Raw genomic sequence first — 72,089 nt, forward strand, 5'->3', positions numbered from 1 at the left:
GACTCATCACCATCTGACATATACATAGTGTATATGTATTTGTTCCCGTTATTCAATTGTAGGGACTTTGTTTTATAGCACCATTGACTTGTTGTCTACACAGTACCTGGAACATCATAACACTCGCTTTGCAGTCCACAAATGCATGAATGATTTTTCTCATTAATGATACTGTAGAATACAAGCCCTCAGGGAAAGGCTGAGAGAGAGCATGGCATAGGAATTCCTAATCAGAGATGGCAAGGAGATCTTCTAACAGGGACCAGATTTCCACACTAAACATAGAAAACAACTTCTTGTAGAATGGAGATTACTAGAGGCTGGGAAAATTGGTATGGAGGCTTGAGGTGATGTCAGTCAAGGGATACAAGATTATAATTAGATAGAAGGAATAACTTCAAAATATGTATTTTACAGCATCATGAATATAGTTAATGATGATATATTGAATTATTGGAAAATGCCAAGAAAATGGATGTTAAGTGCTCTTGCCACAAGAATGATGACTATATGAGGTATTACTAATGTTAATTGGCTAATTAATATTTGTTTAGCCAATCCACAATGTAAATATACTTCAACATATGATGTTATACATGATAAATGCATACCATCTTATCGGTCACCATAGAAACAAATAATTTTTAAAGGAAAAATAAGTTCTTGACTCTGGAATATAAATGAGAGAATTTCTGGTACGTTTGTAATGCATAATTACATTGTCATATTCTCTCTCTTTTTGGTAGTCACGTTGAAAAGTTGCAACCAAGGCTGGGTGCAATGGCTTATGCCTGTAATGCCAGCACTTTGGGAGGCTGAGGTGGGAGGATCGCATGAGCCCAGGAGTTTCAGACCAGCATTGGCAACAGAGTGAAAGACTGTCTCTATGTAAAAAAAAAAAAAAAAAAAAAAAAAAAAAAAAAAAAGATGGAACTAGAGAATGACACAGGGATTTCAGAATTCCTTCTTCTGGGACTATCAGAGGAACCAGAATTGCAGCCCTTCCTCTTTGAGCTGTTCCTGTCCATGTACCTGGTCACCGTGCTGGAGAACCTGCTCATCATCCTGGCCACAATCTCAGACTCCCACCTCCACACCCCCATGTACTTCTTCCTCTCCAACCTGTCCTTTGCAGACATCTGTTTCATCTCCACTACAGTCCCAAAGATGCTCATTAACATCCAGACACAGAGCAGAGTCATCACCTATGCAGGCTGCATCACCCAGATGTGCTTTTTTGTACTTTTTGGAGGGTTAGACAGCTTACTCCTGGCTGCGATGGCCTATGACCGGTTTGTGGCCATCTGTCATCCTCTGCACTACACGGTCATCATGAACCCTCGGCTCTGTGGACTCCTGGTTCTGGCATCCTGGATGATTGCTGCCCTGAATTCCTTGTCACAAAGCTTAATGGTGTTGTGGTTGTCCTTCTGCACAGACTTGGAAATCCCTCACTTTATCTGTGAATTTAATCAGGTCATCCACCTTGCCTGTTCCGACACCTTTCTTAATGACATGGGGATGTATTTTGCAGCAGGGCTGCTCGGTGGTAGTCCCCTCGCAGGGATCCTTTACTCTTACTCCAAGATCGTTTCCTCCATACGTGCAATCTCATCAGTTCGGGGGAAGTACAAGGCATTTTCCACCTGTGCATCTCACCTCTCAGTTGTCTCTTTATTTTACGGTATGAGCCTAGGTGTGTACTTTAGTTCTGCTGCCACCCACAACTCACACTCAAGTGCTGCAGCCTCAGTGATGTACACTGTGGTCACCCAAATGCTGAACACCTTCATCTACAGTCTGAGGAATAAAGACATAAAGGGGGCTCTGACACAATTCTTCAGAGGGAAACAATAAAAGAGTTGTTTTCAAGAAGGGCCTGTGATGCTAGAGCTCTAAGCCCCAGACCCAGAAACTGTGATTTATTAATCAGATGGTGGAAGTAGCAATGGCTCCTTCTATTAATTTCTCGGATGTTCAAATTCTGTGATCTTAGCTGGTTTGTAAAATATACGCATTTTCTTTAAGAAGCTTTCAGCTCTCAAATATTCAACCGTTTTCTCCTTTGTGATTTTCCTACTTTCCCAAAGTTATTCCCAGACTAGGGTCAGAAACAAGGTAGAGATTCCTGTTGGTCTCATGCAGTGGTGAGTTGCGTTCACACAAGGAACCAAGAATGACAACTATACAAATTATTAATATAATTTTATTGTGGATGAATAGCTGAGACCCCAGTTTTCTACGTTTGTGTCTGTCATTTCTTTTTCTATCACTGCCTTAACTGCTCCTCCTCACAATGTAAAACTAATATACCAGGGGGCCAGGCGCGATGGCTCATGCCTGTAATCCCAGCACTTTGGGAGGCTGAGGCGAGCAGATCATGAGGTCAGAAGATCGAGACCATCCTGGCCAACATGGTGAAACCCGTCTCTACTAAAAATACAAAAATTAGCTTGGCGTAGTAGTAGGCACCTGTAATCCCAGCTACTCGGGGGGCTGAGGCAGGAGGATGGCTTGAACCCAGGAAGCGGAGGATGCAGTGAGCCAAGATCACACCACTGCACTCCAGCCTGGTGACAGAGCAAGATTCTGTCTCAAAAAAACAAAAACAAACAAACAAAAAAAAAACAAAAAAAACTACAAAAAAAAAAAAAACAAAGACACTTTAATATACTAGTGTGTTTTTAGCCAGTGGTGGCATTTTATCCTCTCCATTAAGATCCTGTTCTCTAGTCATCTCCACATCCAAATGCCTAATATATTTCTGATTAAAAACAAAGAAGACTCTGTAATCCCAGCACTTTGGGAGGCCGAGGTGGGCAGATCACGAGGTCAGGAGATCAAGACCATCCTGGGCAACATGGTGAAACTCCGTCTCTACTAAAAATACAAAAATTAGCTGGGAATGGTGGTGCATGCCTGTGGTCCCAGCTACTCAGGAGGCTGAGGCAGGAGAATTGCTTGAACCCGGGAGGCAGAGGTTGCAGTGAGCCAAGATTGTGCCATTGCACTCCAGCCTGGCAACAGAGCAAGACTCCGAAAAAAAAACAAAAAACAAAAACCAAGAAGACAAAAACTGCTTATGAAATCCATGTTCCAAGTGTAGTCTAAACAGACAAATTAGCATATGTCAACTGACTTCATCTGGACTTAGACTCAGAGGCTGTCTTAACTATGACAGAGTAAAATTTTTGGTCATGCATGGACTTACTCTGGAACATTTGGAGTGTGGAATCTTGGTGTCCATGTGTAATGAAGTTTGTTCATTTGAGTGAATGATTTGATGTCATGGTCTATATAATTTTACTGTAACATCTTCATTCTACCTAAAATTTTCCTGTGCTACCTGCAAATATGACTCTTTCCATTGTACTAAGAAATATCTTTCCCTTTAAAAAATTGCATCATAGTCTGGGCGCAGTGGCTCACACCTGTAATCCCAGCACTTTGGGAGGCCAAGGCTGTTGGATCGCAAGGTCAGGAGTTCGAGACCAGCCTGGACAATATGGTGAAACCCCGTCTCTTCCAAAAATTACAAAAATTAGCTGGGTGTGGTGACACGCGCCTGTAGCACCAGCTGCTTGGGAGGCTGAGGCAGTAGAACTGCTTAAACCTGGGATGCGCTGGTTGCAGTGAGCTGAGATCCCCCACTGCACTCCAGCCTGGGCAACAGAGCAAGACTCCAATTCAAAAAAAAAATGCATCATAAACATTAAAGTGCAGATAAGTGAACAATATGTTTAATTTATCAGCCATTGCTTTATCTCTTTTATACTATAAACTCTCTACAACCCTCATGATCAAAGGAAGACTCACACAAGAGCTTGAATTTCTGTGCAGTATTGCTCCTGGAAATAGAGACTTGTGTGAATCAAGGTCACAATTCATTTCTCCAACACCATATATGTCCTTTTGAACAGAATTTTTCAAAAGAAAACACATGCAGCCAACAATCATATGAAAAAAAAATTAACATCACTGATTAGAGAAATGTAAATCAAACCCACAATGAGATTATCATCTCACACCAGTCAAAATGGCCATAACTAAAAAGTCAAAAAAATAGCAGATGCTGGCAAGGTTGTGGAGAAAAATGAGCGCTTTTACACTGTTGGTGGGAGTGTAAATTAGTTCAGTCATTGCGGAAGACACTGTGGTGATTCCTCAAAGACCTAAAGACAGAAATACTATTTGGCCCAGCAATCCCATTACTAGGTATATACCCAAAGGAATATAAATCCTTCTATTATAAAGACACAAGCATGGGTATGTTCATTGCAGCAATATTCACATTTGAAAAGACATGGAATCAACCTAAATGCCAGTGAATAATAGATTGGATTTTTTAAAATACATATACACCATGGAATACTATGCATCCATAAGAAAGAATGAGATCATGTCCTTTGGAGCAACATGGATGGACCTGGAGGCCATTATCCTTAGCAAACTAACACAGAAGCAGAATACCAAATATCACAGGTTCTCACTCATATATGGGAGCTAAATGATGAGAACACATGTACACTTAGAAGGGAAAAACACACACGGGGGCCTATCGGAGGGTGGAGGCTAAGAGGTGGGAGAGGCTCAGGATAAGCAACTAATGGGTAATAGGCTTAATGTAGGGTCCAGCCCCACAGGGTCGGTGGGTTTTTCTCCCCATGTGCAGAGACGAGAGATTGTAGAAATAAAGACACAAGACAAAGAGATAACAGAAAAGACAGCTGGGCCTGGGGGACCACTACCACCAAGTCGCGGAGACCTGTAGTGGCCCTGAATGTCTGGCTGTGCTGTTATTTATTGGATACAAAGCAAAAGGGGCAGGGTAAAGAGTGTGAGCCATCTCCAACGATAGGTAAGGTCACGTGGGTCACATGGGTCACGTGTCCACTGGACAGGGGGCCCTTCCCTGCTTGGCAGCCAAGGCAGAGAGAGAGGGAGAGAGACAGCTTATGCCATTATTTCTGCATATCAGAGACTTTTAGTACTTTCACTAATTTTGCTACTGTTATCTAAAAGGCAGAGCCAGGTGTACAAGATGGAACATGAAGGCAGACTAGGAGCGTGACCACTGAAACACAGCATCACAGGGAGATGCTTAGGCCTCCGGATCAGGCCCTCCACAAGAGGTGGAGGAACAGAGTCTTCTCTAAACTCCCCAGGGGAAAAGGAGACTCCCTGTCCCGGTCCACTAAGTAGCGGGTGTTTTTCCTTGACACTAAGGCTACCGCTAGACCAGACTTCCCAGACGCTGGCGTTAACGCTAGACCAAGGAGCCCTCTGGTGGCCCTGTCCGGGCATAACAGAAGGCTCGCACTCGTCTTCTGGTCACTTCTCACTGTGTCCCTTCAGCTCCTATCTCTGTATGGCCTGGTTTTTTCTAGGTTATGATTATAGAGCAAGGATTATTATAATATTGGAATAAAGAGTAATTGCTACAAACTGATGATTAATGATTCATATATAATCATGTCTATGATCTAGATCTAGTATAACTCTTGTTTTATATATTTTATTATACTGGAACAGCTCATGCCCTCGATCTCTTGCCTCGGCACCTGGATGGCTTGCCGCCCACATCTCCCCCCTTTTTATTAACTAGGATCGCCATCGCCATCATTGCTTGTTGTTGACTTCGGACTTGTTTTCGGACTCCTTGGAGGCATCTGCAGACTAAAAGGAGACAACATAAGCATACCAATATTAATAATGCCAGTAACAACAATGATCCTCCGAGGGGTTTGATCTATTTGAAGGGATTAAGATCAGATAATTGTTTAGTTATGCCTTCAGAAATGTCTGAGCCACGAACAGTGGATAAATGAGCTTGTGAAGCCTCAAAAATTTGCTCTTTAAGTTGTGAAATATCCAAGGTTAAGTTATCATCCCAGGCTTTTAAATGTCTTGAGACCTTTTCCCAGCTATGTTGATCTTTATTATAAGCATAAGGTGTCATGCAATAATCAGAAGTATTCCAATCACACTGTAATTGCATACAGTGTTCCAAATTCATAACTCTATCTCCCAGCCAGATTACACTTTGGCAGAGATCATTAATTTGATTAGCTAATTTTTGATCAATTTGAGCCTTAGAATTCCAAAGTCTGGAGGAGTTTTTCTGCCATGCTTCAACATATTGAGCTGTTTGAAGAGAATTGTGGATGGCAACTCCAGCAGCTGCTGCTGTTGCAGTAACCACAATTAGTCCTGCAATGACTGCAATAAGAGTAAAAATGAATCTCTTTGTTTTTTTGAGGATACCCTTAAGGACTTCATTGACTATGTGTATAGAGGGGGAAGACTCCCATGGACGATGTAAAGAAACTGGTATCCATACCCCCTCCCTAGCCCTTACCAAGAGAATACTTGTAGTGGGATTAAAAGTAGCATCGATACACGTGAACAGCTTACAGTTATCACATTCTATAGTTTGTGTATTGGGAATGCTAATTATATTTCCAACCAACAGCATGTAGGGGGGTTTGACACAGCTCCTGATGGTTGTCACCTGTTCAGATATGAAGGTGATGTTGAATGTGGGTGTTTTGGTATTAGTGTGAAGGAGTTAATAGGTAATGTTCCATATCCTTATTCCTGTCATAGCTGCAGCTAATTTTCATGGTTGAGGATGTTCTGGGGTAACAAAGGGATGAATCAATTTTGCCCTAGGAGGAGCAATGCCTGCGTCCATCCATTTAAATGGGTAAGGAGACACCCATTGTCTCAGCCTGTATGACTGCCATCCATCCTCTACGTAATCTAACAAATAATTAAACTCCGAGCATGAGGTATTTTTGCCGGAACAATCTTGCCAATAATGCCCTTTTGGAGCCCAATCAATAACAATATCCATGGCTAGACTTTGGAGCACAACAGTCTTGGGAGCATTACAATTATTCCATGACATTGAAGTCACTGTAAAAGGTCCCTTTGTAGGTTTCTTTGGGCAGTCTGGCAGTCCTTTTGTTTTATTACTTTTGGTAGTGAGAGGAACTCTCCATTCCTCATGTGGAGTAAGTTTGACGTGAGAAGTTGAAAAGAATTGGTACTGAACACGTTATGTACTTGATAAGAATCATTTGTAAAGGACAGTATGGTCCACATCCAATTCTGGCGAGAATAAGCTAAACAGCCAGGTGACATCCCAATGCATAGTGGTGGATATTTATAGCCAATTGACACATTAAAGTGCATACCTTTTTCTTCCAGTTGAGCTGGAAACCTATCATCATTAGGGACCGGCATGAATGCACTATTATGAGTGTAAACTTCTGCTGGGGAGTCCACCCAGGAGACAGACCGAATTAGAGGGGGAAAAGGAACATATGCCCAGTAAGTATAATTTTGAAATTGCCCCAACTGGTGGTATACTTACTGCTGCACTGACTACCATAAAGGCAGCCAGAATTATATGACTGGTCATTTTTGGGATTCCTTTTTCTTTTAAAAAATTTCCTGTTTGATGAAATAAAACCTTTATATGACCCCATGTTGGTGGAGTTGAACGAGCGGTGTTGTAGTTCACACGGCGAGATTTTGTCTCAATGTGGAGGTCGTGAAGTTTATGTGTCAGGCGGCGAAAGTTGCTCTTTGGTTTCCGAGGGGTCTTTGCCTTTTGTTTCTGGGAGCATTTCATCTTTGGAGTTACGGTGGAATTTTAATTGTCAGGAGGGGACCCACACAGGCTGTAGTCCTTTTCCTGGGGAAACACAAGCACAACACCTAGCCCAAGTTATGACTGTGCCTAATTCCCATGTGTTCATTTTTGCAACCTTACACCGTACCCACATTCCTTTTTGTGGACCAAATTTATTTCCAGTGAAATGTTGTTCTCCCGCTGTAAAAGGTTGATTTCTTGTTAGATTTAAGAAATTTAGTGTAAAAAGAGCCAGATTTAATTGGGCATGAGGAGTAGCAGCATCTCCCTTTGATTTAGTATCCTGTTTTCGAAGTTGATCTTTGAGTGTTTTATTGGCTCATTCAACCAAGGCCTGTCCTTGAGAATTATAGGGGATGCCAGTTGTATGAGTAATTGCCCATGTTTGAGTAAACTTTTTAAAAGCAGCACTAGTGTAGGCGGGGCCGTTATCAGTTTTCAGTTTCTCGGGACAGCCCATAACCGAGAAACAGGAAAGCATATGTCGTTTAACATGAGCTGTACTTTCTCCTGTTTGACAAGTGGCCCAAATAAAATGAGAAAAGGTATCAATGGTTACACGTATAAAAGAAAGCTTACCAAAAGCAGGATAATGACTCACGTCCGTTTGGCAGAGAGCATTCTGTGAAAGTCCTCTAGGGTTAACTCCTGAAGAAAGTGGCTGTAAAATTAACACCTGACAAGTAGGACAGTGACATACAATGGTTTTAGCTTGTTTCCATGTAAGGGGGAACTTTTTTCGGAGTCCCGCAGCATTGATATGAGTTAAAGCATGAAAATTTTCTGCATCTGTAAAAACTGGAGTAACTAATGTATCAGCTCTGGCATTTGCTGCCTAGAGGGGTCTGGGGAGGGGTGTGTGGGCCCGGATGTGAGTAATGCAGAAAGGAGAAGGCCTTGCTCTAAGCACAGCCTGAAACCTTTGAAAAAGAAAGAATAGGTTATCATCAGGCAGAAATTCGATTAAGGCAGTTTCAATGTTGCCAGCAACGTGTACTACATATGCTGAGTCACAGACAATGTTAACTGGTTCAGGGAAATCTTCAAGGACAGCCATAACAGCAAGCAGCTCAGCTCCTTGTGCTGAAATAGCTCCTGTGCTAAGCACACGTTCTCTTGGCCCTGTATATGCTGTTTGGCCATTAGAGGAAGCATCAGTAAAAACAGTGACAGCTTCAGCTAATGGGGTGTTTCTAGTAATGTTAGGTAAAATCCAAGAAGTGAGTTTAAGGAATGGAAACAATTTTACATTAGGATAGTGATTATCAATTATACCTGGGAAACCTGCCAAATGTACTTGCCAAGTGATGTAGGTTGCAAAAGCCCGTTGGACTTGTAATCAGGTGACGGGAACAATGATTTTTTGGGAGGGGGCTTAATAACCTTGTCTTTTAGCTGCATTCCTAAATAGTGATAAGGAGAAGAAGTCTGGATTTTTTCTGGGGCAATAACCAAACCAGCTACTGCAACTGCTTGTTGTACTGTAGAAAAACAAGATATTAATACAGAGCGTGAAGGTGCCATAAGATCAGCTGCCTGCTCAGCAAGATCAACAATGGGCTGTGGGTGATTTTGTGCTGCTGGGGTGGCAGGTACTGGAGGTTGTAAAATTACAGGAAATTGCCAGGTTTTGGGATCCCCATATTCCCTTGCCTGAGCTACAGCCCTCATAAGAGGAGTGTCATTTTCAGGGATGTATGTAATTTGCTGCTTGTGAGCGGCAAGGGTGGACGAGATTACCTGCTGAGCAGGTCTTTCATGGGCCTGAAATTCAGGCTGCCACGGCAACTGCGGACCAGGCTTCAAGGGAGCCTGTGACTCTAGCCGAGTCTGATTGGGAGGAAAGGAGCCAGGCTTCAAGGGAACCTGTGACTCTAACTGAGTCCGATTTGCAGGAAAGGAACCAGGCTTCAAGGGAGCCTGTGACTCTAGCCGAGTCCAATCGGGAGGAAAGGAACCAGGCTTCAAGGGAGCCTGTGACTCTGAGTCCGATCGGAAGGAAAGGAGCCAGGCCTCAAGGGAGCCTGTGACTCTGAGTCCGATTTGCAGGAAAGGAACCAGGCTTCAAGGGAGCCTGTGACTCTAGCCGAGTCCGATTTGTAGGAAGTGGACCAGGCTTCAAGGGAGCCTGTGACTCTAACTGAATCCGATTTGTAGGAAAGGATCCAGGCTTCAAGGCAGCCTGTGACTCTAACCGAGTCCGATCGGGAGGAAAGGAACCAGGCTTCAAGGGAGCCTGTGACTCTAAGTGAGTCCGATCGGGAGGAAAGGAGCCAGGCCTCAAGGGAGCCTGTGACTGTAGCGGAGTCTGAGTACTTAGTACTGGCTTGTGCCATGGTGTCCCCGGAATACTCTGAGTGCTCTAGCTTACCACCAAGCTTATTGATCACAGTCCTCAGTAATCTCTTGGTGAAATCCTCCGCTGAATCCCGCACTCAGGGTGCAACTTCACATAGTGAGGGAGAGCCCCATGTTGGAGCGCCAGATGTAGGGTCCAGCCCCACAGGGTCGGTGGGTTTTTCTCCCCCTGTGTGGAGACGAGAGATTATAGAAATAAAGACACAAGACAAAGAGATAAAAGAAAAGACAGCTGGGCCCGGGGAACCACTACCACCAAGAGGTGGAGACCGGTAGAGGCTCCGAATGTCTGGCTGCGCTGTTATTTATTGGATACAAAGCAAAAGGGGCAGGGTAAAGAGTGTGAGTCATCTCCAATGACAGGTAAGGTCACGTGGGCCACGTGTCCACTGGACAGGGGGCCCTTGCCTGCCTGGCAGCCAAGGCGGAGAGAGAGAGACAGCTTACGCCATTATTTCTGCATATCAGAGACTTTTAGTACTTTCACTAATTTTGCTACTGTTAGCTAGAAGGCAGAGCCAGATGTACAGGATGGAACATGAAGGCAGACTAGGACGGTGACCACTGAAGCACAGCATCACAGGGAGATGGTTAGGCCTCCGGATCAGGCCCTCCACAAGAGGTGGAGGAGTAGAGTCTTCTCTAAACTCCCCAGGGGAAAGGGAGACTCCCCTTCCCGGTTCACTAAGTAGCGGGTGTTTTTCCTTGACACTAAGGCTACCGCTAGACCAGACTTCCCAGACGCTGGCGTTAACGCTAGACCAAGGAGCCCTCTGGTGGCCCTGTCCGGGCATAACAGAAGGCTCGCACTCTTGTCTTCTGGTCACTCCTCACTGTGTCCCCTCAGCTCCTATCTCTGTATGGCCTGGTTTTCTCTAGGTTATGATTATAGAGAAAGGATTATTATAATATTGGAACAAAGAGTAATTGCTACAAACTAATGATTAATGATTCATATATAATCATGTCTATGATCTAGATCTAGTATAACTCTTGTTGTTTTATATATTTTATTATACTGGAACAGCTCATGCCCTCGATCTCTTGCCTCGGCACCTGGATGGCTTGCCGCCCACAGCTTAATACCTGGGTGATGAAATAATCTGTACAACAAACCCCCATGACACAAGTTTACCTATATAGCAAACCTGCACATGTACCCCTGAACTTAAAAGTTAAATTTAAATAAAATATATGTCCTTTCAGCCTCTTCCGGCTACCTCAAAAAAAAAAAGTAAACAATAGTCTTATTTTAATACAGTTATCCAGCATAAACATGAATATCCAGGTAATCATGAAGGCTGCCATCAAATATCAGAACTCATGTTAAAAACTAAGAGGCATCAGAATATTCTGAATGTCTTTAGATCTCTTTGCACTGTTTATTGTGTCAGTAAACTAATGCCGCATAACAAACCATCCCATTGGTAAGTGACTTAATTGTCATGCTTTTTTATCACATAGGAATCTATGTTGGGAAAGTTTCTACATTGGAATTAGAACATAAGAAATTTGGAGAGGACAAAATAGTCACTCCTACAACTCTCCAAATCTAGTAGGTTTTTGAATTTTGAACAGGAATGACAATTTGGCAGAGAAAGATGAAAAAAAGTGGCAGAATCTCAGAATGCCTCTCACAACATCTTCACAGACACTGGATCTCTCCTGGCTGCTCACATTCTTTCAGACAAGGCACGTCACATGTCCAAGCTCAGTGTCAACCACTGTAGGGATATACATGCTTCCGAATTGAGGTATTACCAAAACCCAGAGCCAAAGGTGTGGAAGTACATTCTCCTAAAGACAACTGGGGAGTTAACCAATAAGTGAAAATTAAATGTATCTACTGGCATGCGAAACAGATATGCAGGCATTTCATACTTATGTTGACAATAGTTGTTAATGAATAATGAGCTATAAGTTTCAACAAGGAGAAGTGTTCTGTGAAGAGTTATAGGAGGTCCTATAAGAGTATCCTACAAGAGTTGAAGGAGCACTTTGGGAGGCCGAGGTGGGCAGATCATTTGAGGGCAGGAGTTTGAGAGCAGCTTGACCAACATGGAGAAACCCCGTATCTACTAAAAACACCAAATTAGCCAGGCATGGTGGCACATGCCTGTAATCTCAGCTACTAGGGAGGCTGAGGCAGGAGAATTGCTTGAACCCGGGAGGTGGAGGTTGTGGTGAGCCAAGATTGCGTCATTGCACTCTAGCCTGGGAAACAAGAGCAAAACTCCGTCAAAAAAAAAGGAGTTGAAGCAGTAATTTGATGAACCAGGAGACATAGAACACCTGCTTTCCACTGAGCGTCTGGTTTGTGCAAGGTAATCTCCAATGAGCTTCAAAGTATTACTTACTTCTCACAGAAACTCCATAAAGAAGACGGAATTTCTAAAGATTTCACTTCCTGTCATGAGAAAAGCACACAAGAGGCACATACAATCTTGATTTACGCCAAAGTTGACCTGCCAAGTTCAACATTTGACTACCTGAAGTCAGACATGAGGTGTGTAGTAAGATTCTTGCTGGAGAAGACCTCAAAGTACTAATATCTGACTCTAACGCTGGACCACAGCCTTGATCCTCAAAGAGTGAACCACCCAACTGGTCAGGGAGCATCAACATCAACAGGGAAAACGCTACACATGTGGAATATCTGGACCCGTCCTAGAGGCCCCATGTCAGAATCTACATTTGAACGAGATCCCTAATTGAATCACACACACATCGAGGTTGGACATATTCTGGACAGAATAGCCTTTCAACCTCCCCAGTGATAACATTTTTGCTGCATAATTTTTGTGCTGTGGGCTGTCTTGGGCATTGTAGGATGTTGAGCAGCATACCTGGATTATTTTTCATAATCACATAAAAAAAATCATGTGATAGGTCAAATTAGGGACACTCAAGAGTTTTTAATCTCAATTATTTCCTTTCAGCTGAGGCTGAGTAGACAGTGTTTGTTGGTTTATTAGTTATTGCAAATTTTGAAGGTTGTTTGCTTTTATGTCTGAGAGTCTGAGTGCTTTTATTCTTTTGATTACATTGTTTAAGATAAAGAAGAAGAGATTTTCACCAACTTTGCAGAATAATAATAGTTCATTGTTTATGTATGTATAGATTATATCTCGACGGAATATGTGAAAGTTTATAAATTTCTTCTGGTCAAATCTCTCAGCTTGTCACATTGTGTACCCACCCTCTCCAATTTTTCTTAACTTAGAAAATTCTGCTGCATCTTTAATAGAAATAAATCGCCTTTCATATGTATTGCCATCTTATTTCACATCCTTTTTTGATCATTACCTTTTTGCCTTTTGTGATGAGTTTTTTTAATTGAATGGAATTTTAAATTTTATTTTGATGGACCAATAGCAACTGTATATATATATATATATACACACACACACATATATACATATATGTATATACGTATATACATACATATACATATATAAGTATATACGTATATACATACATATACATATATATGTATATACGTATATACATATATGTATATACGTATATACATACATATACATATATAAGTATATACGTATATACCTACATATACATATATAGGTATATACGTATATACCTACATATACATATATAGGTATATACGTATATACCTATATATGTATATACGTATATACCTACATATACATATATAGGTATATACGTATATACCTACATATACATATATAGGTATATACGTATATACCTACATATACATATATAGGTATATACGTATATACCTACATATACATATATATGTGTATACGTATATACATATATGTATATACATATACATACATATACATATATACATATACATACATATACATATATGTATATACATATACATATATACATACATATACATATATGTACATACATACATATACATATACGTATATACCTACATACATACATACACGTATATACGTATATACATACATACATACACGTATATACGTATATACATACATACATACACGTATATACGTATATACATACACATACGTATATATGTATATACGTATATACATACATATACATACATATATACACACATATATATGTATGTGTGTGTGTATATATATATATATACACATTCTTTTTTTAAGACAGAATCTTGCTCTGTCACCCAGGCTAGAGTGCAGTGGCACGATCTCAGCTCACTGCAATCTCCAACTTCAGGGTTCAAGAAATTCTCATGTCTCAGTCTCCCGAGTAGCTGGGACTACAGGCATATACCACCTTCCCTGGTTAATTTTTGTACTTTTAATAGAGATGGGGTTTCACCATATTGATCAGGGTGGTCTCGAACTCCTGACCTCAGGTGATCCACCTCCTTCAGCCTCCCAAAGTCCTGGGATACAGGCATGAGCCATCATTGCTGGCCTACTGTATATATTTATGAAGTACAATGTGATGTTATGATATATATATAAATTGTGGAATGGTTAAATTGAGCTAATTAACCTATCCATCTCTCCACGTATTTATCATTTGTTTGTGGGAAGAACATTTAAAATTTAACATTTTAATAATTTTGGAATATGTAATACATTATTCTCAACAATAGTCACCATGTTGTGCAATTCATCACTAGAAATGATTCTTCTTGTCCAACTGAAACTTTATACTCTTTGATGAATACTTCCCTTTTCTCCATCCACCCTACCCCCACCCCGAGCCTCTAGTAACATCCATTCTACTCTATACTTCTATGAGTTTGAATATTTATATTGCGTGTGCATGCGAGAACACAGACTTATTTTTTTTTTCAATATTAATCTTCTTCTGCCATTCTATGGAACATGTTCTTTTGCACTCTACCTAAGATTGGGTGCAACCTAAGATTATACTGAACCTAAGCTCTTTTTCATGAGCATATTTAAATCTATTTATGTTCATAATAGGTACACTTGTAACTTTAAATACTTCTTCCTTTACGGCTTCTAAAAAAGGTGTATTAACATGTTCTTTTCTTTGCAAGTCTTTGACAGTTCAATATTGAATTTATCATTCATGTTGATGTCAATAAATTATTATTGTGTGTGTATATATATATTATATATATATATATATATATATATTTTTTGAGATGGAGTTTCACTCTTGTTGCCCAGGATGGAGTGCAATGGCACGATCTCAGCTCACTAAAACCTCTGCTTCCCAGGTTCAGGCGATTCTCCTGCCTCAGCCTCCCGAGTAGCTGGAATTACAGGCACCTGCCACAGCACCCAGCTAATTGTTTTTTGTATTTTTAGTAGAGACGGGGTTTTACCATGTTGGCCCGGCTGGTCTTGAACTCCTGACCTCAGGTGATCCACCCGCTTCGGCCTCGCAAAGTGCTGGGATTACAGGCGTGAGCCACCGCACCCAACCTATCTTTTCTTTCAGAAGTTAGTTATCAATTTTTGTTCTATTTTATTTAATACAGTCATTTCGAAGGGACTGTAATTACCCTGGCTTTATGTTCTCTGCTATTCTTATTCTACTATAAATTTTCATTTTCATAAAATTTGTTTCTAAACTGGGTGTGATGGTGAGTGTCTGTAATCCCAGCTCCTCAGGATGCTGAAGCGGGAGAATTATTTGAGCCCAGGAGCTGCAGGCTACGTGGGCAACACTCCCACCCGTGAATAGCCACTGCGCTTCAGGCTGAGCAACAAAGGGACAGCCCATCTCTAAAATAAGCGAACAAACAAACATTTTGTTTCTAGATGCACACCTTAGTGTGCATCTAGAAATGAACAAACCAGGTGAAATATGATCTGGAGAGGCCTTTGCACGTAGGACCAGGAGCAGAACCTGGACTAGAGAGGGCTCACTGGATTTTTCAGAAAAGAGATCGAAACCCAAAGCCCAAGAATAACAAAGGACAGGTGCCACAAGGAAATGTGAGTGAGTGCCTTGATGTGGATGCCATGATGAGGCCTGTCAATCAATAAAATCTGCTCAGTGTGTGGGCACCGGGGTCTGGAGGTGACTCTGGCTCCACCTGGCTGCCTGCTCCCCAAACAAGCTTCAGCCTGCTTCTTCCTCATTAGCAGGAACTGGCCTTCTTTTTAAAGAATTCCTCATGGTCAGGCATGGTGCCTCACGCCTGTAATCCCAACACTTTGGGAGTCCGAGGTGGGTGGATCACCTGAGGTCAGAAGTTCGAGACCAGCCTGGCCAAAATGGCAAAACCCCATCTCTACCAAAAATACAACAATTAGCTGGGCATGGTGGCACATGCCTATAATCCCAGCTACTCAGGAGACTGAGGCAGGAGAATCACTTGAACTAGGGAGGCGGAGGTTGCAGTGAGCCAAGATGCACCACTGCACTCCAGCCTGGGTGACAGAAGGAGTCTCAAAAAAAAAAACAAAAACAAAAACAAACAAACAAAAAACAAAAGAAAAACAGTATTTTTCATAGGGAGTGATATAATGGACTTTAGACACTCAGAAGGTGACGGATAAGAGGGGACCAAGGGTTAAAACAAAAAAAAACTACACATTAGGTGCACTGTACACTATTCATGCGACAGGTACATTAAAATCTCAGAATTCACAACTATATAATTCATCCATGTGACAAAAAACTCTTGTATCCAAAAAGCTATTGAAATAAAAATTTAAGGCCAGGCGTGGTGGCTCACACCTGTAATTCCAGCACTTTGGGAGGCCAAGGAGGGCGGATCACAAGGTCAAGAGATCGAGAACATCCTGGCCAACATGGTGAAACTCAGTCTCTACTAAAAATATGAAAATAATTAGCTGGGCGTAGTGGCGCATGCCTGTAGTCCCAGCTACTCAGGAGGCTGAGGCAGGAGAATCACTTGAACCTGGGAGGTGGAGGTTGCAGTGAGCCAAGATTGCGCCACTGCACTCCAGCCTGGGTGACAGAGTGAGATTCTGTCTCAAAAAAGGAATAAATAAATAAATAAATAAATAAATAAATAAATAAATAAATGAAAAGAAAATATATGAAGACAAGAAATGAAAGTATTATTGACTTTACTACAGTGGATTCCAAATGTTTTGAGTCTTCCAAGAGTAAGAATTACTTTTTATATTGTGATGTAGCAGACCTGCCCATTCACATACACAAACATGCAGACAGACACACACACAGACACAAAGAAAGAATATCATGAGGCCGGGCACAATGGCTCACGCCTGTAACCCCAGCACTTTGGGAGGCCAAGATGGGCAGATCACTTGAGGTCAGGAGTTCAAGACTAGCCTGGCCAACATGGCGAAACCCCGTCTCTACTAAAAATACAAAAGTTAGCTGGGTGTGGTGGCATGAGCCTGTAGTCCCAGCTACTTGGGAGGCTGAGGCACGAGAATCACTGAACCTAGGAGGCAGAGACTGCAGTGAGCTGAGATCGTGCCATTGCACTCCAGCCCGAGCGACAGACCAAGACTCCATCTCAAAGAAAAAAAAAGAAAAAAGAAAGAATATCATGAAGTGATTTTGTATGTACCCTTCTGTATCACCCTTTTTATGTTATTCTGTGTATGATGCCCTCTGATATTTTCTCTTACATTTTATCCATTCTCTTGGTGGAATGTAAAGTAGTACAGTCATTATTTTTGGTGGAACGTAATGTAAAGTAGTACAGTCATTTTCCTCCAAAAATTAAAACTAGAACTACCATATGATCCAGCAATCCCACCGCTGGCATTTATCCAAAGTGTATTACTCTGTTTTCACGCTGCTGATAAAGACACACCCAAGACTGGGTAATTTATAAAGGAAAGAGGTTTAATGGACTCACAGTTCCACATGACTGGGAAGGCCTCACAATCACGGCAGAAGGCGAATGAGGAACAAAGTCACATCCTACATGGTGGCAGGCAAGAGAGTGTGTGCCAGGGATCTCCCCTTTATAAAGCCATCCGATCTCGTGAGACTTATTCACTATCACAAGAACAGCACAAGAAAGACCTGCCCCCATGATTCAGTTACCTCCCACTGGGTCCCTCCCACAACATGTGGAAATTGTGGGAGCTACAATTCAAGATGAGATTTGAGTGGGAACCCAGCTAAACCATATCACAAAGGAAATGAAAACAGCATGTCAAAGAGATATGTGCACTCTCATGTTTATTGTGGCACTCTTTAATAGAGCTGGAAATAGAATAGGAAATCAATCCATGTGCCCATCAATGGACGAATGGATATTAAAATGTGGTGTGTCTACACAATGGAATACTATTCGGCCATAGATAAGAAGGAAATCCTATGATTTACCACGACATGGGGGAACCTGGAGAATATTATGTTAAGTGAAATATGCTTGGAATGGAAAGACAAATATCATATGATCTCACGCATGTGAAATCTACAAAAGTTGATTTCATAGAATTATCAAGTAGAATGGTGGCTATCAGAGGCTGGGGCAGTTGAGGGAAGAGAAGTGGGGAGACGTTTGTCAAAGGACACACAATTTCAGTTAGAATAAATAAGTTCAAGCAGTCTCTTGTACAGCATGGTGACTATATTTAATGATGACAGAATGTATTCTTGAAAAATGCTGAGAGTGGATGTGAAGTGTTCTCACTACAAAAATGATAACTATGTTAAGTAATGCATATATTAATTAGAAAAATTTAACCGTTCCACAATGTGTATATCTTATATATTTTCCCACTAAAAAAATGCAGAAAAAACACAATTACTTTTCCACCAACCTAATACTTCAAAACATCACGTTGTACACAATGGATACATACAATTTTATCTGTTAATTTAAATAAATAAATAAATGTTGAAAAATTAAATAAGATAATCCTTAAAAGGTGCTACGCTCGGGGAAACTTGCATAAGAAGATCTAAATATATCTCTTCTGATTACCAAATGTCTTATAAATGAAGGATTATATCACAGTTCTTAACTTTCGTTACAAGTATGAAATTTCTAACTGTTTCAGAAAAAGTATCATAAAGCCAAGTAATGCCGTTTCCATGGTTTTCTATCAAGAGAATACTGTTCATGCCCTTGTTGAAGAAGGAAATAGCAATTTTCTGGAGATATGAAGGGCTGTATTTCCAGCATGGGTCAATGTTTTGGAGATCCCAAGGCACCTAGTCAAGACAGGTTCCTCAGTTTAGACTTCGGAGAAATCTTTCCCTCAGGGCTGTGATGAGGTATTAGAAGGTTAGGCCTCCGGAAGGCAAATAAGCCCATGGAGAGGGAATAAAAATTGCATTCACGTTGCTTTTAATCAGATGTCTTGGGAACAGAGGATGAAGGAACAAAAAAAAATCTTATAGTGCTGAGCAATGTCCCACAGGGACATGAATGGTCACAGTTGGAATAACAGGAAGAACTGTGCCTATGAACAGAAATACAAAGCTCTAAACATCTCCTCTGCATTGGCCCTCAGCAAATGCAACCTTGGGCTGGCTGGGACATGCTTGTTTCTTTTGGAGTCCTAAATCTGGCTCTGATACACTTGCTTCAACTTTTCCCTATCTTGTCTGGGGACAAAGCTTCCATCTCTATCATGGACCATCCAGGGAGAAACTCACACATCCACCTGGAGACCTTCCTTTCAGAAAACCCAGCAAGGTGAGTCTAAGAGCCCAGTAGGTAATGTGGTAAAGGGTGTGTGGAGAATGCAAGCCATGCTCCTGGACCTGAGGTCACCCGTGAGCCAATTTAGCCTAGATCTAAGTGGAGAGATTGCTGCGGTTGTTAGATTGCTTGCTTGATGAAATAATTGATTCATGAATTTATTTATAATGCTAAAAAGAAAACAATAAATGTAGGAGTAGAAGGTGATTGCGGATGATTAATAGTAATGGAAACCCAATTAGAAGAGGATATGGGAGGCTTAAAGTGGTCCCAATAAGGCCAGGTGCAGTAGCTCATGCCTGTAATCCCAGCACTTTGAGAGGCCAAGGCAGGAGGATCACTTGAGGTCAAGAGTTCCAGACCAGCATGGTCAACATGGTGAAACGCTGACTCTAGGAAAAATACAAAAATTGGCCGGGTGTGATGGTGTGCACCTGTAATCCCAGCTACTCGGAAGGATGAGGCACAAGAATCGCTTGAACCTGGGAGGTGGAGGCTGCAGTGAGCTGAGATCGGACCACTGCACTCCAGCCTGGGTGACAGAGCGAGACTCCATCTCAAAAAATAAAAATGAAAAATAAAATAAAGTGGTCCCAATAAAAATAGAGCATTTACCCAAGGACCATTGCAATTAAGCAGAGAACAGAAATAGGGTATTAGCTGTGGAGGGATATATACTAAAGTGAGGGCATTTATTGTTTGTTTTTATGAAGGGTTTTTTTTTTAGTGTTTCCATATTAAGGAGAATGATCCAGATCAATGAATTCCTTGAAAATACCACCTCACAACAGGAGTTTAGGAGGCAAACATTTTGCAATATCTTTTCTCATGCTGATGATTCAAATGAAATAGAAAATTATTTCATAGGTGAAAAGTGATATTCTGACATTAACTTTGCAATTGTTTCTTATTGTTGAGGCTAAATCTATTTGTGTGTTTGTTAGACACGTATCATTCTATTGCAAGTTGTCTGTGCAAGTTCTTTGCTTTTGGATAGTGGGTTTGGAGTTGTTTTATTCCTGTTTTTGATTGCATATTTTAAAACATAAGAATTGAAAGTTTTTCACCAATTTTGGAATTTGTCACTTAGTACTTTCATGTAAGCATCAGCATATTTGAGAGGAATGTGTGAAAGCTTATAAATCTTGTGTGGCCACATCTGTCTATCAGTCATAGTGTATTTCTCACCTTGCATTTTAAATGTAGAAAGACTCTTCTGCATTGCTGGGCTAAATAAATCACCTCTCATACATACATTTCCAATTTTTTTCCTACCTCTATCATTCCTTAGTGTATCTTTTGGATTTTTTGTATTCAGTCTGTTCCTCACCTTCTGCATCACCTTTGGCCATTCTTTGAAAATCATTCTCTACATCTGAATAAAGATCACTTTTATTTTATTTTATTTTATTTTATTTTTGAGATGGAGTCTTGCTCCGCCCAGGCTGGACTGCAGTGGCACGATCTCGGCTCACTGCAATCTAGGCCTCCCAGGTTCAAGCAATTCTCCTGCCTCAGCCTCCAAGTAGCTGTGATTACAGGCACCCACTGCCATGCCCAGCTAATTCTCATATTTTCAGTAGAGATGGAGTTTTGCCATGTTGGTCAGGCTGGTCTCAAACTCCTGACTTCAGATGATCCACCCTCTTTGGCCTCCCAAAGTGCTGGGATTACAGGCATGAACCACCGTGCTGGCTGTAAAGATTACCTTTATATCGCATAAATATATTTGAATCTTTCTATCATATAAGATTAAACTATAACCTTACACATGGCTTCCGCCTCACATTTCAAAAGTCTTCCTCTTATAGTCTTCAATTTCCAAGTCTTGGGCTATTTAATCTTGAAGTAATGATGCATTATTGTCATTAAATTATTACTATTTTATATCTTTATATATAGAGTTTTTCAGATTTTCATCCTATATTGTTCAGTGCAGTTGCTTTGACATGACGACGCTTAACCTAATTGCATCCTCACTGCCTTTCTTTGTTCTCAGAGTTCTTAGTTTCTTTAAAAAATTTTCTTTCTTTATTACACACACATATATATATTCATACAATGTCTATGCAAATATGTGAATAGTATCATTTGGATATCACAGATGCTCCTTATAATTTAGTGTAGTTTTTTTGTTTGTTTGTTTGTTTTTTTTTTTTAAGACAGAGTCTCACTCTGTCACCTGGGCTGAAGTGCAGTGGCACGATCTCGGCTCACTGCAACATCTGCCTCCCGGGTTCAAGCAATTCTCCTGCCTCAGCCTCCCGAGTAGCTGGGATTACAGGCTCCCGCCACCACGCCCAGCTAAATTTTTGTATTTTTAGTAGAGACGGAGTTTCACCATGTTGGCCAGACTGATCTTGAACTCCTGACCTCGTGATTCACCCGCCTCAGCCTCCCAAAGTGTTGGGATTACAGGCATGAGCCACCATGCCCGGCCAATTTAGTGTAGTTGGCTTTTTTTTTTTTTTTTTTTTTTTTTAGCATGTCTCTTCCTCTTCTTTTCTATATATCAATGCCATAAAAATAATTTTAAATTTTTATGTTAAAACTGTGATTCTCACTGGAAAGTAATTTTGTTCCTTAGGGAACACTGAGGAATGACATGTTTGCATTTCACACTGAGATGGGGTCAGCAGAGAACAAGGACATTGATAAACATAATAAAATCTGTAGGGCAGACCCCAGCACAATAAGTGATGTGGACCAGAACTGCAGTAGCACTGGGATTGATAAATTTCAAGTTAACTGAATATCTATATTTTTAATATTTATAACCATATCCAGACTGTTTCCCCCAAAGTCTTGTAACACTTCACATTTCTGCCAGAAAAATTAGAGAGCCCCCTTTTGCTGCCTGTTTAAAAGTTCCAACCCCACTCAATGTGGCAGCACTTAAGTTTTTTCTCAGGCTGATGGACGTGCAAGAGATTTCTTGTTGTCTTAAACTATTCCTGGGATTGAGCAAAAATTCATGTAATAAAAACTATTTGCATTTGGTTATTACTATATTCCTATCTTTCTATAGTTATCAGCATTTCTCATGATTTTTACAGAAAATTGTTTGTTCATAGATTTTTAAGGAGATATTTTTGGCCGTAAAGAGTTTTAAAGGCCGGGTGTGGTGGGTCACGCCTGTATTCCCAGCACTTTGGGAGGCTGACGTAGGTGGATCACCTGAGGTCAGGAGTTCAAGACCAGCCTGGCTAACATGGTAAAACCCTGTCTCTACTAAAAATACAAAAAAATGAGTCAGGCATGGTGGCGTGCGCCTGTAATCCCAGCTACTCAGGAGGCTGAGGCACGAGGATCACTTGAACCCAGGAGGCAAAGTTTGCAGTGAGCCGAGATCGCACCACTGCATTCCAGCCTGGGTGACAGAGTGAGATTCTGTCTCAAACAACCAAACAAAAAAAGAGAGTTTTAACTTTTATTTAGCTAACTATATGTCCATCTTCTTACTTCTGTTTGTTTCCTTAGTTTGGAAGGTTTGCCTACACACAAATTTTATATATAGTTTTCTAGCTGTTCATCTAATATGTATTGTTTCCTTTCACGTTGAGGTCTTGAAACCCGCTAATTGTAAGATGTGAGGCAGGGGACTAACCTTACTGTCTTCTAAGTAGATAGGCATTTATGCCAGCTTTGATTCAACAAACTAGCCTTTTCCAAGTGAAAAACTTGGAAAACAAACTTTTCAAATATTAAATGTCCATATACATTGAAACTTATTTCCTGATTATTTCAACAAAAATGAGAATCTTCCATGTGCTAGAACATTTTAGGAACATAATATATTATACAATTTTATGTCTAGGTCATTCTCAATTAAATAATGTTTTGATATTATTAAATTACTGTTATTTATATCTCATTTAAGTTAATGTTTTGATGTTCCATTCAATTTTGTTTACTTCTGTTGCTCAAAATCCCTCTGCTTAGCCTGGCTTTGTTGCTCTGAAATCTTTATATTTCGTAACTTCTCCTTGCTTTAATTTTTTTCTAAATAATGCACATACATCCGTACCACTTTGTGAAAATACAAAGGTAAACAAAACAAGTGAAGTTTCTACTCAGTTGGATCTTGCATGATAACAGCAGAGAAACAGTACATTAGAATAAATGTGTGTATAATGCAATGTTCTCAGGGAAAATCATGTGCAGGATTGTATTCAGTACAAGAGGATATGGTTATCCTGGTGACTGTAGGATTTCGTAGATCATGGTCTGGGGAGGTCTTTGCATGTTACATAAAGACCAGAACCAGGACTAGAGTGTGCCCATTAGACTTGTCAAAAAGAGGTCCAAATCCAAAGACCAAGAATAAAAACAATAACAAAAAAATATGCCACACAAGAAAAATGAAAAGAAGGCTGTCTCATCTGCTATCAGATTATATAAAAACTAGTTGTTTAAATGACCATAGAATAGGCATAGGAAAAACAAATCTTCCACTGTTTCATGCAAAAATAAGTGCCAAAATGTTGTGGTTCCTTGTATATTTCCTTTAGGAATTGTTGGTTTATTTAATTTGCTCATGTTTTCTGTTGAGGTTCACAATCTGTAAGCATTTGTCTTTGGTAATTTTTTTTTTTTTTTTAGTTGGGGGACAGAGTTTCACTCTTGTTGCCCAGGCTGGAGTGCAATGGCGTGATTTCAGCTCACCTCAACCTCCGCCTCCCAGGTTCAAGCAATTCTCGTGGCTCAGCCTCCCGAGTAGCTGGGATTACAGGCATGTGCTACCATGCCTGGCTAATTTTATATTTTTAGTAGAGATGGTGTTTCACCATGTTGGCCAGGCTGGTCTTGAACTCCTGACTTCAGGTGATCCGCCCTGAACTCTCTCTGTCTTCAAGTTTCAGCAGCTATGAGGCCACCTCATTCTTGAGTATCCTCTCATCCCTCTCCTCTTGCTCATTCCCCTGCATTCTGGCTTCCTTGCTGGCCTTGAAGACCTGAAAGAAGCATGTTTCTCTGAGTCTTTTGCTGATCATTCCTTCCGCCTTGCCCACACTTCTGCAGGGAACACGGTGACTCCTGTCCTGTCTTCATTACGATCTCCATTCAATTGCCACTTTGCCTGTTGGTCTTGCCTGAATGCCCAGTAAAAAATAACACCCCATCCACTTTCCTCCTTACCGCTTCTTTCCTGTTCAAAAGATTCATCACCACCTGACATAGTACATTCGAATTTTTTGTTTTGCTTTGCTTTGCTTTGCTTGTATTCATTCTCTTTCATGAAATTGTAAGGACATTTGTTATATAGCACCACTCACTCACTATCCAGGCCTCCTAGAATATGACAAATTCACTTTATTGTCCTCCAATGCATAAAAGATTTTCTCATTAATCCTGCAAAATATATGCCCTCTGGGAAAGGCTGAGAATGGGACAGAAATTCCTAATGAGAAATACCAAGAGAATCCCATAACAGGTACCAGGTTCACACAAAAACTAAAGAAATTAAATTCTAGTATCATAGAATGGAAGTTCCCGGGGTGGTTCACAGGCTGGCGATTGGACAGCTGTTGGTCAATGAACACAAAATTATGGTTAGACAGAAGGATTAAGTTCAAGAGGTCTACTGTATACCATGGTGACTATAGTTAATGATGATATATTTTATTCTTGGAAAATGCTAAGAGAGTGGATGTAGAGTGTTCTCACCACAAAAAAAGAGATATGTAATGCAGATGTTAATTGGCTAGATTTAGCCATTCCACAATGTAACTTTTCATTCCACAATGTAAATATACTTCACAATATCATGTTGTATGCAACAAATACATACAACTTTATGTGTTCAATCAAAAATAAATAAATGTTTTAAAACAGAAACTACAATGAACATACGTGTGCATGTATCTATGTAATAGAATGATTCATGTTCCTTTGGGTCTATGTGCTCAGTAATGAGATTGCTTAGTCAGATGGTATTTCTGGTTCTAGATCTTTGGAACTTAAAATAAAAATAAAAAAAGTAGAAACTAACTTCTTGATGATAGAAGAGAAATGGTAGCATTTCTGTTAGGCTCATAATGCATGCCTATGTCATGTACTATTTCTCTCCCTTTTTTATTGTTTCTTTTCTTTCTTTTTATTTCTTTTTGGTAGTGACATCAACCACATGAAACCAAGCTATAATACCCAAATGTCAGAATTTCTTCTTCTGGGGCTTTCAGAGGAACCAGAATTGCAGCCCTTTCTCTATGGGCTGTTCCTGTACATGTACCTGGTCACCGTGCTCGGGAACGTGCTCATCATCTTGGCCACAATCTCAGACTCCCACCTCCACACCCCCATGTACTTCTTCTTCTCCAACCTGTCCTTTGCTGACATCTGTTTTGTGTCTAGCACTCTACCAAAGATGCTGGTGAATATCCAGACACACAGCAAAGTCATCACCTATGCAGGCTGCATCACCCAGATGTGCTTTTTCGTATTCTTTGCAGGATTGGACATCTTTCTCCTGACTGTGATGGCCTATGACCGGTTTGTGGCCATCTGTCACCCCCTGCACTACACGGTCATCATGAGCCCCAGGCTCTGTGGACTGCTGGTTCTGGCATCCTGGATCATGAGTGCCCTGAATTCCTTGCTACAAAGCTTAATAGTACTGTGGCTTTCCTTCTGCACAGATTTGGAAATCCCCCACTTTTTCTGTGAACTTAATCAGGTCACCCACCTTGCCTGTTCTGACACCTTTCTTAACGACATGGTGATGTATTTCTCATCTGCGCTGCTGGGTGGTGCTCCCCTCACTGGGATCCTTTACTCTTACTCTAAGATTGTTTCCTCCATACGTGCAATCTCATCAGCTCAGGGGAAGTACAAGGCATTTTCCACCTATGCGTCTCACCTCTCAGTTGTCTCCTTATTTTATGGTACACTCCTAGGGGTGTACCTTAGTTCTGCTGCAACCCACAACTCATACTCAAGTGCTGCAGCCTCGGTGATGTACACTGTGGTCACCCCCATGCTCAACCCCTTCATCTACAGCCTGAGGAATAAAGACATAAAGGGGGTTCTGGGAAGATTCCTCGGGAGGAAAACTACAAAAGGATCAATTTTCCTTGGGCTAAAGAAGTGCCCATGATAGCAGGACTCAAAGCCTCAGAGCTTTGAAATCTGATTAGAATTTGGAAATTGAAATTGTTCCTTCTACTTACCTCCTGAATTTTCCATGACTTTGATTTAACTTTACTTATACAATGTAAGTGACTCACTTCATTAAGCTTTCTGCTCTGTCCACTATCTAGACAGTTCTGCTTTTTGTCCTTTTTTGTATTTTCACCTGTTGATACAAACTACGGGTCAGAAATACATGGAATCTGGGTCCGGGTATGGTGGTTCACACCTGTAATCCCAGTGCTTTGGGAGGCCGAGGGGGGCGGATCACCTGAGGTCAGGAGTTCAATACCAGCCTGGGCAACATGGTGAAACCCGTCTCTATTAAAAATACAGAAATTAGCCAAGTGTGGTGGCAGGTGCCTGTAATCCCAGCTACTTGGGAGGTTGAGGTGGGAGAATCACTTGAACCCGGGAGGCGGAGGTTGCAGTGAGCAGAGATCATACCATTGCACTCCAGCCTGGGTGACAGACTCTGTCTCAAAAAATAAACAAATTAATTAATTTAATTTAATTTAATAGAAATACATGGAATCCCATTCATTTCATGGAGCAACATGGATTTCTTGAGAATAAGTTCTTCTCAAATGACATATACTAAATAATTTTTCTTTTAAAAAATGTTATGTGCTGTACTTCTTCAATGAGGAGAAAAAGACTACACTTGGCAATGAAAGTCATTTGTGTAATTTTATAGCAGAAGAAAATATTTTTTCAATTTCGTGTTTGTTATGCCTTTGTACATCACCACCTAAACTGTTCTTCCTGGTAACATGGTGATTAACACATCAATTTGTTTAATTACTTGCCATTGGGTTTTATTCTCATCTTTAGAATCCTTTTTCTTATTCAGCTTGGTGTCCAAAGTGCATACACAGTGACTGGTAAAAAACTGATTTTCATCCACATGTCTCCAAATGGACAAATTTGAAAAAAATGATTTGTCTTGGTATGGCGTTACAGTCAGAGATAAAAGTTAATATAAGTAAATTTAAAATTATGCATTTAACCCACATCCAACATAATATTGAATGGGGAAAAGTTGAAAGCATTCCCTCTGAGAATGAGAACAAGACAAGGATGCCCACTCTCACCACTCCTTTTCAATATAGTACTGGAAGTCCCAGCCAGAGCAGTCAGAGAAGAGAAAGAAATAAAGGGCATCCAAATCAGTAAAGAGGAAGTCAAACTGTCGCTATTTGCTGACAATGTGGTCGTTTACCTTGAAAACCCTAAGGACTCCTCCAGAAGGCTCCTAGAACTGATAAAAAGAATTCAGTAAAGTTTCCAGATACAAGATTAATGTATACAAATAAGTAGCTCTTCTACCCATCAACAGTGACTAAGTGGAGAATCAAATTAAGAACTCAATCCCTTTTACAGTAGCTGCAAAAAAAATAAAATACTTAGGAATACACCTAACAAAGGAGTCTAAAGACCTCTACAAGGAAAACTACCAAACACTGCTGAAAGAAATCACAGATGACACAAACAAATGGAAACACATCCCATGCTCATGGACGGGTAGAATCAATATTGTGAAAATGAGCATACTGCCAAAAGCAATCTACAAATTCAATGCAGTCCCCATCATAATACCATCATTCTTCACAGAGTTAGAAAAAACAATTTTAAAATTAATATGGAACCAAAAAAGAGCCCGCATAGCCGAAGTAACACTAAGCAAAAATAACAAATCTGGAGGCATCACACTACCTGATTTCAAACTATACTATAAGGCCATAGTCACCAAAACAGTGCGGTACTGGTATAAAAATAGGCACATATACCAATGGAACAGAATAGAGAACTCAGAAATAAACCCAAATGCTTACAGCCAAGTGATCTTCAACAAAGCAAACAGAAACATAAAGTGAGGAAAGGACACCCTTTTCAACAAATGGTGCTGGGATAACTGGCTAGCCACATGTAGGAGAATAAAACTGGATCCTCATCCCTCATCTTATACAAAAATCAACACAAGATGGATTAAGGACTTAAACCAAAGACCCGAAACTATAAAAATTCTAGAAGATGACATTGGAAAAACCCTTCTAGACATTGGCTTAGGCAAGGATTTTATGACCAATAACCCAAAAGCAAATACAATAATAACAAAGATAAATAGCTGGGACCTAATTAAAATAAAGAGCTTTTGCACAGCAAAAGGAACAGTCAACAGAGTCAACAGACAACTCACAGAATGGGAGAAAATCTTCACAGTCTATACATATGACAAAGGACTAATATCCAGTATCTACAGCAAACCAAATAGTAAGAAAAAAGCAAACAATCCCATCAAAAAGTGGGCTAAGGACACGAATAGACAATTCTTAAAAGATATACAAATGGCCAACAAACATATGAAAAAATGCTCAACATCACCAATGATCAGGGAAATGCAAATCAAAATCACAATGCAATACCACCTTACTCCTGCAAAAACGGCCATAATCAAAAAATCAAAAAACAGTAGATGCTGGCGTGGATGCAGTGATTAGGGAACACTTCTACATGGCTGGTGGGAATGTAAACTAGCACAGCCACTATGGAAAGCAGTGTGGTGGTTCCTGATGGAATACTACTCAGCCATAAAAAGGAATGAATTAACAGCATTTGCAGTGACCTGGATGAGGCTGGAGACTATTATTCTAAGTGAATTAAATCAGGAATGGAAAACCAAATATTGTATGTTCTCACTGATATGTATGAGCTAAGGTATGAAGACAAAAAGGCATAAGAATGATACAATGGACTTTGTGGACTTATGGGGAAGAGTGGAAAGGGGGTAAGGGATAAAAGGCTACAAATATGGTGCAGTGTATATTGCTCGGGTGATGGGTGCACCAGAATCTCACAAATCACCACTAAAGAACTTACTCATGTAACCAAATACCAACTGTACCCCAATAACTTAAGGAAAAATAAATAAAACAATAAAATTTTTTAAAAGTCCTAATGAAAAAAAAACTGAAAAGTGAATAAAAATATGCATTGTATTATCATGCAAAAAAATTCTTTTTCATTATATATGTATATGCATATATGTGATATCTATATACATATAGATATTACTTGTTGCATTATGGAAGACTGTTTATGTATAAAGGATATCACTCACTGCAGTGAGGAATGATTGGGTAGGCCAGGTGTGACGGCTCATGCCTGTAATCCCAACACTTTGGGAGGCTGTGGTGGGCGGATCACCTGAGGTCGGGAGTTCAATACCAGCCTGGCCAACATGGTGAAACCTCATCTCTACTGGGTGTGGTTGTGCACGCCTGTATTTTCAGCTACTTGGGAGGCTGAGGCATGAAAGTCACTCAAACCTGGGAGGCAGAGGTTGCAATGAGCCAAGATCACACCACTGCACTCCAGCCTGGGCAACAGAGTGAGACTCTTGTCTCAAAAAAAAGAATAATTGGGTAGTTTTGTGTTTTATTATTGAATTATCCTGTTTCAGTGTAGGGACCAGCCCTACAAGGCCTGTGGGTTTTTCTCCTCATGTGTGGAGACAAGAGATCGTAGAAATAAAGACACAAGACAAAGAGACAGAAGAAAAGACAGCTGGGCCCGGGGGACCACTACCACCAAGATGCGGAGACTGGTAGTGGCCCCAAATGCCAGGCTGCGCTGTTATTTATTGTATATGAGGCAAGGGGGCAGGGTAAGGAGTGTGAGTCATCTCTAATGATAGGTAAGATCACATGAGTCACGTGTCCACTGGAGAGGGGGCCCCTCCTTGTTTGGTAGCCGAGGCAGAGAGAGAGAGAGGGGACAGCTTATGTCATGATTTCTTCTATGCATTTCTCAGAGAGATCAAAGACTTTAATATTCTCACTAATTCTGCTACTGCTATCTAGAAGGCGGAGCCAGGTGTACAGGGCGGAACATGAAAGTGGACCAGGAGCATGACCGCAGAAGCACAGCATCACAAGGTTTAGGCCTTTGGATGGCTGTGGGCAGGCCTGACTGATGTCAGGCCTTTTACAAGAGGTGGTGGAGCACAGTCTTCTCTAACTCCTCCAGGGAAAGGGAGACCCCATTTCCAGGTTGGCTAAGTAACGGGTGCCTTCCCAGGCACTGGGGTTACTACTAGACCAAGGTGTCCTCTAGTGGCCCTGTCCAGGCGTGACAGAGGGCTCATACTCTTGTCTTCTGGTCACTTCTCACCATGTCCCTTCAGCTCCTATCTCTGTATGGCTTGGTTTTTCCTAGGTTATAATTGTAGAACACAGATTATTATAATATTGGAATAAAGAGTAATGCTACAAACTAATGATTGATAATGTTCATATATAATCATGTCTATATTCTATGTCTAATATAACTATTCTTATTTTAAGTATTTTCTTTATTATACTGGAATAGCTTGTGCCTTCAGTCTCTTGCCTCGGCAACTGGGTGGCTTGCCGCCCACATTTCAGCGCTGAAGAAATAAATGACTTCTTTTGTTGCTTTAAATGAAGTATCTCCCCTTTTCTAAAATTTGTTACAATCAATAAATGTGGGATGACTGAACCAAAACAATATCATCTATGATATATTTTCTTTATGTTCAGAAATCTAATCAATCTTCATGATCAAAGGATTCTTCACAGAAGAGCTTGAATCCCTGTCCATTCCTGTGATTATGGGGTCACAGGTTTTTCTGCACAAGGATGTATGACCTTCCAACCTCCCATTTACCTAGAAAGGAACCTCAACATAGTCACTTTTAAAGACAATTTTCTAAAATAAATTTGAATAACACAGTAACCATGAATGCAGTCTTCAAATATCACAACAAAGGCTAAAAATACGAAGCAACGAGTCATTTTAATTTCCCTCAGTTCTTCTCACTTTGGTTATTGTATCAGTTAGCAGCTGCTGTATAACAAGCCATCCTAAAAGCATCCTAAATTAATACGGTGTTTTTATTAATGATTGTGATTGTATGGTGGAAAGTTTTTCTGAGCTCTCCTGGTCTCCTTATGAATCTGTAATCAGTTGTGGGTCAGCTGAGAAGGGCTTGCTAATCTTGGCTTGGTTTTCTTACGTTTTGGGGACTCAGTTTGCTTTTGGATGATGTAGCCTGGGCTTGTCTAGGACAACTGGCTTCCCTTCCACATATCCTCTCCTCCTCCAGCAAGCAGGGTTCCAAGAAACAGCAGCAGAAATACACCAAGGTCCCTCAAGCACACTGTCAATATCAGCATATTCTATTGGCTAAGGAAACTGAAACTTCGAAATCTGGCTCAAGGCTTGAAGGATGACTCCTTCCACCTCATCTCTCAGTAACCATAAGATCTTAGAAAACAAAGGGAGAATGAAAGTATATGTTTAATGAGCAGCTATGGAAATTCTTTATTTTTTTATTTTTTGAAATGGAGTCTTAACTGTGTCACCCAGACTGGAGTGCAGTGACATGATCTCGGCTCACTGCAACCTCCACCTCCCGGTTCATGTAGTCATCCTACTGCAGCCTCCTGAGCTGGAATTACAGGCGTGCACCACCATGCCTGGTTAATTTTTGTATTTTTAGTAGAGATGTTGGCCAGACTGGTCTCCAACTCCTGATCTCAAGTGATCCACCCCCTCGGGTCCCAAAGTGCTGGGATTACTGGCATGAGCCACCGCACACGGCCAGCTATGCAAATTCTATTTCAGAAGATCTAGACCCTCACCACGTAAATATTCCTCTCTGCTCCTTGCCTCCAGCTCTGGAAGAAAAATAACCCTTCTTTTCCTTCCAGATACCACCTAGATCCAGGGACCTCATGTCCAACTCATTGATTAACAGAGCTAGAGAAATGTTGTTTCACTGATGTTATTGATGACATTCTTATGGAAATATTACTTTTCTTTTGATTGGCCAGCTCTTTAGCATATTCATAACCTTTTCATCCTCATATTGTTATTTATTGAGGGAATCTTCATTGGAGGAGATGGCATTTGAAATGCAAATGGACAACAAAGATACAGAAACTTCAAAGAAGAGGGACAATTGAGATATTAAGTTCCATTGTGGATGCCCTCAATTTAAGTCTTGAGATGAAAGTCACGGGACCAGGCGCAGTGGCTCATGCCTGTAATCCTAGCACTTTGGGAGACCGAAGCTGGTGGATCACCTGAGGTCAGGAGTTCGAGACCAGCCTGGCCAACATGGTGAAACCCCATCTCTACTAAAAATACAAAAAATTAGCTGGGCGTGGTGGCAGACGACTGTAATCCCAGCTACTCAGGAGCCTGAGGCAGGAGAATCACTTGAACCCGGGAGGCAGAGGTTGCAGTGAGCCGAGATTGCGCCATTGCTTTCCAGCCTGGGCAACAAGAGCAAAACTTCATCTAAAAAAAAAAAAAAGAAAGAAAAGAAAGAAAGAAAGAAAAAAAAGAAAGTCACTAGAAACTTCAAGGAACCCAGGATGTAAAGCATGAAGTGCTACACCAGCATCCTTTTCAGTTGCAGAGAGGTTTAAAAATCACTAAGTCTTCATTTATGCAGCGCCAAAAAACAAACAAACAAACAAACAAAAAAACTCATGCTATTTTCTTCCACTGATCACGCTATGACATTTTGAATTTTTCTGTGCATGAACAGTTCTCCTATGGAAATCTTCTAATTTACTAAAACATTTCTTTTTGTGCAGCCTCATCAAAAAAATAAGAACACGCTATAATTGTTCCTTTTCTCTTTTTTTTTTTTCTGAGATGGAGTCTCCCTCTGTTGCCCAGGCTGGAGTGCAGTGGCACAATCTCAGCTCACTGCAACCTCCGCCTCCCGGGTTCAAGCAGTTCTTCTGCCTCAGCCTCCTGAGTAGCTGGGATTACAGGCGTGCCACCATGCCCAGCTAATTTCTTTTGTATTTTTAGTAGAGACAAAGTTTCAGCATGTCGGTCAGGCTGGTCAATTTTTCCTCTTCTCACAAAGTACCCATAGGTTATAAGAAATGTTGATCTTCTTATAGATCTCACAGATATGACATATAACAAAAAATTTAAAATGCATTTTAAGCTGTGTAGCAAGTTATGGATTACATTCATCCGCAAGTAACAGGAAGTTGAACGAAAACAGTGGCTATTAATTTCTTAAGAGATACACAAAATAAAAAGCTATAATCCCGGCACTCTGGGAGGCTGAGGCGGGCGGATCACCTGAGGTCAGGAGCTTGAGACTAGCCTGGCCAACATGGCGAAACCCCATCTCTACTTTAAAAAAAAATACAAAAATTAGCTGGATGTGGTGGTGCACACCTGTATTCCCAGCTTCTCAGGAGGCTAAGGCACAAGAATGGCTTGAACCTGGGAGGCGGAGGTTGCAATGAGCCAAGATCGCACCACTGCACTCCACCTTGGGCAAAGAGAGATACTCCATCTCAAAAAAAAAAAAAAAAAGCCATAAACCATGATATCAAAACTATAAAATGGGTTGGGGATGAGGGATGGACTAAAAGTATTGAGTTTTGATATGTGGTCAAAGTTAACTTAAAATAGCCTGTTATTACTATAAGATGATTTCTGTAAATTTTAGAGAAATTGTCATATCCTACCTTGTTTTAACCTGAATTGACTCTCCCTTAGCTGAGAGAGCCAGACAGACTCCATTTTGGCTCCTTCACTTGGAGCCCCTTACCCACACCCCTTCCTCAAGGACTTAACTTGTGCAAGCTGACTCCCAGCACATCCAAGAATGCAATTACTGATAAGATACTGTGACAAGCTATATCCACAGTTCCCAGGAATTCACCCGGTTGATAGTACCCAAAGCCCCCACATTTGTGTCGGGTTGATGATACCCAAAACCCCCGCGTCTATCACCTTGTGATGGATTTAAAGTCCCTGCACCTGGAACTGTTTGTTTTCCTGTAACCATTTATCTTTTTAACTTTTTTCCCTGTTTTACTTCTGTGAGATTGCTTCAGCTAGGCTCCCCCTCCCCTTTCTAAACCAAAGTATAAAAGAAAATCTAGCCCCTTCTTCTGGGCAGAGAGAATTTTGAGCACTAGCCATCTCTCAGTGCCGGCAAATAAAGGACTCCTGAATTTGTCTCAGAGCGTGGCGTTTCTCTGTAACTTGCTCGGTTACAACAAAATGATACAGCTCTGATGACTGGAGGAACACCAGGGTCCTTGGTCTCGCTCCAGTTTAGATAAAAGGACATGGACACACGTGGAGTGGTTTTAGGGAGTGAAAAGTTTAATAGGCAAGAAGGAAGGAAGAAAACAGCTCCCCCATACAGAGACAGAGGGAGGGAAGATTTGAACAAAGAGAAAACCCTGTGTGCAGCAGAAAAGTGGCTGCTTATGTTGGGATGCTGGAGGAGGTGGTGTCTGGTTTGCATAGGGCCCAGGGGATTGGTTTGAACAGGTGTGTCATTTACATAGCCTGTGAAAAACCTGGCCTCCCACCTTAGTCCTTTAATATGCAAATATGGGTTACCATGATGTTCTGAACACATAGTGTTATCTGGACACTTGGTACACCTGGAGACAAGGAAAGGACGGTGGGAATTGCCATATTGGGTGAACTCACTTTCTAATGGCCTGAATTTGCATATCAAAGCTTGCCGCCTGGCCCTTCGAGCCTCCTTTTCTGTTAGAAAAGAGATGCTTCGGGGAGGAGCCAAGATGGCCGAATAGGAACAGCTCTGGTCTACAGCTCCCAGCGTGAGCGACGCAGAAGACGGGTGATTTCTGCATTTCCATCTGAGGTACCGTGTTCATCTCACTAGGGAGGGCCAGACAGTGGGCGCAGGTCAGTGGGTGAGTGCACCGTGCGCCAGCCGAAGCAGGGGCGAGGCATTCCCTCACTCAGGAAGCGCAAGGGGTCAGGGAGTTCCCTTTCCAGGGGTGACAGACGGCACCTGGAAAATCGGGCCACTCCCACCCGAATACTGTGCTTTTCCGACGGGCTTAGGAAACGGTGCCCCAGGAGAGTATAGCCCGCACCTGGCTCAGAGGGTCCTACGCCCAGGGAGTCTCGCTGATTGCTAGCACAGCAGTCTGAGATCAAACAGCAAGTCGGCAGCGAGGCTGGGGGAGGGGCCCCCGCCATTGCCCAGGCTCGCTTAGGTAAACAAAGCAGCCGGGAAGCTTGAATTGGGTGGAGCCCACCACAGCTCAAGGAGGCCTGCCTGCCTCTGTAGGCTCCACCTCTGGGGGCAGGGCACAGACAAACAAAAAGACAGCATTAACCTCTGCAGACTTAAATGTCCCTGTCTGACAGCTTTGAGGAGAGCAGTGGTTCTCCCAGCACGCAGCTGGAGATCTGAGAACGAGCAGACTGCCTCCTCAAGTGGGTCCCTGACCCCTGACCCCTGAGCAGCCTAACTGGGAGGCACCCCCGAGAAGGGGCAGACTGACACCTCACACGGCCGGCCAGGTACTCCAACGGACCTGCAGCTGAGGGTCCTGTCTGTTAGAAGGAAAACTAACAGAAAGGTCATCCACACCAAAAACCCATCTGTACATCACCATCATCAAAGACCAAAAGTAGATAAAACCACAAAGATGGGGAAATAACAGAGCAGAAAAACTGGAAACTCTAAAAAGCAGAGTACCTCTCCTCCTCCAAAGGAACGCAGTTCCTCACCAGCAATGGAACAAAGCTGAATGGAGAATGACTTTGACGAGCTGAGAGAAGAAGGCTTCAGACGATCAAATTACTCCGAGCTACGGGAGGATATTCAAACCAAAGGCAAAGAAGTTGAAAACTTTGAAAAAAATTTAGAAGAATGTATAACTAGAATAACCAATACAGAGAAGTGCTTAAAGGAGCTGATGGAGCTGAAAACCAAGGCTCGAGAAATACGTGAAGAATGCAGAAGCCTCAGGAGCCGATGCGATCAAATGGAAGAAAGGGTATCAGCCCTGGAAGATGAAATGAATGAAATGAAGCGAGAAGGGAAGTTTAGAGAAAAAAGAATAAAAAGAAATGAGCAAAGCCTCCAAGAAATGTGGGACTATGTGAAAAGACCATATCTACGTCTGATTGGTGTACCTGAAAGTGACGGGGAGAATGGAAACAGGTTGGAAAACACTCTGCAGGATATTATCCAGGAGAACTTCCCCAATCTAGCAAGGCAGGCCAACATTCAGATTCAGGAAATACAGAGAACGCCACAAAGATACTCCTCGAGAAGAGCAACTCCAAGACACATAATTGTCAGATTCACCAAAGTTGAAATGAAGGAAAAAATGTTAAGGGCAGCCAGAGAGAAAGGTCGGGTTACCATCAAAGGGAAGCCCATCAGACTAACAGCGGATCTCTCGGCAGAAACCCTACAAGCCAGAAGAGAGTGGGGGCCAATATTCAACATTCTTAAAGAAAAGAATTTTCAACCCAGAATTTCATATCCAGCCAAACTAAGCTTCATAAGTGAAGGAGAAATAAAATACTTTACAGACAAGCAAATGCTGAGAGATTTTGTCACCACCAGGCCTGCCCTAAAAGAGCTCCTGAAGGAAGCACTAAACATGGAAAGGCACAACCGGTACCAGCCACTGCAAAATCATGCCAAAATGTAAAGACCATTGAGACTAGGAAGAGACTGCATCAACTAACGAGCAAAATAACCAGCTAACATCATAATGACAGGATCAAATTCACACATAACAATATTAACTTTAAATGTAAATGGGCTAAATGCTCCAATTAAAAGACACAGACTGGCAAATTGGATAAAGACTCAAGACCCATCAGTGTGCTGTATTCAGGAAACCCATCTCACGTGCAGAGACACACATAGGCTCAAAATAAAAGGATGGAGGAAGATCTACCAAGCAAAGGGAAAACAAAAAAAGGCAGGGGTTGCAATCCTAGTCTCTGATAAAACAGACTTTAAACCAACAAAGATCAAAAGAGACAAAGAAGGCCATTACATAATGGTAAAGGGATTAATTCAACAAGAAGAGCTAACTATCCTAAATATATATGCACCCAATACAGGAGCACCCAGATTCATAAAGCAAGTCCTGAGTGACCTACAAAGAGACTTAGACTCCCACACATTAATAATGGGAGACTTTAACACCCCACTGTCAACATTAGACAGATCAATGAGACAGAAAGTCAACAAGGATACCCAGGAATTGAATTCAGCTTTGCACCAAGCGGACCTAATAGACATCTACAGAACTCTCCACCCCAAATCAACAGAATATACATTTTTTTTCAGCACCACACCACACCTATTCCAAAACTGACCACATACTTGGAAGTAAAGCTCTCCTCAATAAATGTAAAAGAACAGAAATTATAACAAACTATCTCTCAGATCACAGTGCAATCAAGCTAGAACTCAGGATTAAGAATCTCACTCAAAACCGCTCAACTACATGGAAACTGAACAACCTGCTCCTGAATGACTACTGGGTACATAACAAAATGAAGGCAGAAATAAAGATGTTCTTTGAAACCAACGAGAACCAAGACACAACATACCAGAATCTCTGGGATGCATTCAAAGCAGTGTGTAGAGGGAAATTTATAGCACTAAATGCCCACAAGAGAAAGCAGGAAAGATCCAAAATTGACACCCTAACATCACAATTAAAAGAACTAGAAAAGCAAGAGCAAACACATTCAAAAGCTAGCAGAAGGCAAGAAATAACTAAAATCAGAGCAGAACTGAAGGAAATAGAGACACAAAAAACCCTTCAAAAAATTAATGAATCCAGGAGCTGGTTTTTTGAAATGATCAACAAAATTGATAGACCGCTAGCAAGATTAATACAGAAAAAAAGAGAGAAGAATCAAATAGATGCAATAAAAAATGATAAAGGGGATATCACCACTGATCTCACAGAAATACAAACTACCATCAGAGAATATTAGAAACACCTCTACGCAAATAAACTAGAAAATCTAGAAGAAATGGATAAATTCCTCAACACATACACCCTCCCAAGACTAAACCAGGAAGAAGTTGAATCTCTGAATAGACCAATAACAGGAGCTGAAATTGTGGCAATAATCAATAGCTTACCAACCAAAAAAAGTCCAGGACCAGATGGGTTCACAGCCGAATTCTACCAGAGGTACAAGGAGGAGCTGGTACCATTCCTTCTGAAACTATTCCAATCAATAGAAAAAGAGGGAATCCTCCCTAACTCCTTTTATGAGGCCAGCATCATCCTGATACCAAAGCCTGGCAGAGACACAACCAAAAAAGAGAATTTTAGACCAATATCCTTGATGAACATTGATGCAAAAATCCTCAATAAAATACTGGCAAACAGAATCCAGCAGCACATCAAAAAGCTTATCCACCATGATCAAGTGGGCTTCATCCCTGGGATGCAAGGCTGGTTCAATATACGCAAATCAATAAATGTAATCCAGCATATAAACAGAACCAAAGACAAAAACCACATGATTATCTCAATAGATGCAGAAAAGGCCTTAGACAAAATTCCACAACCCTTCATGCTAAAAACTCTCAATAAATTAGGTATTGATGGGATGTATCTCAAAATAATAAGAGCTATCTATGACAAACCCACAGCCAATATCATACTGAATGGGCAAAAACTGAAAGCATTCCCTTTGAAAACTGGCACAAGACAGGGATGCCGTCTCTCACCACTTCTATTCAACATAGTGTTGGAAGTTCTGGCCAGGGAAATTAGGCAGGAGAAGGAAATCAAGGGTATTCAAATTGTCCCTGTTTGCAGATGACATGATTGTATATCTAGAAAACCCCATTGTCTCAGCCCAAAATCTCCTTAAGCTGATAAGCAACTTCAGCAAAGTCTCAGGATACAAAATCAATGTACAAAAATCACAAGCATTCTTATACATCAATAACAGACAGAGAGCCAAATCATGAGTGAACTCCCATTCACAATTGCTTCAAAGAGAATAAAATACCTAGGAATCCAACTTACAAGGGATGTGAAGGACCTCTTCAAGGAGAACTACAAACCACTGCTCAAGGAAATAAAAGAGGATACAAACAAATGGAAGAACATTCCATGCTCATGGGTAGGAAGAATCAATATCATGAAAATGGCCATCCTTCCCGAGGTAATTTACAGATTCAATGCCATCCCCATCAAGCTACCAATGACTTTCTTCCAGAATTGGAAAAAACTACTTTAAAGTTCATATGGAACCAAAAAAGAGCCCGCATCGCCAAGTCAATCCTAAGCCAAAAGAACAAAGCTGGAGGCATCACACTACCTAACTTCAAACTATACTACAAGGCTACAGTAACCAAAACAGCATGGTACTGGTACCAAAACAGAGATATAGATCAATGGAACAGAACAGAGCCATCAGAAATAATGCCACATATCTACAACTATCTGATCTTTGACAAACCTGAGAAAAACAAGAAATGGGGAAAGGATTCCCTATTTAATAAATGGTGCTGGGAAAACTGGCTAGCCATATGTCAAAAGCTGAAACTGGATCCCTTCCTTACACCTTATACAAAAATCAATTCAAGATGGATTAAAGACTTAAATGTTAGACCTAAAACCATAAAAACCCTAGAAGAAAACCTAGGCATTACCATTCAGGACATAGGCATGGGCAAGGACTTCATGTCTAAAACACCAAAAGCAATGGCAACAAAAGCCAAAATTGACAAATGGGATCTCATTAAACTAAAGAGCTTCTGCACAGTAAAGGAAACTACCATCAGAGTGAACAGGCAACCTACAAAATGGGAGAAATTTTTCACAACCTACTCATCTGACAAAAGGCTAATATCCAGAATCTACAATGAACTCCAACAAATTTACAAGAAAAAAACAAACGACCCCATCAAAAAGTGGGCAAAGGACATGAACAGACACTTCTCAAAAGAAGACATTTATGCAGCCAAAAAACACATGAAAAAATGCTCACCATCACTGGCCATCAGAGAAATGCAAATCAAAACCACAATGAGATACCATCTCACACCAGTTAGAATGGCAATCATTAAAAAGTCAGGAAATAACAGGTGCTGGAGAGGATGTGGAGAAATAGGAACACTTTTACACTGTTGGTGGGACTGTAAACTAGTTCAACCCTTGTGGAAGTCAGTGTGGCAATTCCTCAGGGATCTAGAACTAGAAATTCCATTTGACCCAGCCATCCCATTACTGGGTATATACCCAAAGGACTATAAATCATGCTGCTATAAAGACACATGCACACATATGTTTATTGCAGCATTATTCACAATAGCAAAGACTTGGAACCAACCCAAATGTCCAACAATGATAGACTGGATTAAGAAAATGTGGCACATATACACCATGGAATACTATGCAGCCATAAAAAATGATGAGTTCACGTCCTTTGTAGGGACATGGATGAAATTGGAAATCATCATTCTCAGTAAACTATCGCAAGAACAAAAAACCAAACACCGCATATTCTCACTCATAGGTGGGAGTTGAACAATGAGAACACATGGACACAGGAAGGGGAACATCACACTTTGGGGACTGTTGTGGGGGGGGGAGGGGGGAGGGATAGCATTGGGAGATATACCTAATGCTAGATGACGAGTTAGTGGGTGCAGCGCACCAGCATGGCACATGTATACGTATGTAACTTACCTGCACATTGCGCACATGTACCATAAAACCTAAAGTATAATAATAATAATAATAATAATAAATATATATATATATTGATTAAAAAAAAAAAGAAAAGAAAAGAGATGCTTCAGGGGATTTTTCCTATTACAAGAAAATTTCCACCGAGAACTTTTACCCTTACTGTCTGCCTAAAAATTACTTCTTAATAACTCCTGTATAAGTAACTACAGAAAAAAAACCTATAATAGCTACAGAAAAGATAAAAGTAAGAAGTCAAGGCATACCATTAGAGAAAATTACTTAATCACAAAGGAAATCAAAACAGAGACAGGCAGGAATAAATGAACTACAAAACAAGCAGAAAATAATAGTAATTCCCAACATATCAGTAATTACCTTGTTTGTAAACAAATTAAATTCTCCAATCAAAAGACATATAGTGACATATAGTGACTGAATGAATCTTTTTTTTTTTAAAAAAAAGACCTAAATATGTGCTGCCTGCAAAATACTTTACTTCTAAGAAGAACATAAGCTGTAAGTGAAGGGATGGAAAAAGATATTCCATATGAAAATAAACCAAAAGAGAGAAGGAGTCGCTATATTTTTATCAGATAAAATAGATTTTAAGTCAAAAACTGTAAAAAGAAACAAAGTGAAGCAATGTCATTGTTTGGGGTAAATACCCGAGGTTCGTCATCTCACACCAGGGAAATGGAAGATGCACACACACAAGAAATGAGTTTAAGAGTGGAGGTTTAGATTGGGTTCAGTGGCTCACGCTTGTAATCCCAGCACTTTGGAAGACTGAGGCGGGTGGATCACCTGAGGTCAGGAGTTCAAGACCAGCCTGGCCAACATGGTGAAACCCCATCTCTACTAAAAATACAAAAATTAGCCAGGTGTGGTGGTGTGCACCTGTAATCCCAGCTACTCGGGAGGCTGAGGCAGGAGAATTGCTTGAACCCAGGAGGCAGAGGTTGCAGTGAGCTGAGATCACGCCACTGCACTCCAGCCTGGGTCACACAATGAGACTCTGTCTCAAAAAAAAAAAAAAAAAAGCAGAGGTTTAAGAGATGAAAGAAAGAGAAAGAATAGCTCTCTGTCTTCCAGAGAGAGAGGGGCTCCTGAGTGGGACTTCTGGTTTGCACAAAGTGCACGGGGTTTTATAGACTAGCTTGAGGAGGTGGTGTCTGGTTTACATAGGGCCCAAAGATTGGTTGGACCAGGTGTGTCATTTACATAGTGCACAAAGAACCTGGCCACTCCACCCTAATCTTTTATTATGCAGACAGTTTCTCTAACTGACCACTTCTGTTGTCTGCTGCTTGCTGTACACGTGGTTGACAAAGATAAGGAAAGAGGGAGCCCCGTGTTGAACATGCCTGGCCCTCAGGTAGCCTTTTTCTATTGGCACAGCTGCCGGCATTCAACCCTGCAAGCTTCCAGCTTGCTTTTCTATGTCTGCAGCTCTATTTTACAAGCTGCTATTTGTTAGAAAGAAAACGATTTGGGGGCTGCTTTTCATTAATAGGAAAGCCTTACTGAGGACTCTTTTACTCTCATATTGGCCTAAATAATTTCTTTTTAACTCCTATATGAAAAGTCGTTGTTTAAAGAAGTCAATTCATCAAGTGTATATAACAATATTAAGTATATAGGCACTCAGCTTTAATTATATAATAGGTCCAAAGAGAGAAGTAGACTGCGATATAATAATACTAGGAGAACTTCAACACCACACTTTAAGCAATGGACAGGTCATTCAGAGAGAAAATCAGTAAGAAAACTTTGGATTTTTTTTTTTTTTTTTTTTTTTTTTTTTTGAGACAGAGTCTTGTTCTGTCTTCCAGGCAGGAGTTCAGCGGCGTGATCTCAGCTTCCTGCGACCTGCACTGCCTGGGTTCAAGCAATTCTCCTGCCTCAGCCTCTCGAGTAGCTGGGATTACAGGCACCCGCCACCGTGCCTGGCTAATTTTTGTATTTTTAGTAGAGACAGTGTTTCACCATGTTAGCCAGGCTGGTGTCGAACTCCTGACCTCATGATCTGCCCTCCTGTGCCTCCCAAAGTGCTGAGATTACAGGCCTGAGCCACTGTGCCCGGCCTGGACTTCTTTAGATCAAATGACTGAACAGACATATAGAGAACATTTCACACAACAGTCACAGAACATAAATTTTTCACAAGCACACAGCAAGCATTCTCCACATAGATTATATGTGAGGCCACAAAACAAGTCTTAATAAATTTAAGAAGATTGAAATTATATAAAGCATCTTTTCCAACCACAATGATATGAACTTTGGAATGAATGACAGAAGGAATGTTAGAAAATTCACAAATATATGAAAATTAAGCAACACTCCTAAATAACAAATGGGTCAGTAAAAAAAATTAAAAAGGAAATTTAAAAATATCTTTACACAAACAAAAATTGAAACACAGCATACTAAAACCCTGGAAATTTATGAAAAGTTGTTCTAAGAGGGAAGTTTATAGCAATAAAAGACTACATTAAAAAAAAAAAAAAAGGCCAGGTGCGGTGGATCACACCTGTAATCCCAGCACTTTGGGGGCCGAGATTGGCAAATCACCTGAGCCCAAGAGTTCAAGACCAGCCTGGGTTACATGGAGAAACCCTGTCTCAGCCAAAAATAGAAAAATTAGCCAGATATGGTGGTGCATGCCTGTAGTCTCAGTTACTCAGGAGGCTGAGGTGGGAGGATCACATGAACCAAGGATGCAGAGGTTGCAGTGAGTTGTGATCGCACCAGGCCACTGCACTCTAGCCTGGGCCACAGATTGGTACCCTGTCTCAAAAAAGAAAAAAAAAAAGAAAGAAAGAAAAGAAAAATCCCAAATAACCAAATGTTAGACCTCAAGGAACTAGAATAACAAGAATAATAAAAGCCCAAAGTTCAAAAAAAAAAAAAAAAAAAAATCAGAGCACAAATCAATGAAATAATGATGAGAAAAAATAGAAAATAGAAACAAAACTAAGAGTTTGTTTTTTGAAAAGATAAAACACAATCAACAAACTTTAGCTAGATTAAGAAAAAAAGAGGAATAAAAAAAGTCAGCAATGAAAGAATAAAGTTGCAAAATATAAAATAAACATTAAAAAAATTGTATTTCTATATGCTACTACCAAACTATCTGAAAGATAACTCAAGAAAACAATCCTATTTACAATAACTATGCCTATGTAGCAACATAGGTGACAATGGAAGTCATTGTGTTAAGTAAATTAAACCAGGCACAGAAGGACAGATATCACATGTTCTCACTCATATGTGTGAGCTGGAAAAAGTAAATCTCATAGAGGTAGAGAGGACAATATCTACAAAAAAGATAAATAAACAAAATACCTAGGAATAAATTTAATCAAGGGAGTGAAAGATTTCTACAATGAAAACTATAAAACGGATGAAAGAAACTAAAGAAGACAAAAATAAATGGAAACCTAACTTGTGTTCATGGATTAGAAAAAATAATATTGTTAATAATACCCAAAACAAAATGATCCAAAGACACCATGCAATCCCTGTCAAAATACCAATGACATTCTTTACAGAAATAGAAAAACAATTTTTTAAATTACCTTTATTTTTTAAAATTAATATGTGCATTATAGGCAACATACAAGTTATAAAGAAAAAAGTAATCCATAATCACCAACAGTTTACAGTTTGACATGTCCTTCTAGGTCCTGTGTGTGTGTAGACACAACATCCAGTTTGTACAGAATCACAAAATACCCCCAAATTGCTAAAGTAATCTTGAAGAAAAAGAGCAAAGCTGGAAGCATCACACCACTTAACTTCAAAATATACTTCAAAGCCATAGGACCTGAAACAGCATGGTACTATCATAAAAGCATACACAGACCAATGGAACAGAAGAGTAAACCCAGAAATAAATTCATGCATTTACAGCCAACTCATTTTTGACAAAGTTGCCAAGAACACACATTGGAAAAAGACAAGCTCTTCAATAAATGGTGGTAGGAAAACTGGATATCCACATTCAAGAGAAATGGAATTAGATCCCTGTCACTACATAGAAAAATAATTTTAAAATAGAAAAAAAGACATAAATGAAAGACTCAAAACTATGAGATTCATAGAATAAAACATAAGGGAAATTCATGGCATTGATCTAGGCAAGTAATTTTTTTGCATTTTTTAATTTATTATTGCTATTTTAAAAAATTGTCATTTTTATTGTGGGTACATAAAAGGCATGTATATTTATGGAGTACATGTGATGTTTTAATACAGCTATATGATTCATATTAATCATATCAGGATAACTGGGGTATCCATTGCCTCAACCATTTATCAACCCCTTGTGTTAGAAACATTCCAATTCCACTCCTTTAATTATTTCAAAATATACAATAAATTATTGTTGACTACAATCTCCCTGTTGTGTTATTAAATATTAGATCTTGGCCAGGCACGGTGGCTAATGCCTCTAATCCCGGCACTTTGGAAGGCTGAGGCAGGCGGATCGCTTGAGGTCAGGAGTTCGAGACCAGCCTGGTCAACATGGTGAAACCTGTCTTTACTAAAAATACAAAAATTAGCCAGATGTGGTGGTGCATGCCTGTAATCCCAGCTACTTGGGAGGCTGAGGCACAAGAATCGCTTGAACTCAAGAGGCAGAGGTTGCAGTGAGCTGAGATCATGCCACTGCTTTCCAGCCAGGGTGACAGAGCCAGATTGCATCTCAAAAAAAAAAAAAAAAAAAGGACCAAAATGAACAAATGCTAATAAGGATGCGGAGAAAAAGGAAGTCTTTTTCTTTTTCTTTTTTAACAAGAGACAGGACCTCACTGTGTCACCCAGGCTGGAATGCGGTGGCTCAGTTATAGCTCACTGCAACCTTCAACTGGGCTGAAGCAATCCTTCCGCCTCAGCCTCCTGAGTAGCTTGGACTGCAGTCATGCACTACTACACCCAGCTAATTAGAAAAAATTTTTTTAGAAAAGAAGTCTCATTATGTTGTCCAGGCTACTCTCAGTCTGGCCTCAAGCAGCCTCCCGCCTCCAGTTGCTGGGATTACAGCTGTGAGCCACCAGTCCTGGCTAAAAAAGAGAAGCTCTTGTATATTTGTTGCTGGAGTGAAATTTAGTACACTCATTATGGGAAACAGGATGGAAATTCCTCAAAAAAATAAAAATGCAACTACCACATAATCCAACAATTCTACTACTGGGCATTTATCAAAAAAAAAAAAAAGAAAACAGTGTATCAAAGAGATATCTGCACTATTCACTGTTTTTTGTTTTTTGTTTTTTGTTTTTTTTTGAGATGGAGTTTCACTCTTTCACCCAGGCTGGAATGAAGTGGCGTGATCTCAGCTCACTGCCACCTCCATCCCCCGGGTTCAAGTGATTCTCCTGCCTCAGCCTCCCGAGTAGCTGGGATTACAGGTGCCAGCTACTGATTACAGATGCCACCATGTCCAGCTAACTTTTCTATTTTTAGTAGAGTTGGGGTTTCTGCATTTTGGCCAGGCTGTTCCCAAACTCTTGACCTCAGGTGATCCACCCGCCTTGGCCTCCCAAAGTGCTGGGATTACATGCATGAGCCACTGTGCCTGGCCTGAGAAGCTACACTATTCACAATAGCCAAGGTATGAAATCAAATTGTCCATCAATGAATGGACTTTTAGAAGTAATATACATAGACAGTGGAATGCTATTCAGCCCCAAAAAGAAGGAAATCTTATCATTTGTGACGATATGGATGAACCTGGAGAACACTGTGTTAAGTGAAATAAACCAGACACAGAAAGACAAATACCTCATGGTCTCATTCATATGTGGAATTTTAAAAGTCGATCCGATAGAAATATCGATTAGAATGGTGGTTACTAGAGGCTGGGGCAGTTGAGGCAGAAGGGGTAGGAAGTTTTTTGTTGAAGGATACACAATTGCACTTAGGAGAAATAAATTGAAGAGATCTGTTGTAGGATACGCAATTGCACTTAGGAGAAATAAATTGAAGAGATCTGTTGTAAAACACACTGACTATATTTGATGATGATGTATTCTTGAAAAACGCTAGGACAGTAGGTTTTCGTTTGTCTTGAGACAGAGTTTTGCTTTTGTTGTTCAGGCTGGAGTGCGATGGCATGATCTGGGCTCACTGTGACATCTGCCTCCCAGGTTCAAGTGATTCTCCCGCCTCAGCCTCCCGAGTAGCTGGGATTACAGGCACCCACCACCATGTCCAGCTAATTTTTGTATTTTTAGTAGAGAAGCGGGTTTCACCATATTGGTCAGGCTGGTCTCGAACTCCCGACCTCAGGTGATTCACCCGCCTTGGCCTCCCAAAGTGCTGGGATTACAGGCGTGACCCACAGCACCTGGCCTAAGACAGTAGATTTTAAGTGTTCTCACCACACACACATGCACAAAAACTAGGTGAGGTAATGTGTATAGTAGTTAGCTAGATTTAATCATTCCACAATGTATATATACTTTAAAACATCATGCTGTACACAATAAATACATAAAATTGTATCTGTCAATTTTAAAAATAAATAAACAAATAATTTTGTAAACTTCAGATAATCTTTATAAGGTGCTAATCTCAGGGCAACTTGCATAAAAGAGTCTTAATATATCTCTTATAATTACCAAATATTTTGTACGTGAAGGATAAAATAATAGTTCTTAACCTGGGTTATAAGTATGAAATGTCTAATTGTTCTGGCTAAAGCATGATGCAATCAGACAAGTAGTAACCATGCTTTTAAATCCAGAGAACACAGTTCATCTCTTGCTGAAGAGGGGAATAGCAATTTTCCAGAGATATCAAAGGCTGTGCTCCCAGCAAAAGTCAATGCTTTGTAGATCTAAGGGACCTAGTCAAAACAGCTTCCTTTGTTTTGACTTTGGAGAAAACCTTCCCTCAGGGTTGTGGTAATACATGAGGAGGTTAGAACTCGGGAATGCAGGCCAGTCGGTAGAGAAGGAGAAATAAAGGCTGGATGCACCTCATGTTTAATCAGGTGTCTTGGGAACAGAGGATGCAGGAATAAAAATATATATATACACATATATCTTACAGTGCCAGGCAATGTCCTATGGGGACATGAGTGGTCACAGTTGGAATAACAGGAGGAAATGTGCCAAATGAACAGATATACAAAGCTCTAAATATCTCCTCTGCATTGGCCCTCAGCAAATGCAACCTTGGCCTGAATGGGACATGCTTGTTTCTTTTGGAGTCCTCTGGCTTGGGTACCGATGCTTTGCTTTCTGCTGCTGTCAGGTCTCAGGACAGAGCTTCTGTCTCCATCATCAACAATCCAGGGAGGAATTTGCACCTCCTCATGGAGGCCTTCCTTTCAGAAAACTCAGCAAGGTGAGTCCAATAGCCTCAGCTGGTACCAGTAGGTACCATAGGAAATCTAGGTAACTACTATGCACTTACCTCACCTAGGTTTTTTTGTTTTGTTTTGTTTTTCTGTTGAGAACACTTAAAATCTACTTCTTAGGCCAGGTGCGGTGGCTCACACCTGTAATTCCAGCACTTTGGGAGGCCAAGGCAGTTGAATCACCTGAGGTCAGGAGTTCGAGACCAGCCTTGCCAACATGGTGAAGCCCCCCCACCGTCTACTAAAAATACAAAAATTAGCTGGGGCATGGTAATGTGTGCCTGTAATCTCAGCTACTTGGGAGGCTGAGGCGGTACCAGTAGGTACCATAGGAAAGGGTCAGAGAGAATGGCAGCTATGACCATGGACCTGAGGTCACCTGAGAGCCAGTCTAGCCTAGCCCTGAGCAGAGAAACTTCTGTGATCATTTGTCTGCTTGCTTGATTTAGTTATTCATGTATTTGTTTATTATACTAAAAAGAAAAGTGAATATTGAGCTCAGAATTGAAGGGTGATTATTGAAAGTAAAGTAAGGGTAACGGAAGCCCAGCTGGAAGGGGACATGGGAGATTTAAAGTGGCTCCAGTAAAAGTAGAACATTTGCCCTCGCATTTTTGCAATTAAATGGAGAAGAGAACTAGGCTATTAGCTGTGAAGGGAGATACACTGAAGTGAGGGCGTGTCTTTTTTACGTTTAAGAAGAGACATATTTGAGGATGTTTTCACATTTATGAGAAAGGTCTAAACCAATGAATTGCTTCCAAATACTACCTGACCACAGCACAGCAGTTCATGAGACAAACATCTTGCAGTGTCTTCTCTCACGCTGATCATTCAAATGAAAGTTTAGAAGTTATTCAGTAAATGAAAAGTGATATACTAACAACACTGACTTTGCAATTCTCTCCTTGCTTGTGAGACTAAATATATTTCTGTGTTTGTTAGACATTTACCAACTCTATTGCAAATTATCTGTGCATGTTCTTTGCTTTTGTTTTTGTTTTGTTTTCTGTTTTTGTTTTGTTTTCTGTTTTTGTTTTTGTTTTGTTTTGTTTTTGAGACAGGGTCTCGCTCTGTTGCCCAGGCTGGAGTGCAGTGACATGATCTCTGCTCACTGCAGCCTCTGCCTCCTGCGTTCAAGTGATTCTCCTGCCTCAGCCTCCTGAGTAGCTGGTATTACAGGCTCATGCCACCACACTCAGCTTATTTTTGTATTTTTAGTAAAGACAGGGTTTTACCATGTTGCCCAGGCTGGTCTCAAACTCCTGACCTCAAGTGATCCACCCACCTCAGCCTTCCAAAGTATGGGATTCCAGGCGTGAGCCACCATGCCCAGCCTTGTTCTTTGCTTTTGTATGATGGGTTTGTAATGTTCTTATTCCTATTTTTATTGCATTTTTAAAATAAAAATTGGAGTTGTTTTCACCAATGTTGGCATTTGTCATGTCATTCTTTTATATATGTATCAACGCATTTGAGAGGAATGTGTGAAAGGTTTTTTTTTTTTTTTTCTTTTTTTTGAGATGGAGTCTCACCCTGTCACCCAAGCTGGAGTGCAGTGTCGCGATCTCGGCTCAAGTAGCTGGGATGACAGGCACGTGCCACCATGCCCTGCTACTGTTTTGTATTTTTAGTAGAGACAGGGTTTCACCATGTTAGCCAGGATGGTCTGGATCTCCTGACTTCGTGATCCGCCTGCCTCGGCCTCCCAAAGTGCTGGAATTACAGGCGTGAGCCACCGCGCCCAGCTGTGTGAAAGTTTATAAAGCTGATGTAGCCAAATCCATGCATTGGTCATAGTGTGTTCCCCTCGTTGCTTTGTAAATGCAGAAAGCTCTGTATCATTTTGCCAGATAAATATCCCTTTATGGATTACATTTCCAACATGCTTTCATAGCTCTGTCACGCTTTATTGCACCTTTTAGCTTTTTGAATTTGAACTCTGTCTAGAAGTTGCATCTCCTTTGGCCATCATTTGAAAATCATTCTTTATCATCTGACTCAAGATCACTTTTATCTCTCATAAACATATTTGAATCTTCCCATATTTATGTCATATGAAGTTATAACCTTAGATACATATGAAGGATGAAATAATAGCTCTTAACCTGTGTTATAAGTATGAGATTTCTAATTGTTCTGGCTAAAGCATGATAAAATCAGATAAGTAGTAACCATGCTTTTAAATCAAACCTGCTCCTACTTTTTTTTTTTTTTTCTGAGACGGAGTCTTGCTCTGTCGCCCAGGCTGGAGTGCAGTGGCGCTATCTCAGCTCAGTGCAACCTCTGCCTCCCGGATTTAAGCGATTCTCATGCCTCAGTCTCCCGAGTAGCTGGGAGTACAGGCATCCGACACCACGCCCAGCTAATTTTTGTATTTTTAGTAGAGATGGGGTTTCACCATGTTAGCCAGGCTGGTCTCGAACTCCTGACCTCGTGATCCACCCGCCTCAGCCTCCCAAAGTGCTGGGATTACAGGCCTGAGCCACCGCTCCCGGCCCCCTTATACAGTTCTTTAACTTAATTGCAGTCCCACTTACATTCTTTGCTCCATACACTCTTAGTTTCTGTGAACATTCTTTTTTTTTTTTTTTTTGAGACAGAGTTTCGCCCAGACTGGAGTCCAGTGGTGCAATCTCGGCTCACTGCAACCTCTGCCTCTGGGGTTCAAGCGATTCTCCTGCCTCAGCCTCCCAAGTAGCTGGGATTACAGGCGCCCTCCACCACACCCGGCTAATTTTTTGTATTTTTAGTAGAGATGGGGTTTCACCATGTTGGCCAGGATGGTCTCGATCTCTTGACATCATGATCCACCCACCTTGGCCTCCCAAAGTGCTGGGATTACAGGCGTGAGCCACTGCACCAGGCCAGTTTCTGTAAGGTTCTTTTTCTATACTATGCACACATACATTTTATGCCAATGCACGAATACTACAGTTTATGCAAATGCATGAATACTATCCTATGCATATCACTAATACTCTATATAATAGTGTAATTTTTTCATATTGTTTTCCCCTTTCCTTTTCTATTATATAAATCTTCTAAAAGTACTTTCAAACATTTATGTTAAGTCTGTGTTTCTCACTGGGGTGGCTTTGTCTGCCAACTGACATTAAGCAATGACATGCCTGGCTGTCACCCTGGGGAGGGTCAGTAAAGAACAAGGAAGCTGTTAAACACAGTACAATGAACAGGACAGACCCCAGCACAGTAAGTGATGCAGCCCAGAATTTCAGTAGTGCTGGGACTGAGAAACTTGAGTTAATGAATATCTGTATTACTAATATTTATAGCTGCACCTAGATTGCTTCCCCAAGACCCTGTAACACTTCACATCTCTGCCAGGAAAATTAGAGTCCCCCTTTGCTGCCTCTTTTAAACGTCCAATCCCACTCAAGGTGGCAGCTGTTGAAGCTTTTCCCCCAGGCTGATGGTTGTGATAGAGATTTTTTGTCGTCTTAAACTATTCCTGGGCTTGAGCAGAGAGTCATATATATGATCATCATTTTTACCTACTTATTATTATATGCCCATTTTCCTATAATTTGCCACATTTCAAGTGATTTTTAAATTGTATTGCTTCTTCATGGACTTGTAGGGGTATACTTTTTCTTATTTAACTAACTACATACTAATCTTCTTGCTTCTGTTTCTTGCCTTTCTTAAGATGTTTTCCCTACACATAGATTTGTGTGTGCGTGTGGGGGTGTGTGTGTGTGTGTGTGTGTTATAAATAAATTTTAAGTGCCACTAAAGGAATAGCATTTGAACATCAATTTATTTTCTCAGCAAGGCAATTTTTACTTCTATAGAAGGGTATGACTCGCCGATGGAGTAATGGCGAGAGCACACCTGAACAAGGGAGGGGAAGGTGTTTTTATTCCTGACCCAGGTAGCCCCTACTGCTGTGTCATTCCCCTGTTGGCTAGGGTTGGACCGCACAGTCTGAGCTAATTCCAACTGGCTATTTTAAAGAGAGCAAGGATATGAGCCAGAGTGGCGCAGTGAGCAGTTTGGCAGGAAAGACGGTTACAGAACAGGTAACTAAAGGTGACTCAGGTCAAAGCAGGTGACCAGGTTGAGTCAGGACAGAGCAGGTGACCAGGGGAACAGATGTGAACTACTGATTAAAACTGGTGGAAAAGATTGTTTACTGAAACTACAAAGAAGTTAAACTTTAAAATGGAGGACAGAGAACTGAACATAGCGACATACTGATTCTTTGAAGACAAATCTAGAATTCTCTGTATCCAACACATGCATTTTTTACTTTTATACTGAGGTCTTTAAACCTGCTAATTCTTTACAGGCCATGAGTGAGTGGGTGAACTAATTGTCTCCAGGTGGATGGTCATTTATAGCAGCTGTCACTCAATGATCCAAATAAATTGAAATACAATCTTGCATATGTTAAATATTCATATATATTGAGACTTATTTCCTGATCATTCAACAAATAATATCTGCTATGTGTCAGAACATTCTAGGAACGCTATATATTATGTAATTTTATATCTAGGCTGCTGCCAATTAAACAATGAATTCATTTGATATCATTAAATTATTTTATATCTTGCTTCAGTTAATTTTTGATGATCCATATAATTTTATTTAATACAGCTTTTGAAATTATTGTATTTACTCTGGCTTTATTCCCCTAACATTCTTTTTATTTCCTATCTTCTCCTTTCTTTATATTGTGATATATAATACACACATATTTGTATGTCTTTGTGAAAATACAAAGGTAAACACAGCAGGTGAAGTTGTACCTGTGTGGATCTTGCATTATAATGATTAAGGCAGAGTGCAATGCTATAAATGTGCATATAAGACAATGTAGGATTTCATTCATTGTAAATGATTAAAATTATCATCGTCTATGAGGGATTTTATAGAGTGTGGTCTGGAGAGGCCATTGCATGTTAGATGAAGACCAGAACCAGGACTAAATGGGGCCAGTGGAATCTGTCAAAACAGAAGACCACAAACCACAAAGGAAAGATGCCACACAAGAAAAATGAGAAGAGGGTTTCCTCACCTACTATCAGACCATATAAAAACCTCTTGATTAAAAAAAAATTAAATAAGCACAAGAAAAAACAAGTCTTCTACTGTTTTTGTAAAAAACAAAAAAAAAGGAATTGTTGGTTTATTTCATTTGCTCATTTTTTATTGGCATTCTCAAGCTGTAGATGTCTTGACACAGAAAAAACATAATTACATATGTCATTTGGTAAATTTCCTTTGTCATTTTTAATTTTTGCTGAGTATCAAGGGGATATAGTGGGACTCAAAATATCTCCAAAACTAATAATGATTTTTCTTTCTTATGGTCCCTTGTAGATCACCTGAGACTTTTAGACCATTTCCCTCCCATAATATCCACATAATTCTTCTCTCTGTGTGTTTATGAAGCAGATTCTTTTCTATTTCTTTAAACACAAGGCAGAAAATAGCCATATTAAAATGGAGCTCAAGGCTACTTGTGCATCAAGATTTCCAAAGTGGAATTTCTAGGTATCATTTCTGTTTTCTCTCAAAAGAAAAATTAATTGATATTGACAACTTGCCTGGTACCCGCTCCTTTCTAGTGGTATGATTGAACAGAAAAGAATATGGGTGTAACATAGACCTAGGGGGTCATGGTATGTTCCATGTGTGTATGCATTGTGCGTGTGTGTGTGTGTGTGCATGCGCACATGCCTTTAGAGTGAGAGGAGGTTTCAGAGAAAGGGAGCTTTGGCTCTATGTTCCAAAAGGTAACTCATCCCACAGAGGCCAGAACTCAAGGCAACAGTAACAGTAGCAAACAAAGAAGACATGCATTGCAATTCATGTGACACGGTTTGCAGCCAAATTAACAAAGTGCCAATGTAACAACATCTTGTCAGAGGGACTCCTTGTGTCTTCAATTTCAGCCGCTTCAAAGTCAGCTCGTTCCCCAACATCCCCTGACACCATCTCTCATCCCTCTCCTTTTGCTTATTCCCCTGCTACACTGGCTTCCTTGCTGGCCTTGAACATCTGCAAGAAGCACATTCCTCTGAGTCTCTCATTGATCCTTCCTTCTGCCTTGCACACACTTCTGCGGGCCACATGGTGACTTCTGCCCTGCCTCCACTATGGTCTCTGTTCAATTGTCACCTCGTCTACTGGTATTGCATCAATGACCAGTAAAAAAAATGGTCAGTAAAAAAAAATAACACCCCATCCACACTTTCCTTCTTATTTCTTTTTTCCTCTTCAAAGGATTTGTCACCATCGGATACCATATGGTGACACCATATGGTATTTCTCTTATTTGTTTGTACTCTTTCTCTGTCACTGATTTGTAGCAACATTTTTTTTTTTTTTTTTGGAGTCTTGGTGTGTCACCCAGGCTGAAATGCAGTGGCATGATCTTGGCTCACTGCAACCTCCACTTCCCAGGTTCAAGCGATTCTCCCGCCTCAACCTCCAGAGTAGCTGGGACTACAGGCGCGTGCCACCACATCCAGCTATTTTTTTTTTTTTTGTATTTTTTGTAGAGATGGGAATTCACCATATTGGTCAGGCTGGTCTCGAGCTCCTGACCTCAGGTGATCCACCTGCCTCGGCCTCCCAAAATGCTGGGATTACACGTGTGAGCCACCCTGCCCAGCCTGTAGTGACTTTTGTTTTATAGAACTAATTACTCAATGTCCAGACAGTATTTGTAACACTTCAGAATTCACTTTATAGTCCTCAAATGCCTAAAAATTTTCTCGTGAATACTGCAGAGTTCATGCATTCAGGGAAAGACTGTGAGTGGGACAAGAATTCCTAACCAGAGTTGTCAAAGGGATGCCCTAACAGGGGCTAGATTCACACACAAAATGTAGAAATTAACTTCTTGTAAAATGGAGGTTACCAGGGCCTGGGAGATTTGGGGGAGGGGGGCTGTTGGGGAAGATGATGGTCAATGAATACAAAATTACAGTTAAATTTAAAAAAGTTCAAGAGACATATTGTACAGTATGTTGACTCTAGTCAATGGTAATACATTGTATTCGTGAAAAATCCTAAGAGAGTGGATGCAGAGTGTTTTCACCACAAAAATGATGACCATGTGAGGTGATATTAATTAATATTAATTGACAAGACTTAGCCAATCCACAATGTAAATATACTTCAAAACATCATATTATACACAGCAAATACAAACAATTCTGTCAACCTAAAAAGAAATAAAATTTATTTTAAAAATTAAGTTATTGACTACAGAATATAAATGACAGCATTTCTGATAGGTTTGTAATGCACGCTTTCATCAAGTTCTTTTTCTCTCATTTTGAAAGTCATTATCAATCACATAGAACCAGGGAATGATACACAGATTTAAGAATTTCTTCTTCTGGGACTTTCAGAGAAACCAGAATTGCAGCCCTTCCTCTTTGGGCTGTTCCTGTCCATGTACCTGGTCACTTTGCTGGGGAACCTGCTCATCATCCTGGCCACAATCTCAGACTCCCACCTCCACACCCCCATGTACTTCTTCCTCTCCAACCTGTCCTTTGCAGACATCTGTTTCATCTCCACTACAGTCCCAAAGATGCTCGTAAACATCCAGTCACAGAGCAGAGTCATCACCTATGCAGTCTGCATCACCCAGATGTGCTTTTTTGTACTCTTTGAAGCGTTGAACAGCTTACTCCTGATTGTGATGGCGTATGACCGGTTTGTGGCCATCTGTCACCCCCTGCACTACACAGTCATCATGAGCCCCTGGCTCTGTGGACTGCTGGTTCTGGCGTCCTGGATTATCAGTTCTCTGGATCCCTCATGATATAGCTTGATGGTGTTGTCACTGCCCTTCTGCACAGATTTCCAAATTCCACACTTTGTCTGTGAACCTAATCAGGTCATCCGCCTTGCCTGTTCTGACACCCTTCTTAATGACATGGCGATGTATTTTGCAGTAGGGCTGCTGGGTGGAGGTCACCTCGCTGGGATCTTGTACTGTATGATAGTTTCCTCCATACGTGGAATCTCATCAGCTCAGGGGAAGTACAATGCATTTTCCACCTGTGCATCTCACCTCTCAGTTGTCTCCTTATTTTATGGTACAAGCCTAGGGGTGTACTTTAGTTCTGCTCCTACCCAAAACTCTCACTCAAGTGCTGCAGCCTCGGTGATGTACACTGTGGTCACCCCCATGCTGAACCCCTTCATCTACAGTCTGAGGAATAAAGACATAAAGAGGGCTCTGAATCGATTCATCAGGGTAATGCCATTCTTCAGGAAGTGCCTGTGATCCCAGAGCTCTAAGCCTTAGACTGAGAAATTGTGATTTGTGAACCAGATTCTGGAAGTAGGACTTGTTCCTTCTATTTATTAGCTGGAGTTTCAATTTCTTTGATTGCCACTATTCTATAGAATTTACACTTTTCCGTGGAAAACTGCTCCTTGATATCCAACAGTGTTTTGTTTTGTTTTTGTTTGTTTGTTTTGCTTTGTTTTTGTCATTTTCTTACTTTTCCAAAGTTATTCCCAAACTAAGGTCAGAAACAAAGTGGAGATTCCTATTAGTCTCATAGAGTTGTGAGCTGTGTTAGCCCAAATAATAAATTACACTTGGCAATTATAAAGTCATTAATGTAATTTTTTTTTTTTTTTTTTTTTGAGACAGTTTCACTCTTGTCACCCAGGTTGGAGTGCAATGGTGCGACCTTGGCTCACTGCAACCTCCACCTCCCAGGTTCAAGCGATTCTTCTGCCTCAGTCTCCGGAGTAGCTGGATTACAGGTGCCTGCCATCACGCCCGGCTAATTTTTTGTATTTTTAGTAGAGACGGGGTTTCACCATGTTGACCAGGCTGGTATCAAACTCCTGACCTCAGTGATCCGCCCGCCTTGGCCTCCCAAAGTGCTGGGATTACAGGCGTGAGCCACCGCACCCGGCCTCATTAATGTAATTTTATTGTAGATAAATATCTGAGACCACAGTTTTTCTCTTCTGAGTCCACCATTCTTTTCTCTATCACTACTTGACTGCTCTACTTGACAATGTAAACGTTAACACATTAGTGTGTTTACAGCTCATCATGGCATTTTATTCTCCTCATTAGGATCTTGTGCTCTATTCAGCCCAGTGTCCACGGTGCCTACCACATTCCCTGGGCAGGAATAGAACAAAAATTGCAGGCTGGGTGCAGTGGCTCACGCCTGTAATCCTAGCATTTTGGGAGGCCAAGGTGGGTGGATCACAAGGTCAGGAGTTCGAGACCTGCCTGGCCAACATGGCGAAACCCCGTCTCTACTAAAAATACAAAACTTAGCCAGGTGTGGTGGCACGCGCCTGTAGTCCCTGCTACTTGGGAGGCTGAAGCAGGAGAATCTCTTGAACCTGGGAGGCGGAGGTTGCAGTGAGCTGAGACCATGCCACTGTACTTCAGCCTGGGTGACAGAGCGAGACTGTCTCAAAAAAAAAAAAAATTGCACGTCAAATACATGTTCCAGGTGTAATCTACACAGAGAGATAAATTTGCCTGAATCCATCCACTTCATATGGCCTTAGATTCAGATATGACCTTAAATAGGATGGAGCAAAATGTTCAATCATACATTGAATTACTGTGTAACATGTGTTTTTGATGACGTGCATCTACTCATTGAAGTGCGAAAGCTTGGTATCTCTGTGTAACGAGGTTTGTTCATCCAGGTGAAGGATTTGGTGTCATGGTCTATATTAAATTGAATCCTATTGTTCTTCCTGTTTAAAATGTCCCACTGCTACCTGCAACGATGATTCTTTCTATTGTCCTAATACCTCCACCTACAAAAAAAAAAGTGTCATAATCATTAAAGTGTAAATTAATGAAGAATGTTTATATTTACTTTATCATTAGTTGCTTTATGTCTTTTATACTTAGCTCCTTCCAATCTTCATGATGAAAGGATCAACTCACACAAGAGTTTGAATTTCTGCCCATTATTGCCTATGAGAATTGAGACTTGGGATTCAGGGTCACAATTTTTTTAACATAGAAAGCAAAATTTAATATTATAAGTTACAAGGGGAAATTAAGAAGTCTGCCATCATAAGGGGCTATTTGTTTTTATTTCCATAGGTTTTGTGGGGAGAGAGTATAAAAAGGAGCGGGTTGAGGAATAAAAGACTATAAATTGGATGCAGTCTATACTGCTCGGGTAATGGGTGCACCAAAATCTCACAAATCACCAGTAAAGAACTTACTCATGTAACCGAACACCACCTGTTCCCCAAAAACCTACAGGGTCATAGTTTATTTCTCCAAATCACATGTTTTTTCAACCTCTTTTGGTTGCCTAGAAAGAAATCTAAAAGTAGACTCATTTTAATACAATTATCTGAAATAAACATGAAAACCAGGTAATCATGAATGTTTCCTTCAAATATCAGAACAAATGTGAAAAATAAAGAAGCAAAAGATGCTTCTGAATGTCACTAATTCTGTTTACATCGATTATTGTATCAGTAAGTTACTATTGCATAACAAAAAAATCCCAATACCAAATGGTTTAAAGTCATGCTTTTTAAAAATCACATCAGAGTGCCGGGCGCAGTGGCTCACGCCTGTAATCCCAACACTTTGGGAGCCCGAGGCGGGCAGATCACCTGAGGTCAGGAGTTCAAGACCAGCCTGACCAAAATGGAGAAGCTCCATCTCTACTAAAAATACAAAATTAGCCGGCGTGGTGGTGCATGCCTATAATAACAGCCACTCGGGAGGCTGAGGCAGGAGAATCGCTTGAACCCGGGAGGTGGAGGTTGCAGTAAGCCGAAAACGCACCATTGCACTCCAGTCTGGGCAACCAGAGCGAAACTCCATCTCAAAAAAAAAAAAAAAAAAAAAAAAAAGAACACATCAGAATATATGTTGGGGAAGTTTTTCACTTTGGGTATGAGGACACATATATTTTGGAAAAGACAAACACTTTTAGTCCGTGTGACTATCCAAATCTAGTTAGTTCTTGAATTTGGGAGAGCAAGGACAATTGGAGAAAGGAAGATCAAGAGAAGTGAGGTGATCTCACAATGCCTCTTACAGCATCTTCTCAGGCATTGAACATCTCATAGCTCATGAGTCATCATGTCATGACTCTGTGACGACCAAGGAGATGTGCTCTTTCTTCCAGACAAAGCATGTCACATGTCCGAGATCAACTTCCACCATTGCAGAGATATCCACTCTTCCCCCAACTGAGTTCTCATGAAGACCCAGAGAGTGGAGAAGAAAAATCCTCCTAAGACAATAGGAGAGTTAATAAATAAGTGAAAATATATCTGATATATAGAATATATCTGGGGGGGAAACAGACACATGAGACTTTCTCCCTTCTGTTGACATTAAATATTTATGAATTATATACTATAAACTGGCAACAGGGAAGGTAAGAGTTCTATGAAGTGTTGGAGGAGGTCCTAGAAGACTTGAAGAAATAATTTGATGCACCACAAAACATCAGCTTTATAGATATTCTTAAGAGTAGAAGATAGTAGGACAGCTTTAAAAGATTCTAAAAATTTCTAATGTGACTATTTGAAACCAGCGTAATAATAAGCGTAAACTGGTGAACTCTCAAGCACTCTCTTCCCTATGCGGGGTCCTGGAGGAGGTCTTCCTTCAAAAGCACAACTTGCTGTCTCCCAGAAGCAGAGCACTGGTAGACTCACTTCCTGTCCCAAGAAATCTTTCTGGTGTCACAATGATCTTAGTAAATATAAGAAACTATGATACAGTCACAAGCTGCTATCCATCAAACATCTGCTCTGTGGCAGGCACTTTCCAATGAGCTTTAAAATATTATTTACATCTCAAGTAAACTCCCAAAGGTAGATAGAATTTCTAAAGTTCCATTTCCTGTCTGGAGAGAAGTACTCAAAAGGCATGTGTAAACCTGTGCAAAAGCTGAGCTACCAAGTCCAACATTTGACCTCCTGAAGTCATACATGAGGTGCATGATAGAATTCTTGTTGGAAAAGGCCTCAAAATACTTATATCTGACTCTTACATGGGACTGCAGCTTTGGTTCTTGATACGGTTTTGCTGTGTCCCCACCCAAATCTCACCTTGAATTGTAATAATCACCATGTGTCATCAAGAGCGGGGCCAGGTGGGGATAATTGAATCATGGGGGCGGTTTCCCCCATACTGTTCTTGTGGTAGTGAATAAATCTCACGAGATCTGATGGTTTTATAAATGAGAGTTCCCCTGCACAAGCTCTCTTGCTTGCTGCCATGTAAGAAGTGACTTTGCTTTTTATTCGCCTTCTGCCATGATGGTGAGGCCTCCCCAGCCATGTGGGACTGTAAGTCCATTAAACCTCTTTCTTTTATAAATTACCCAGTCTCAGGTATGTCTTTATTAGCAGTGTGAGAATAGATTAATACCTCTTGTTAAAGTGTTCTTAACACCAAAACAAAACAAGAAAAAGACACAGGATACTCTGGGAAATGATGGATATGTCTATTACATTGATTATAGTTTGAATTCCTTGTAGATTCTGGGTATCAGCTTTACTGAAGTATAATTAATATACAAGCACTGCATGTGTTTGATATATACAGCTAGATGAGTTTGGACGCATATACCAGCACTTTCTCTTTTCTTGCTAACATCATACTCAAAGGTGAAAAGTTGAAAGCTTTTCCTCTAAGAAAGATCAGGAACAAGACAAGGCTTCTCACTCTCACCACTCTTTTCAGCATAGTACTTGAAATCCTAGCCAGAACAGTGAGGCAATAAAGAGAAATAAAAGATATCCAAACAGGAAAGGCAGATGTAAAACTGTCACTCTTTGCTGATGACATGACTTTATATAAAGAAAAACTTGGGCCGGGTGCAGTGGCTCACACCTGTAATCCCATCACTTTGCGAGGCTGAGGCGGGTGGATCACCTGAGGTCAGGAGTTTGAGACTAGCCTGGCCAACATGGTGAAACCATGTCTCTACCAAAAATACAAAAATTAGCCTGACATGGTGGTGCACGCCTGTAGCCCCAGCTACTCAAGAGGCCAAGGAAGGAGAATCACTTGAACCTGGGAGGCAGACGTTGCAGTGGGCCGAGATCGCACCACTGCACTCCAGCCTGGGTGACAGAGCAAGACTCCATCTAAAAAAAAAAAAAGAAAGAAAGAAAGAAAAGAAAACCTCAAAGATTCTTCCAAAAAACTGTTAGAACTAATAAACAAACTCAGTAAAGTTGTAGGACACAAAATCAACATACGAAAAATCAGTGGTGTTTCTATACACTAACAACCAAGTATCTAAAAAAGAAATTAAGAAAACAATCTTATTATAAACAGCATGGTACTGGCATTTTAAAAGATACATCCACTAACGAAGCCGATAGAAAGCCCAGAAATAAGCCTAAATATTTACAGTGAATTGATTTTCAATCAAGGTGCCAAAACATTCAATGGAAATAGGACAGCCTTTTTAGTACATGGTAATGGGAAAACTGGATATCCACACGCAGAAGAATGAAATTGGATCCTCAACCCAAATCATATTTAAAAAATCAACTCAAAATGAATAAACACTTAAATGTAAGAAGTGAAACTGTAAAGCTACTAGAAGAAAACGTAGGGGGACATCTCCATGACATTGGTCTCAGCAATGATTTCTTGGATAAGACTCTAAAACCACAGGCAACAAAAGCAAAAATAGATACGTGAGATTGCATCAAACTAAAAAGATTCTGCACAGAATAGAAACAATTCACAGAGTAAAGACGCAACCCATGGGTTGGAAGAAAATATTTGCAAATCATATATCTGATAAGGGACTAATAACCAAAATACATAAAGAACTCAAACAACTCAATAGCAAGAAAACAAATAACCCAGTGAAAAAACGGGCAAAGAATCTGAACAGACATTTCTTACAAGAAGAGAATGAATGGCCAACAGGTATATATTAAAATGCTCACCATGTCTAACCATCAGGGAAATGCAAAATAAAACCACAATGAGAAATCATCTCACACCTGTTAGAATGACTATTAATAAAAAGATAAATTATAACAAGTATTGGCAAGGATATAGAGAAAAAGGAACACCTCTACATTGTTGGTGGGAAAGTATAGTAGTACAGACAGTTTGGAAAATAGTAAAGAGGTTTCTAAAAAAAATTAAAAATTGAACTACCTTATGATCCAGCAATCCCACTTCTGAGTACATATTTAAAGGAATTAAAATTGGTATTGATATAGGAGCTAAAAAGAAATTATTTAGGCAGTTAGTGAGGCTAAGAGAGTCCTTGGTAAGGTTTCCCTTTCAACAAAAAGCAGCCCCAAATCATTTCTTTTCTAACAAAGAGCAGCCTGTAAAATCGAGCTGCAGACATAGATAAGCAAGCTGGAAGCTTGCATGAGTGAATGCCGGCAGCTGTGCCAAGAGAAAAAGGGCTAGCTGGGGGCCAGGCATGTTCAACATGGAGGCTTCCTCTTCCTTTTCTTTGTCAACCATGTGTACAGTAAAGGAACAGCAACATGGCACCGGTCAGGTAGACTCCATCTGCATAATAAAAGATTCGGGTGAGGTGGCCAGCTTCTTCTTGCGTGCTCAGCAAACGTCCTGGTCCGACCAATCTCTCTTCCCCTAAGTAAATCAGACACCACCTCCTCAAGCTCATCTAAAAAACTCCTGCACTTCACCATGGGCCAGAAGACCCACTCTGGAGCCCCTCTCTCTCTGCAGGAGTGAGAGCTTTTCTCTTTTCTCTTCCCTGTTAAGCCTCTGCTCTTAAACTCACTTCTTGTGTATCCACGTCCTTGCTTTCCTTGGCATGAGACAACAAACCTCGGGTATTTACCCCAAACAACAATGCCGCTTCGGTATGTCAAAAAGAAATCTGCACTACCATGTTCATTGCAGCAGTATTCACGACACCCAAAGCATGGAAACAGCCTAAGTGTCCAACAATACATTCTGAGGGACCCCTGCAAATCATAGCACTGAGCTACTGAGTCCAACAATTGGTGGTGGCCTCAAAATATCTACATCTGACTGTAAACCTTGCCCACTGCCTTGATACTCAAAGAGTGGTCCACAGAGCAAAAACTGGCAGCAACCACATCAACTGGGGGATAGTTACCAATGGAGCACCTCTGGGCCCACCCCAGCCATGACAAATTAGCACCTGTACTCGAACAAGCTTTCCAAGTGATTCTTACGCAACGAAATTGTAGAAGTGCTTGTCTTTAATAAAGCTACCCAGCCTACTCACTTTTGACATTTGTGTTGGGTAGTTGTTTGTGGTGGGGGCTGTCACATGCATTACAGGTTGTGGAGCAGCATCCCAGGACTCAACCCACTAGGCACCAGTAGCACCTCCCCAGTTGTGACAAGCAACATTTCCCCAGATATTTCCAAATGTCCCTTGGAGGCTAAACCAAGGTTAAGAATCACTGGCCAAGTGCAAGAGAACTGGAAACATCTTGTTAGAGTGCCAATCAAAGCTCATCCCTTACTCAGTTCATAACTTTCGGCAGATATTTTAACCTTTCTGAGCACCATTTCTGCAAATGTAGGGCGAAATTCATAATAATCCTAACCATCATAGAATGAATTCTTATTTAAAAATTAAATGGCATCTTGATAAGGTAGTCATCCTAGGACAATGTGCATAAAAGGATATAAATATATATATATATCTTATCACTACTACATTTTTTTTGAGATGGAGTTTCACTCTTGTTGCCCAGGCTGGAGTGCAATGGCATGATCTTGGCTCACTGCAACCTCCACCTCCCAGGTTAAAGTGATTCTCGTGCCTTAGCCTCCCGAGTAGCTAGGATTACAGGCATGCGCCACCACACCTGGCTAATTTTTGTATTTTTAGTAGAGACAGGGTTTCACCATGTTGGTCAGGCTGGTCTTGAACTTCTGACCTCAAGTGATCCACCCGCCTCAGCCTCCCAAAGTGCTGGGTTTATGGGCGTGAGCCTCTGTGGGCCTAATAAATGTTTTATAAATGAAGGATGAGAAGACAGCTCTTGACTTGTGTCACAAGCATGGATCTCCTTATTTTTTCATCAAAAGTGTTATGAAGCCAAGGAGTACAGTATCTATGATTTTATATCAAAGGAATATAGTTCTCTCCCCTGTTGAAGAAAGAAATAACAATTTTCTGGAGGTATCAGGGATTAGGGCTGTGCCCACCATGTCAATGCTTTGGAAATCCAAGAAACCTAGTCAGGGGAGGTTCTTCAGTTTTTGAGTTTCGGGGAAACTTTCTCTCAGGGTTGGGACAAGGTGATGGGAGGTTAGACCTCTGGAAAGCACAAGAGTTCATGGAGAAGGAATAATAAAGACTAGATGCACCTGACTCTATTTTATTTTACTTTAATTTCTGGGATACATATGCAGAGCATGCAGGCTGGTTACATAGGTATACATGTGCCATGGTGGTTTGCTGCACCCATCAACCCATCATCCAAGTTTTAATCCCCGGATGCATTAGGTATTTGTCCTAATGCTCTCCCTCCCCTTGTCCCCCACCCCCCAACTGGCCCCGGTGTGTGATGTCCCCCTCCCTGTGTCTACGTGTTCTCATGATGCACCTAACTTTCAACTTGGACTCTTGAAGACAAAGAATCTGCAAGAAAAAATTCCTTTCTGTGCAAAGCAATGTCCCACAGGAAAATGATGTGCTCAGGGTCTGAATAATAAGCTATGTGCCTAACAAGCAGATTCAGGGAGCTATAAATATCACTGTTGTCCCTCAGTGTGTACAACCTTGGGCTGGAAGGGACACACGTGATTATTTATTCTGGAGTGCTAGGTCTACCTCAGGGACCAGTGCTTGACTCCTTCCTGCTGTCTTGTCTGGTGACAGAGTTTCAGTCTCCACCATCAACCATTCAAAGAAGAATTTGAATTCCCACACAGACTTTCCTCTGAGAAATCCCTTCCAGGTGAGTTGGAGAGCCCAGTAGCTACTTCAGAAAAGCTTCAGAGAGAATAGAAAGAGAACATTTACCTAAGGTCACTTGAGAGTCAGTGCAGCCTAGTCCAGAGCCCAGAGATTGCAGTGGGTTTTTTTTTTTTTTTTGCTTGTCTGCTTAATTAATTCAGGTTTTTGTTTATGACACTAAAAAGGGACATGAACATTGACCTCAGCAGTGTGCTGCTCACTGTTGATATTTAAGTGATGGAAGCATAATGAGAAGACGGAACTGTAGGCATAGAGTGGTTCCAGTAGAAGCAGAACAAATGTCCATGAATCTCTGCAATTTTCGGAAGCAGACAAATAGGGTATTGGCTGTGGAGGGATACACACTGATGTGAGCGCATTCTTTTTTTTGTTTTTGTTTTTGTTTTTGTTTTTTTGAGATGGAGTCTGGCTCTGTCGCCCAGGCTGGGGTGCAGTGGGGCGATCTCAGCTCACTGCAACCTCTGCTTCCCAGGTTCAAGCGATTCTCCTACCTCAGCCTCCTGAGTAGCTGAGACTACAGGCACCTGCCACCATGCCCAGCTAATTTTTTGTATTTTTAGTAGAGATGGGGTTTCACCATGTTAGCCAGGATGGTCTTGAGCTCCTAACCTTGTGATCCGCCTGCCTCGACCTCTCAAAGTGCTGGGATTACAGGCATGAGCCACTGTGCCTGGCCTCTTTTTTGTTTTTAAGATGGAGTATATTTGAGCATGCTTCCACACTGGTGAGAAAGATCCAGACCAGTGGATTGTTTGCTAATGCTCCTTACAACAGTAGGTCGTGAGGCATATGTTTTGCAGTAGTCTCCCTTCATGCTAGGTAGTCAGATGGAAAAAGTATACATTGGATAGGTGGAAAAGGGTACACTAATGAGCTTTATTTGCAATTATTTCTTCACTGCTGAGTCTGAATATATTTGTGGGTTTCTTAGACATTTACTTTCTCAATTGCAAATTGTCTGTGTGAGTGCTTTGCTTTCAGGGAATGGGTTTGTTTGCAGTGTCTTTATTTCTGTTTTTGATTGCATTCTTTCAAACATAAGAACTGGAGTTTTAGGCCAGGCAGGGTGGCTAATGCCCATAATCCCAGCACTTTGGGAGGCTGAGGTGGGCAGATCGCTCGAGGTCAGGAGTTCAAGACCAGCCTGGGCAACATGGTGAAATCCCATTTCTACAAAAACAAACACAAAAATTAGCCAGGCATGGTGGCATGCACATGCAGTCCCAGCTACTGGGAGGCTAAGGTGGGAGGATGGCTTGAGCCCAGGAGGCAGAGGTTGCAGTGAGCTGAGATCATGCCACTGCACTCCAGCCTGGGTGACAGAGCCAGCCCTTATCTCACAAAACAATAAAAGGAATTGGAGTTAAGGTGGGGTATATTTGAGTACATACCATCACCTTTGCTGTTTAACATTTGGTTATTTTATGTACATATAGATGTACAGCATATTTTATGTACGTATAGGTGCATCTATATATGTATAGATACATGAAAGTTTGTAAGTTTTGTGTGGTCAAATCTATGTGTCATACTGTGTTCCCCTGATTGCTTTTATAAACATACAAAGTTCTTCTGCATCATTTGAGTAGATAAATGGCCCTTAATACATTTCCAATTTATTTTCACCTGTGTTATTTGTAATTGCACCTTTGTCCTTTTGTTGTTCAATCTATTTCTACAAGTCACACTGTCTTTGACCACCATTTGGAAGACATTCTTTTTCTTCGTTTGACTAAAGATCACCTCTATCTTTTATAAACATATTTGATCCATGTTTCTTTACGTAAGATAAAACTATAAATTTAGATACCTCTCGCTCAATTATACAGTATATTCTCTTGTGACTAGGTCTGTGTTTTGTTTTGTTTTGAGACAGAGTCTCACTCTGTTGCCCAAGCTGGAGTGCAGTGACACGATCTTGGCTCACTGCAACCTCCGCCTCCCAGGTTCAAGCGATTCTCCTGTCTCAGCCTCCCAAGCAGCTGGGATTACAGGCATGCGCCACCACACCCGGCTAATTTTTGTATTTTTTGGTAGAGATGGGGTTTCTCCATGTTGGCCAGGCAAGTCTTGAACTCCTGATCTCAAGTGATGCTTCTGCCTTGGTCTCCCAAAGTGCTGGAATTAGAGGCATGAGCCACCACACCCAGCCTTGTCCTGGTGTTTTATGTTTGTACTTTAGTAAATTGGCTCCAAATGTGTCCCATGAATTGAAATGCATCTCCTGTTTATTTTCATATGCTGCCTTGTGTTCTGACCTTTGTATTCTGAGTCATCTTTTGGAATATATTGAGTCTAGATCCCTTTATTCTTAAAAGGAATATTTCTACCTCAGTAGTATGTTATATTCTCTTATGCCTAGGTCTTCGCAACTATATTTATCCACATTGAAATCATTAAATTACTATTTCGTGTCTCGTTTCAGTTCATTCCTGATGCTTCTTTTGATTTTATTTAATATATTGTTATTTTGAAACCACTATATTTAAACTGATTTTATTCTCTTGCCTTTCTTTTCATCTCATTACTTCTCATTTTCTTAAAATGTGTTTCTATACGATGCACATGTATTCACATACGTTTGTGAAAACACAAAAGTGAACAAAGCAAATTAAGTCCCCGCTCATTTATATTTGGCATGAGAATGGTGAAGACAGGTTACAATGAAATAAATGTGTGTATGACACAATGTCCTCAGGGATTAATTGCATGAAGAAGGCATTTCAGTGTAAAAGGACTTGTCACGGTGTGTGCAGAATTTTACGTAGTAATATCAGCGAAGCCTTTGCATGTTGCAAAAAGACCAGAACCAGAACTAGAGTGTGCCCGTGGGATTGTAAATAAAGAGACCAAAATCCAAAACCCCAAAAAATAGCAAAGAATAGATTGCCAGCCGGCGCGGTGGCTCACGCCAATAATCCCAGCACTTTGGGAGGCCGAGGCGGGTGGATCACTTGAGGTTAAGAGTTTGAAACCAGCCTGACCAACATGACAAAACCCCATCTCTGCTAAAAATACAAAATTAGCCGGGCGTGGTGGCGCATGCCTGTAATCCCAGCTACTCGGGAGACTGAGGCAGGAGAATCACTCAAACCCGGGAGATGGAGGTTGCAGTGGGCCGAGTCCACGCCATTGCACTCCAGCCTGGGCAACAAGAGGGAAACTCTGTCTGAGAAAAGGTGCCCGCCTCTTCATCTTCTGTCGGACCATATAAAAACCAATTTTCCAAATCAATATGAAATAGGCTACAGGAAAAACAAGTTTTTTACTGTTTCATATATTAAAAATGCCCAAATTTGGTTGTTCTTGGTTGAATTGTTGGTTTATTTCCTTTGCCCATTCTTTCCATGGATATGTTCAATCTCTAAGTGTCTTGACCCCAAAATGATTTCATAACTTTTATCTTTTGGACAAATTTGTTTTTTATCTTCTATTGTTTTGGTGGAGTATCAAGGAAAATATTGGGAGTTGGAGTGTGGCCGTAACCAAGGAAGCCTTTGCTTTTTTTTTATTAATTTTTTTTTATTGCCATAGGTTATTGGGGAACAGGTGGTATTTGGTTACATGAGTAAGTTCTTTATTGGTGATTTGTGAGATTTTGGTGCACCCATCACCCAAGCAGTGCATACTGCACACAATTGGTAGTCTTTTATCCCTCACCCCCTTCCCACCCTTTTCCCTGAGTCCCCAAAGTCCATTGAGTCATTCTTATGCCTTTGCATCCTCATAACTTAGCTCCCACTTATGAGTGAGAACATACAATGTTTGGTTTTCCATTTCTGAGTTACTTCACTTAGAATAATTGTCTCCAGCCGGGCGCAGTGGCTCACGCCTGTAATCCCAGCACTTTGGGAGGCTGAGGCGGGCAGATCACCTTCGGTCAGGAGTTCGAGACCAGCCTGGTCAACATGGTGAAACCCCATCTCTACTAAAACTACAAAAATTAGCCAGGTGTGGTGGCAGGCGCCTGTAATCCCAGCTACTCGGGAGGCTGAGACATGAGAATCACTTGAATCCGGGAGGCGGAGGTTGCAGCGAGCTGAGATCATGCCATTGCACTCCAGCCTGGGGGAAAAGAGGGAGACTTAGTCTCAAAAAAAAAAAAAAAAAAAAAGAATAATTGTCTCCAATCTCATCCAGGTCACTGCGAATGCCATTAATTCATTCAAGCAAGCTATTTCTTCTTCCTAGTCTCTCAGGAATTATCTGAGGTTATTAGATTTTTCCCCCCTTGGGTTTTATTTAATTATCCTCTGTATGTTTATCAAGCAAAATTGTTGTGTTTTTATAATTTTTTATGTTTTTTTAAACAGAAGGCAGAACATGACCATACAAAAAAATGGAAAGATAATCTGATATTGAAAGCTTGCTTCATTTCCGTTCCTCTCTAATATTAATGGTGTGACTGGAGGTGAGAATATCTTGCTATAAACACAGTCCCAGGAGTCCTCATTCAGCTTCAAGTGTGTGCCTGTGTGTGTGTCTGTGCTAATTGTGCATGTGTGTGTCTTTCTTTAGTGGGGAGAGTGATTTCAAAATAACATCATTAAACAGAATTGAAAGGAGCCTTGCTAATTAACTGAAACAAGATATGAAGTAGCAATAATTTAATGTTTTCAACATGGATAAATAATTAAAGTTGCAAAGACCTAGGCATAAAAGAATATGACATACAAATGAGGTAGAGATATCCTTTTTAAGAGTAGAGGGACGCAGTGGCTCACACCTGTAGTCCCAGCACTTTGGGAGGCCGAGGCAGGCAGATCACGAGGTCAGGAGATCGAGACCATCCTGGCTAACATGGTGAAACCCCGCCTCTACTGAAAATGCAAAAAAATTAGCCGGGCGTGGTGGCGGGCACCTGTAGTCCCAGCTACTTGGGAGGCTGAGGCAGGAGAATGGTATGAACCTGGGAGGCGGAAGTTGCAGTGAGCCGAGATCGCGCCACTGAACTCCAGCCCGGGCGACAGAGCGAGACTCCATCTCAAAAAAAAAAAAGAAAGAAAAGAAAGGGACCTGGACTCAATATATTCCAAAAGGTGACTCAGAATACAGAGGTCAGCACGCAAGGCAGCATATGGAAATAAAAAAAGGATGCATTTCAATTCATGGGACATGGAGCCAATTTATTAAAGTGCAAATAGAAAACATCAGGACAAGGCTGGGCGTGGTAGCTCACGCCTGTAATCCCAGCACTTTGGGAGGCTGAGACAAAAGGATCACTTGAGGTCAGGAGTTTGAGGTTTGAGACCAGCCTGGCCAACATGGTGAAGCCCCATCTCTACCAAAAAATATAAATCTTAGCAGGGCATGGTAGCAGGCACCTGTAGTCTCAGCTACTTGGGAGGCTGAGGCAGGAGAATCGCTTGAACCCAGGAGGCGGAGGTTGCAGTGAACCGACATCATGCCACTGCACTCCAGCCTGGCCGACAGAGTGAGACTGTGTCTCAAAACAAAACAAAACAAAATCTGGGCAGAGGGACTTCTTGTATTTTGAAGCTTCAGCAGCAATGAAGTCACCTTATAGTGCAACATCTTCTGACACCATCTCCCATCACTTACCTCTCACAGATTTCCCTGCCACGCTGGCTTCCTTGTTGGCCTTGAACATCTGAAATCTTCCTCTGCACCTTTGCACTGGCCATTCTTTCTGCTGGGCACACACATTCCCAGATATCCTCATGGCTCCCGGCTTGTCTTCCTTGAGGTCTCATTTCTGTTTTTAAAAATTTCAGCTTTTATTATAGATTAAAGGGTACATGTGCAGGTTTGTTACACAGGTAAATTGTGTGATGCTGAGGCTTTGGGTCCTAACAATCCCATCACTCAGGAGGTAAGCATAGGACCCAACAGGTGGTTCTTCAGCTCACATCCCCCTCCCTCCATCCTCTGTCCAGTGGTCTCCAGTGTCAATTGTTCCCATCTTTATGTTTATGCATATTCGAAGTTTAGCTACCACTTATAAATGAGAACATGTGATATTTGGTTATCTGTTCTTGCATTAGGTCGCTCAGAATAACGGCCTCTAGCTTCATCCATGTAGCTGGAAAGGACATGATTTCGTTCTTTTTTATGGCTGCCTAGTATTCCATGGTGTATGAGTACCACAGTTTCTTTGTCCGATCCACTGTTGATGGGCACCTATCACCTTGACTGCTAGTATTCTCTGGACACCTAGGAAAATTAACATCTTCTATCCACCCTCTCCTTTTTACCTTCTTTCCTTTTCTTATTAGCCTTGGTAACCATCTGACACAGCATATGATTTACTTGTATTCTTCTCCATACTTCACTGTAGGGACTTTTGTTTTTCAGCACTGTTCACTCATTGTCTAGACAGAGCCTGGAACATAAACAACACTCAATTTAAATTCCTCAAATCCATGAAAGAATTTATCATTGAAGTATTGGTTTTTGTTTTGTTTTGTTTTGTTTGAGACGGAGTTTTGCTCTTGTAGCCCAGGCTGGATGGAGTGCAATGGCACCATCATGGCTCCCTGCA

General features: G+C 40.9%; 3 protein-coding genes and 1 long non-coding RNA gene across 4 annotated transcripts; 3 read left to right on the forward strand and 1 right to left on the reverse strand.

The window, feature by feature from the left end:
* The first annotated feature begins 927 nt into the window (after positions 1–927).
* On the forward strand, positions 928–1,857 carry LOC129020223 (olfactory receptor 7A17-like). The gene has a single exon (XM_054464277.2). It carries the CDS (start codon positions 928–930, stop codon positions 1,855–1,857), a length of 930 nt encoding a protein of 309 aa, XP_054320252.2.
* A 5,505-nt stretch (positions 1,858–7,362) lies between these two features.
* On the reverse strand, positions 7,363–10,176 carry LOC134738809 (uncharacterized). Its single transcript, XR_010124879.1, has 3 exons — positions 10,032–10,176; positions 8,240–8,336; positions 7,363–7,702 (listed from the first exon to the last, which is right to left on the reverse strand). It is a non-coding gene; the product is annotated as an uncharacterized LOC134738809 (long non-coding RNA).
* A 15,555-nt stretch (positions 10,177–25,731) lies between these two features.
* On the forward strand, positions 25,732–26,700 carry LOC129020422 (olfactory receptor 7A10-like). The gene has a single exon (XM_054464695.2). The coding sequence runs from the start codon at positions 25,732–25,734 to the stop codon at positions 26,698–26,700; it is 969 nt and encodes a 322-aa protein (XP_054320670.2).
* Positions 26,701–56,076: 29,376 nt separating this feature from the next.
* On the forward strand, positions 56,077–56,919 carry LOC129020423 (olfactory receptor 7A10-like). Its single transcript, XM_054464696.1, has 2 exons — positions 56,077–56,431; positions 56,711–56,919. The coding sequence occupies exons 1-2, from the start codon at positions 56,077–56,079 to the stop codon at positions 56,917–56,919; spliced, it is 564 nt and encodes a 187-aa protein (XP_054320671.1).
* Positions 56,920–72,089: the final 15,170 nt, after the last annotated feature.

This window comes from Pongo pygmaeus, chromosome 20 (assembly GCF_028885625.2).
Source record: "Pongo pygmaeus isolate AG05252 chromosome 20, NHGRI_mPonPyg2-v2.0_pri, whole genome shotgun sequence".
Lineage (NCBI taxonomy): Eukaryota > Metazoa > Chordata > Mammalia > Primates > Hominidae > Pongo > Pongo pygmaeus.

What these genes read in the sequence shown, in the direction of transcription:
- LOC129020223 (XM_054464277.2), top strand. Translation starts at nt 928, where the DNA reads ATGGAACTAGAGAATGACACAGGGATTTCAGAATTCCTTCTTCTGGGA.
- LOC129020422 (XM_054464695.2), top strand. Translation starts at nt 25,732, where the DNA reads ATGAAACCAAGCTATAATACCCAAATGTCAGAATTTCTTCTTCTGGGG.
- LOC129020423 (XM_054464696.1), top strand. Translation starts at nt 56,077, where the DNA reads ATGTACCTGGTCACTTTGCTGGGGAACCTGCTCATCATCCTGGCCACA. An exon ending in TCTGGCGTCCTGGATTATCA is followed by an intron (nt 56,432 to 56,710) that starts GTTCTCTGGATC and finishes CTCACCTCTCAG; the next exon opens with TTGTCTCCTTATTTTATGGT.